Genomic DNA, 62113 nt, shown 5'->3' on the forward strand with positions numbered 1-62113 from the left:
GTTTGCTCCGAGATTTATGGCTTGATGCTTATTCACCGGCAGAGCTTTTCGATGTGAAATGTCAGTAAGCCTGTTATAAATCGCTCCTGGCATTCCTGTTCTATCTTTTATTTGGCCAGGAGTACTTCTACCTGAAAGTGATAAATTCCTGCTATAACGGCTTTATGTGCTTCAGTAATTACACTGTACAGGGAAGGTGGGGGCTGCGCCTATGGAGGCATCACCTCAAAAACAACAACCTGTAAAAAGTGGGGAGATTGGGCTGATCCCTGAGGTGCCACTGGATGCACAGGCTGAGGCAAAAAAACACCCCTGAAATCCAAAGTAACCATGACCAGTGAAGTATTACAGTGAAGTATTACCAGCTTCAGACTGAAGTTGGTGAATGGGTGGAAGGAAGGGAAGAAAATTAGAGGGTTTTTTTAAAGCTGGGCAGGGAAAGGCATCATCCTGCCTGGGAGAGGGGAGGCCCTCAGCACGCTGATGCTGCACCCACCAGCCTGTTTCAGGCCTTGCTTGGGTGCGTTAGACATGTTCATTCGAGACAGACATTGGAAGATGTGTGTCGGTAGACGAAGTTTTTGGTGTTTGGCGCATTAGGGATACCACACAGGCACTCCAGCCTTCCACCTCAGACTGGCTGGCCGCCGAGCCCTATTTTCCTCACCCCGCCCCTCACGCCTAGCCCCGCCCCTCCGCTCCCCGAGCGCGGGAATCCGGGTACGCCTGCGCGCCGGCGTGCTGGCGCCTGCGCAGTAGTGGCGAGCGGGGAATTTGGAGCGGTACCAGCGGCCAGCCATGCGGGAGGTGTTGTGTGGCCGTTCGGGAAATCGGCCGGTTTCGGCCGGACAGCCTGTGGCTGGCTCACCTATGGCGCAGCCCGGCTTCCCCTGGGCGCGCACCCGCGCCGCGCTGGGGAGGATGGAGAGGGCGCTGAGCTGCTCTCGCTGGTAACGGGTGTTCCCTCCTCCCCTCCCCTCCCAGCCCTGCCCGGCGGCTGCCACGGAGCCGCCGCTGTGTCCGTAAGGCCGCGCTGCTCTAAAGCTGCCGTATTTCTCCTTCCTCTGCCCACAGCGCCGGCGTCCTGCGGGAGCCCGTGTCCTTGGGGCAGTGCGAGCACGTCTTCTGCCTGTAAGTAGCGAGGTGCCGGGGCTCGGCCGTCCCGCCTCCCCTCCATCCCCGTCCCCGGGGCTTCTGCCCTCCTTGCTGCTATGCTTCGGCGAAAGGGCTGCTGCCTTAGGGAGGTGGGCACCGGTGGTGCTTTCTGGACGGGGAGAGGGTGGTGGGAGCTGCTGTTCCCCAGTAGGTCCGGCTCAGTGCTCTGGGGGGGTGCCTGGCTTGCTGGAGCGAAAGCCTGGCTTTGTAAGCGCTGGTTTAGGGTGTAAAGAGAGCCCTCAGTCTGATGGGGAGGGGTGTCTGCTCGTGGTGGGGTAGGGAAAACAAAAAAAGGACTTCCAGTTCTTAGCTGTTATCTGCAACTCTTTCCTCTTCCTCCCTTCAAAACAAGCAAACAAGAGGAGCCTGGAAAGATTCCCCCTGTTTTCAAGAGGGCTTGGCTCTGAGAGGATCCTGTGCTGCTTGTCATTGCTTGCATTGTCAGGCCTTCTGCTCTGCCAGTGGTTTTGCTCCTTCAGATCTGCTCCTGTAGCTGTGTTCCTGGCCACCTGAGCATGTTGGGTTAGCACGAGTACCTGCTTATGGTTTGTCAAATGATCTGAGTGGTTTAAAAAAAAAACTTGACTTGCTAGAAACGTCTTGCTAATGAGGCAGGCCTGAGGAGGGGGTTAATTACCTGGCCTGTCTATAAGACAATTGGCTGCATCGTTGGTACAGGCTGAGTCTGAAATGCAGACCCTCATCTGGGGAAGGTGGTTGCACCTTCCAATCTGTCTAGTATGTCCCTGCTCTTCATGACATACAAATGCGAACCCAGGGAGTTAAAAGGTCAGTCATATACCTTAAACAGTTTTTCTGCACAGCACAGATGTGAACTGCCTACTAAAACCCTATGCTTGTTACAGTGAAGAGGATAGATGCTTTCTAAGCTCTACTTGTAAGCCAGCCTAGGTATTCAGTGTTCCCTGTTAACACTGCAGTCACTATGTCAATAAAAGCGAAGGAAAACTCACTCACTGTGTCCATAATGGCTGCGTATTTACTTGTCTCCAGCTTTAATGGGAGGATTAAACCATTGAAGGCCTGAAGAGTAAAACACTAACAAAAGATTTCCTTCCTTTTTAAGAAGTAACTGATTATAGGACAGATGCCCTCAGCACCTCTTCCACCCATTATGGATGGATTAAAAGATGTACAAATAATTTATTCCTGTCCAGGCGTGTGGGTTCTTTCCCAGCTTTGGCCATTAGTTGCTGTAGAAGATTCTGCCGCCTGAAACACATCTTTTGTTACTTGTTCCATTTGTACTACTTGTCCATGGAGTACTTGGTAAAATAACTCCCAGAAGCTTGTGTGAGTTAGTTATAAAAACGTTCATATCTGTCTTCTAAAATGCATTTTCTCAGGTGCAGTGTGGATTGCTGAAGGGCAGTGTAAGGGTGGATTAATAAACATAATTGTTTAGTTGTTGGGCATCTGAGGCCTTGTGGTTTTATTCTGGATGTCAGTATATTCTCAGTGATAGATTTCAAACACCTGCTGTTTGAAGTATTTTTGAGAAAAATGTTCATGACCTCAGAATGTGATGCAGTTTGCATTGGAGAGGCTGGAAAGAAAGAGTGTGTTTTTTTTTTTTTTAAATAAAACTACAGGAATTTAGGTTAATTTGTTTACAAGTGAATTTGGTAGGGCCTGGATTGAATTTGAACTATCCTGACATGAACTGATTCTGATCCGTTGCTAAAGAGAGATTTTATTAATATGCCCAGGCAGGAGGGGGGTGAATGGCCGGGGCTGGCTTCTGATATTTGAAGTGAAATATGTGGAACTAATGAACTGCAATAATCAGGTCACATAATGTAACTGGTTCTCCCTCAGCATGGGTTTTATTATGGGCAGGGATATTTATTAAGATCCATTTCTGCAGTTTTGTCTGAGTAACTACTAAGTTATAGTTAATGGATAATGACTGTAAAAACCCAACAGCTAGAAGTAATTAGGAAATGTCATGGTATAAAAGTCGTTCTGCATTTCCTTTGCACTACCTTTTACAGACATGGAAGACCTCAGGCCAACTTTCCTAGAGAATGAGACCTGGTCAGCTCTTATCTCTGCTGCAAGTGATTTGTCAGTGTCATCTGGAATATGTCAGAGCTAAGAACCATACTTCTCATGATCATAGCAGTATCTCAGCCACGGGCTCCTTTACCCACTTGGAGCAGGCAGTTTAAAGCACAAAGCACACCTAGCAGCAGTTTTTACATCCCACATTTCCTGCCTTGGAATTAACTGAAGGCATGATAATTGTGTGGTGTTTGAGGGAGAGATGCCAGTATGGAGAACAGGTCTGAAAGTAATTGTCTTTGAGGAAAGTGGTGATAGTTATGCTTCTGGTATTGTTAATTGATAATGCTACTAGTTTTGACTCCCTGCTTCCAAGCAGATGATATGTTTTGAGTTTAGGTATGTAGACTTAGATCTTTGTCTCCGAGTTGCAGCGCCGTAATATTACTTGCATTCTGTTCCTCTGAATGTCCAACATGATCTGCTCATGCTTAATTTTATACCTTTGGCTAGAGTTGTTGATTCTACGTGGTGGTAAGGTAATGGAGACTTTTGAAATTGGCTCAGTCTTGAGTGTGTGAAATTGTAATGGATATTTAATAGGATAGATTGGAATTGACAATGATGGCCCTTGAATTTTGCAGTTCAGGTGGTAAATCATAAGATCCTCTTGCTGAACTAATCAAACGAATAAAAGATTTTAGGCTTCGATGGGGGAAAGTAGAATTCCTAAGATGCTTCAATAAATAACTGTTCCCTTGTCCACCCCACATTGATCATCTGGTACAAATGCTTTGAAAGAAGAAGGTGATGGACTGCTCTGAATACCTGCAGATCCACATGGGATTTCTGTCAGGAAAATGTCCGGATAGGTAGAACTTCACAATACAAAGAAAACTTTAAGTAGGAAACAGTGGAAAAGATAGTTTACTATGGGTTGGCTGTCTGTGAAAGCTACAGAAGAATAGCTCTATCTTTAGCAAAGGTGTAAAAGAAGTTTTAACTTTTGAGCCTAATTGTTATCTGGAGACAAACAGCAATGAAGCTTTAGCATGCCCTGACATGATACCGTGTCTCTCATGATGGTGTCCTGACAAGGCTCTGGGCTCAGCTTGCCTAATTGTGGCTTGTCATTAGCCATGATAAATATGTCTCCTCCTGCAGTTATGGCTGTCCTGGTTTCAGCTAGGAGAGAGTTAATTTCTTTGTAGAAGCGGATGGAATTCCCTGTTTGGCAGTTAGGATGGGAGCGGTGTTGGTAACACACGGATGCTTCTAGTTGTTGCCAAGCACTCAAGGACTTTTCTATTGCTCATATTTCCCCGCTAATGAGAAGGGAGGGGACACAGCCAGGACAGGTGACCTAAACTGGCCAAAGGGAGTATTCCATGCCAATTACGTCATGCTCAGCATAAAAGGGGGGCTGGTGGGAAGAGGAACAGGCAGCATGGTTTTGGGGACAGTCCAGTTTTGGGATGGCTCTGAGCTGTACTGCCTGAGCTGTGCAGTTCAGTGAGAAACTGCATTGTTATCAGTTTCATATATTTTGCTATAAAGTCCTGTTATTATATCCATCTCTCTACTTTCCCAGTAAGCTATCCCTACCCACGAGGTTTTGGTTTCTTGGGTTTTCTTCTCCCTCTCTTTCCCCTTCCCTTTTAAAGAACAAGTGGCTGCATGGTGCCCAGCTCTCAGCTGGGGCAAAACCACGACAGTGGATAACTCATGTGGGCTTCAGAGTGGTTTGTCAGTGCTGAAGCACTGAGTGTTGAGCGTTTGGCTGTGAAAAGCTTGATACTGAGTACAGTAGATAACTTACACCGGATAATGGGTTTTTCCATTTTACTTTCAGATCCTGTGTGGGCGACTGTGTTGGCAGAGAATGCCCAGTGTGCCACATGCCATCCTGGGTGCAAGATGTGCAGATTAACCGGCAGCTGGATAATGTGGTTCAGCTTTGCAGCAAACTGCGGCATCTGCTGGGTGCAGACACCTCAGGTAAGAGCAGACCTGGGTCTCTGACAGCTGTTGGGTCCAGACCTCTCCGTTTCCTTTCGCAGGCTGTACAGAGAACGGGTGGCACAGCCCTGTTTAAGATTCTGAAAGGCTGTTCCAAATCATGTTTGGAAAATTTGATTTGAAGAGAACTGTCTGTATGGATTGCTTGTTCTTTGAATCTGTTTTACTAAGAAATCTGCATGAGTGGGGTAGTCCATAATTCATTAGAATCTGTCTTCCAGCATTAGATGGAAGTGGGATAGATTCCCAAGTCACGCAGCAGTTAATTGCACAAACTGGGGACACGAGTTCCCACATCTTGTGCTCTGAGGGGAGCACAAATGTGTAATGTTCTGTGGTGTATGCTCTAGAGGGGCCCTGTTAAAGGGTTAATGCATATATTCCCTTGCCTCTTTTCTATCTGTGCACTGAGACCTGCGTGCTGTCCTAATAATTTTCAGTTTAGGGCTTTTGCATATGAAAAAAAAAAAGTGTTCCTTGCCTAAAAAGGGGAAGGAAGGAGGCAAGCCTTAACTTAGTTATTTTCTGGTCTCTAACAATCAGCTAGTCTGCTACAATGGAATTTTGTCATTGCTGACTGTGCTAGACGATTGCAGAGATTGTACTCTGGGAATTCACATCTTTATCAAATTCTAGGCTGATTGTCAAAGTAGGAAAAAATGAAGTGAAATGAGCGTAGGTGAGTGTATCTCTCCTCTGGAAGCCCAGAGAGGAGCATTTTATGTAATGGCAAGTTTTAGAAAACATTCGTTTAGCTGTCAGGTACAGAAAAGGTAATTCTTTCTTCATTGTTGCTCCCTGATATGTTTGTCTAAATTAAAGATTCTTAAATCTAATCCCATTGGCACCTTTGTGTTCATTTATGGGATAGCTCTTTATTGGCATGAAAATACATTGCAGCAAGCGGGCTGGAAGCCTGTGTCCAATTGTAAAGGAATACCTTTTATATAGATACAAAATCCTACGGTGCTTAAACCTTCTGGAGCATAGAAAATGTAGATGGCTTATACAGGATTTCAGGGAAACACTTTAAGTGGTGAAGGCTTTTAAAAACATAGAGGAGAATCTGAGAGGAGTTATTTGTGAGGCTATAAATACAGTGTTTAAAATGCAGTATGGTAGTATTGATGCTATTTAGATGTTTTGAAGAAGTCTTACAGATGGATTAACTCTTACAAATCGGTCTGTTTCACTGCACCAGAAGTTGCATAATACGTTTAACTCCTGTAGCTCTTCTAAAATGAGTTTTGCATAGTGTGGTTAAACCATAGGACAAGCTGAGGTTCTTTTCATTGTTCCTTGTTCTAGCTTAAAAGCAGACACAAAATTGGAGTTTACAAGAGTGTTTTATTTGGAGCTAAAGTTGTGAACTGATGTGGGAAATTACTTTCCATCACTTGGAGCCTTTGCCCTGTTCTAAAGATGTTTCATACTGGGGTTAAGGGGGGGAAAAAATAACCACCTGAGGTGGTGATAGTTTGCTCTCAGGAATGGTTTGGATACATAAATTAATGGGCTGACAACAGCTAATTACGTGTTGTACTGTGGCAAATCACAGGGCGCCACCATAGATTTTGAGAGCAAATCGTTTAGGATGTTCTGTCACTCATCTCTGACAAATCTGACACCTCCCATGGATCTATGCCTTGAATTTAATGCACACAAAGTGAAATATGTTTGAGTTAGGAGAACTCTCTTGCAAAGGAGTTGCTTTCATGTTCTTGTAGCACTGTAAGTCTGCCAAGTCCTTGTCAACAATATTTTCTTTTCGTTTTTATCAGAAGGTCAGAAATTGAATTCCAGTAAAGGAAACAGACCAAAAAAAAATATCTTTCTGTGGAGGAAAAAGGGAGAAGTAGTTAAAAAAGGAAATCTTTCCATATATTTGGCTTTTTTATCCCTTTTGTGTATTTGTTTTATATGCCTTATTTTGAGACAATTCTGGCTTGTCTAAAGGCTTCTGTTTGAGGTCCTTGCTTGCACTGAAGTTTCTAATGCAAATGCATTATACTGCCCAGTTTTAGTCTCTGACAGATGTACTGAATGTGGTAAGTTGTGTGTTGTTGTCTTTAAATCAAGCACAGAGCTACTGTGACTGAAAAGGATGAGGTTAAGCTCATGTGTTGACTACTTGAAGTGTAAAAATCCCTCTACCCAGAGGTTCCACAGTGGATATGGGAGGGATCTTGCTTTGTACTCCATTGGGATAAGAATAGGATTTTGCCAAACAGCTTGTGTGTTCTAAGAAGGAGCAGCTAGTAATTTGGCAAAGGCTACACAAACTAGCTAACACTTCCCTTTGATTTCAAGGGAAGCACAGAAAATTACACTCCAGAATGGCACTGGCTTGACTGAAGGGGAATTGGCAAACAAAGAACCTGAAACTGGCTGGAAAATGCAAATTGTAGGTAGCAAATACTGCATCTTAACATTAATTCACATGTACAGGTGTTATATCCTTAGTCTGTGGCAAGGTGAGGAGAGCTGTCTGACCTCTTCACTGCTCAGTATACCTTTATGAGGGTAATAGGAAGCTATCTGGCTGGCAGCCTTCATAGATGGGGAGTGTAGACATCAAAATCTTTAGCTCTAATGTTGCAGAGTCTGGATATCTGTAGAGTTGGAGTTGATGGGATGATAGGCTTCATAGGCGGGCAATTAGTGAGAACTTGTCAATTCATGGACATAATGTGTGTATAATGTGGTATACTGGAGCTAGAGAAGGTTGATTTACAGTGATGGCTTTGAAAGTGAATTTCTAAATCCTTCAGCAGTTTCATCTTCCTCAAAAGAGAGGAGATTGTCATAAATTTCCACAAACAACCATTTACGGATGATTTTACCTTGTTCTTGGTGACATCAGTCTGCTTCACTCTAACACAGTCCTCCTCATAAAGAGTGAGACCTTGCAGGTGTTGGTCAAAGCTTCCTGTCCTGCCAGTGGACAGAAAGATAGATTAACTTTTGATTAGCCTTCACAGAACCATAATTTAGGTCACACTTAGTGACATGGAGGGAAAGATGTTGAACTCCCGTTCTAATAAATTCCGTTGCATTCCATGTCTGCCATGACATTCTTCATAATAGCTAAAGATGAGTTTGCAAATAGCTGGAATTTCTCCCTCTTTCGCCCCGCGCTGAATACTTAACTTGCAAAATAATCATTCTTCAGTGAAGGCTCTAATGTTGCACAGATGGTACCAAAGCACTTCCCTTTGATTTTTAATAAGGGACTAGTTTGTCAAAGAGATTTCTCAACTTCTGTTCTGAAACCCATAATAGAGAATAATTTGAAAGGCACACAATGTGCATCATTATATTCCTTTGATGCAGATTAATGATAGCTAAACCACATTTTCTAATTGCTCCTTCCCCCCCCCCCCGCTCTAGCCTGTTATTGCACTGCAGCAGAACTTGGAGATGTAGTACTCTAGATGCAAGGCGCTGTGTGTTTCCTAATATTTTTTGTCTACTCTCAACCCTTTCCACACTTAAGAAATTCAACTCGATTAATTGTGAGCATTAAGAAACTTGTGCTTATTATGTGCAAAGAAGTCTAATTTAGAAAGAACTTTGTTAATGTATATATGAATGTTAGGTTTAATAGGTAATGGAGTGTAAATTTACTGCGTTTATAGGCTGATTCTAATGCTGGTTTTGTGGATAGTCTTAAAATTTAGAATTGGTAAGGTATGCTTTACTGATTTACCTTGTCTCAATCTATCTCTGAAAATTTCAAGGAAACTTCTTGTGTATCAAAAAGACAATGGAATCTTAATCATAAGTAGCAATTTTTTCATTCCTGTTGAGGTGCAAGCTCTGACTTCCAGCTTGGAGACAGCAAAGAACTCCTTTGGATCGATTTTTCTCTGAGCAATTTTCTCTGAAGGTAGTTTAACTGAATGCACTTAGCTGCCAGATATCACCCTCTATATATAAATTAACATCTGCATATTAAACCTTAAGAACTCCCTTTCAGTTTCTTAGTGCTGTGTCTATTCTCTCTCCTTCTCACAGCTCCGGGTCCATCAAAGGATTAGAATTTCTGGGAGGGTAGATTGGCCACTTGGCCTTATTACTTCTACTCCTTGTCTTGTATGCTTTGGAAAAGGAAGAAAGGGGCAGCAGAGTCTAAGAATAACATTTCTTTGCAGTTGCTGTACATAACTATTAGGTCAAGTTGATCTCAGACACAGAGTATTCCAAAAGATGAAGTTAGTGAAGAATGGATGAGAGACAACACACCCTGGCAGAAATGGCAGTATCCTGCCCAGCAAGCTTTGGAAAGATCCCCTGGGCGTGCGTGGCTGGCCTCTTGATGCAATGGCTCTCTTTCCCAGTATGTGTGGCCTTCTCATCGTTTTCCTGTTTTAAAACGGGTGCATGTGAAGAAAAATAATCCTAGGAAAGTTTTTTATTTGGTCTATTTCAGCAGGTTTTTAATAACCTGACTAGTTAGTCCCTGCTGAGCAAACAGCAATGAGCAAACCGTTTAGGAACCCTTGTGGTTGATTTTCACAATCTCTTTTGCTGCCAGAAGTGGTATATACATAGCTTCCAGTGTAAATACTTAATTGTGTTATGCTGCTTTAGATCCTACTTCTGAAGGACAGTGCCTTTGATTGAATTTGTCACTTGGACTTTAAAGTCTTTCTGTGCTACACACATCAAAAAGAATTCTGGCCATCACAAAATTGTTGCACAAATTACTTTTGCAGGCTGATTTTTATTGCTCTTTACTTGGAGATGACTGATTGTTCTAGCAAGGTAAATATTTTGGAAGCAAATCTGCTAGTTGTGTAAACAGTGGAGGCAAGGCAAGTAAATAGTAACTGTGTTTTATATTTCTGCATCTGTTTGCAGTCAGGCTCTTCCTTTTTTTTAGATATTATTATCAGAATGAAATTGGGGAGGCTGTGTTTCTGAAGGCTACCTAGTTAGGAGATTTAAGTCTCACTTTCACTGCTTTTTTTGCTTCTGTTTGCGTCAAGCCCAGCCCTCCAGGAAAACCAAATAGCTGCAGCTCTGTACTTGATGATTATCTTTAGATACCTAAATGATTGATTAGCTGGCCTCAAGCTGTATTCTTAAAGACACTTTTGCTCTGTTGCCTTGCATATTACTCAAGCTGAATTAAAATATGCTAGATAGTAGGAGATTCAAGTGGTAAGCAGGGTAATTTAAATCAAGATTGAGGAAACATTAACCTTGAAATACTGCTTTCAAAGAAAAACTGCAAATGTGTTGAATTTGGTGTTGAATTGGTAACTATACAGTTTTGGATAAGTGAAATTTCAGATTATTTTTTTTTTTTTGTGGCTAAGGGATTGTGAATAGTGTCTGTCATGAGTTTATCACAGCTTGCTGTGGAAAGCAGGCTATAGTTAGTAATTCCAAAAATAGAAGGTATGGAGAAGGCAAATTATCCATAGAAAGTTATGCCACTGAAGTGAAAATAATACGTTGTTGCCGTGAGTGGCTGTCTTTTGCTTTTAATGATCAAGACTTTCTGTAGTTTATTTCAAGAATGCTTAAAAAAGCCTCTGTTAATCTTGGTCTTAATTCTGTGTAATAATAACACTCTACCTGCCTCAGTGGGCAAAAATAATACTGGATTTGTGATTGTTTGCATTAAATCACCAAGACTTCTGGGAATGATAGTCCTTGAAGTCAGAGGCCACGGAAAGAATGAATTGTGCATTTACTTCTGAAGACTTGTCCAAATAACCTAAAATAACTTGGGTTTCCAGAAAGAATCTGTAAAAAACTGGTTTCAGTTCTTTTCTAATGAAAGAGTTGTTGTCAAACTAGATTAGAGTCTAATTTAGAGGTCACTTTTTACTCCTTAATTTATTCTTGAACTATTGAGGACACCACTTATAGCCCTTGTCCTCAACTGTTACTTCATGACCTGGGAGCACAGGATATTTCTCCATCACTTTGGTTAGGCATTTGTAGTGTTCTGTATGAAATGACTTAGAAAATTGTTCTGCTTCATATTTTTGAGATTATTAAAATGTGTAGCTTCCTTGGAATTATTTACTAGCAAGGCTTAAAGGATCAAATGACAGGACAGGAGTGCTTAAGAGATCTTTCTGTACATTCCTCTGATTCATCTGCTGCATCTCTGGAATCAGTCAGAATTTGTTAGGAATGCTCGACATTCTTGTGAGGATGTTATTTTTTGCTTGCTTGCCATTGTTATTCCTGCTCAACCTGAGATGAACTGCGACAGCTTTTTAGAAAATTGTTTCTGTGCTCTTTTATATATTCATAGACCACTGTGTTAAACCCATTCCCAAGGAAAACCCGCTGAGAAACCAGCTTCTTTCTGCTCTGTAAGCTGGTCAGAAGTCTTCTGTGCATGTGGTATTGAGGAAATTTCTCTATCAGAGTGCTCTGTTAGGTGCCTAGTGGATCACTTTGGCTGTGCTGGGATCCCTGATCACATCAATGAAGTGTGACCTTGCCAGCTGTGTCAAAGCCGTTACAATGTGTCTCTTCAGAAGAAATGAAAGCACTCATAGGTTACATTTAGTAACACTTCCTCAATTATAACAGTTGTTATTCTAATCTTTTTTTTTTTCTTTGTGATCTTCTACTGAAGAACTACTCTGTAAATTACTTTTCCCTTTCTCTGATGCACTTAGACTCAACGGGAGATATGTCCCCAGCAGCTGACTCAAGCTTTGTTAAAAAGAATAAGAAGGAACAGATAAAGATGTGGTTCAGCCCAAGAAGTAGGAAGATTCGATGTGTCCTGAGCAAGAATCAGCCTCAGACTAAAAGCGACCACCCTTCTCAAGATGCATCTTCAGTATATGATTTCTTTCCTTCCCCTCCTCATAAAAAGCTTGACAAGCCAACAAAAAAACCGACACAGAATCAGAGTAAGAAGATGAAGAAGAAACATCTAGCAGACATTAACAAAATATGGAGCTTAGAGAAGCCTGAACAGAAAGAAGGAGTTGAGGAGAAGGCTCCCAAGGAAAAGTGTGTGACCATCTGCAGTCAACCAGTAGTCCTGTGCACCCCAGAAGCAAATAGCCCTGAGGAGACACTTGAGCAGGAGTCTATAAAGGCAGTGGGCTCCAGCAAAAATACGGACAATGTGGAAATACCACCACAGGAAAAATCTGCAGAGCAGCCAGCAAACAGTGAGGCTGCATGCCCTGTACAAGTTAGCAAGGGAAAAAATCATGCCACCCAGGCATCACTGCCACTAGAAGATGAACCTACACCTTTAAAACGTGGCAGGGAGCAAGCTGGACTTCCAGTTACTTCTCAGTCTAAAAGATTGAGAACTGAGAGGAGTGGTGCTGGGGAGTCAATCAGTCAGGCAGCTTGCCTAGAGGAGTTACCTCAGGGCTGCCCAATCTCCCCAGCGAGTGAACAGAAGACACCAGTTAAGACTTCTTCCTCTGCATTGAAACTCACTGACACCACAATGAAGAAGACAAGCTCTGCAGTCTTTCATGCAATAAATAGTCCTTCATGTTCAAAATCTCCATCTACCCCACCTACTTCTAAGACTTGTAACCGAGTAGGAATACCACACAGTCCTTCTGTATTGAAGTCCCCTGGTGGAAACACAGTTGCCAGAAGAAATTACAAAGGAGAGACTTTGCTCCATGTTGCTTCCATCAAGGTAGGACCTTCATCTTCTAGTTCAATTTTAAACAGAGGTTTAAAAAGACAATGTTCTATTGAAAATATTCTGGAAACCAAGTATTTAAGTACATCCTGTTTTGTGGGCAGGGATCCCATTTTGAGGTCTCTTTCTTCTAGGTTGACTGGGGAGTTTTCAAGATGATTCCATAAAGACATAACTGTTGAAATGATCAAAGATGGTTGTACTTGAGAAACTCAGTGCACCACAGTGTCAGTTTTGCCTTAGAGTTCTAGGAAGTGCTAAGTATTGAAATGTTCTGGCCTTATGTGCCAGAAAGCTGTCTCTGTGCTTTGTCATGAGTTTAGCCAAGTATTTCGGTTGTCACCGAGTGATCCTGGTCAGTTTAACTTGAACTAACTCAGCCAGGAGTTGAATTGCCTACATGAAGATAATTCCACCACCTTAACTGAGGTTCACTATTTCATAATCTTTGAGATCTTCCATCTGATGCAAGTGTATTGTCTCAAGAAGAACAAAATGCTCTACTGTGGGATTCCCCAGCTGAGCCCTGTGCTTTGAGCATGTTGGCCCCACAGGTAGCGGAGAAGGGAGAACTAGGACAGAGTTGGGATGTTCCATGTAGACTTTAATTTTTACATGGGATCCATGTTATTCTTGGAATGACAGTTGTCACTTATTTTGCTGTTACCTTAGCCAGTTCCTGCTGTGGTAGAACTTCATGGCTTTGCTCTTTGCAAGGGCTGTCCTCTGTTACTGTGTAAAAGCTGCATGCGGGTGGGCTAAGTCGAATGCTTCCAGTCAAACTCATCAGAAACACTAATAGGGCAGCTCTCAGAAGAGAGGTCATTTCAAAGAGTTTCTAGCCTGGCAATTTAAAGGTACTTTGTGCTAAATCACAATATAGAAATACTGTGTGGTTAATAAACTGCCTACGCTGGTAGAGCTGATTCACCTGTAACATCCTGACATTTATTCAGTGCTTCTGTTTGTTGAGACAAAGCCTGTTTTGATAAATAACAGTGTCCTCTTTCAAAGGCATACTAATAAGCCACTCCTGCTGCAGGAAACATTTTTAAATGGAAGCAGCAGCTGAGTGGAGTTCAGATATCTTACTTGATGCCATTAATATGAAATTAGGGAGGTGAAAATGAAGCACTGTCCTGATGGGACTCAAGAGCTCTAAAAGATAGATCCCTTGTTACCTCTTGTCACAAGTCCTGTATATTCCTCTTTATTAAAGCACTGTTTACAGATTATCCTTCCATGATTTTCTGGGAATTTGTAAGGAATATTATTATGATTGACTGCTTCTAAGAAAACTGATCTACCTTGACAGGTTTTCACATGGCTGTGGTTTCCAGTGATATGTCTGATACTTCCTTGGAACACACGTATTTCATGTAAGGGAACAGAACATCTCTGCAGTTCATTGTGAGACTTGGGCTGAAGTGTGATAAGCCAACAAGGTGCCTCTTCATTGCAGGACATTTTGAAATCAACTGAGTAAAAATGAAACCATTCATGGTGTAGAGAACAAACAGGTTTTGATTATCTTGAGTTTAGTGGTGTAGCTGGTGGTGCTTGTTGGCGTTGGGCCACTTCAGTGGGCTGAAAAGCTGACCTCCAGCTGCCGTGTAGGCAGTGGGGTGGGCGGGCAGGCAGGCACGGGAATGCTTTGTTCAGTCCTGTGTGTGAATTAATTTTCGTGTTGTCTTTTAATGTTTATAATTATTGAGCTAAAATGGGAAGTTGCTTCTGTTCCTCATTAGTTCTGCTGCAGTTTTAATCTGTCAATTCCACTTGCGTAGAGGTGCTCATTAGCAAAGGCTTGTTTAACTAGGTAGGGCTTCAGGGTGATCCCAAAGTTACCGCTTTCTTTTAAATGTAATTAAAATAAGGCGAGGAGAGAAGTCTTTTAGTCTCTGGTTGTATTTTACTTTCATGTATTGTTGCTTGCAGTGCTACTCAGAGAGCTGTTTTACTGTCCCTGAACCTCAGTTCCTCATCTGTAGGAAGAGGTTACACAGATTTTACACTCCTTTTATTTGTGATGTTCTCAGTTCTTGTTTTATAGCTTAATCATGGGCATATTATGCTATTCCTAAGAAGTTGCTAATGTGAGCACAGTGACTAGTTCGCACTAAAGTGGTGAGGTTAACCTGCCAGAAGGACAGGATGCCATCCAGAGGGACCTGGACAGGCTGGGGAAGTGGGTCCAGGTGAACTTTGTGTGGTTCAACAAAGCCAAGCATCTGGGTTGGAACAATCTCTGTTACTGATACAGGTTAGGAGATGATGTGCTGAAAAGCAGCCCTGAGGAAAAGGACTTGGGGATACTTGTGGATGAAAAGCTGGACGTGAGCCACCAATGTGCATCTGCAGCCCAGAAGGCCAACTGCATCCTGGGCTGCATCACAAGCAGTGTGGCCAGCAGATCGAGAGAGGGGATTCTGCCCCTCTGCTCTGCTCTGGTGAGACCCCACCTGGAGTGCTGTGTCCAGCTTTGGAGCCATCAGCACAAGAGGGACAGCACATCCAGAAGAGGCCAAAAACATGATCAAAGGGCTGGAGCACCTCTGCTATGAAGACAGTCTGAGATAGTTAGGCTTGTTCAACCTGGAGAAGGCCCTGGGGGGCCCTTATAGCAGCCTTCCAGTCCTTGAAAGGTGCCTGTAAGAAAGCTGGGGAAGAACTGTTCACAAGGGCATGGAACAGTAGGACAAGGGGTGATGGGTTTAAACTAGAAAAGGGGAGATACAGGTTTATTATTAGGAAAAAGTTCTTCAATATGAAGGTGGGGGATCACTGGCACAGGTTTCCCAGAGAAGTGTTGGAGGCCCCATCCCTGGAGATATTCAAGGTCAGGCGTGGTGGGGCTCTGAGTGACCTGATCTAGTGAAGATGTCCCTGCTCACTGCAGGGGGCCTGGACTAGATGGCCTTTAAATATCCCTTCCAACCTAACTCATTCTATGATTTGAACTGGATTAAGAGTAAATTGCTCAAGCCAGCATGATGTGAGGACTTGGTCTTTCTAAAGAACTATTGGTCATGGGGTTTGGGAACAGTTTACTTTGAAGCTATGAACAAGAAATGGTGGGGATTAATGGCCATGAATCTGCTGGGGATGTGTGGCAATCGTAATTTCTTCTGCATGCAAGTATCTTTCATACCATTTCTACATTTCTAGTTCTAAGTTATAGGAACCCTGCTACAGAGCTCAGAAATGTGTTTCTCAGAGAAGCTGGTCTTGAAGATACCAGGCTGTGAACTGCATGCATATTCTCATTGTGGCTTTTCAAAATAGCTCTGTCAGTGGTTTGTGGTGTGGTGTTTTTTTTCTGGAAGAAGTATTTCTCTTCCAGCTTAGTCTTATAGGTGATTTTTTTTTTCCTTGTTCTTTCCACAGCCTGTAATGTTTTTCCATGTGTGTAATGGGAAACAGACTTGTAGCTGCCACGCTCTCCCCCCATAGTGAAATAAAGTCTAATTCTCTGAAACTTCATTAATTATAAAATAAATCTGCATTATTTTCATTAGTTGTTAGTCCCTAATACCCTGAATTTAATTAAAGCTAATTGAGTTCTCCCTTTTTTCTTATTTAAAAGAGTTAATAAACAACATTATCAGGCATTAAAATTAAGTGTATTGTGCTGTTTCAAATGATTCTGAGGTTTTGTCCCTGTTTACTAGTAGTAGTTATTAACTCACTGAGATCAAAATGGTTCTCAAGAAAGGTTCTAGTGTGGATGAACTTAATGCTGAGTTAAACTAATAAATTATAATAAATGCAGCTCTTCCCATAGCAAACAGCGTTCATGTTTGTCTTTGTAGTCATTAAAGGTAAAAGTTCCAATTAGTTAAAATGCAAAACTGACCTATTGCACTCCTAATATTCTAAACTTGTGGGAAAATGCCCTTCCACGTAGGAATTTTTTTTATAGTAAAGTAACTAGTCGTGTATAGGACTGTGTCTTATGTGGTAATTAAAAATGCAGCACAATACTGCTTAGTAGATTTAAGACTCTGTAGTAACTACTATGGAGAGGAAAAAACTGTAGTGTGTCGGTACATTCTTTCAGGTCTTGGTTTTGCCTATGGCTCTGCATTGACAAGGGAGATGATGGGACAGTTGGCAGGGTGGAGTCTCTGCCACTGTGGATTCTAGGAGGAGGAATAATGGACTGCAATGCAGCAGGATAACAGAGGACCATGGCAACAGCCGCACTGTTACAAAGGAGTGGATGGGAGGTAGCTGGGGGAAGGCTTTCCTTTTGTGCTTAAGTTAGAAGCAGTTAGACAGTTGTCCCTGTTGTAAGCAAAGAAGACATTGCATCTATGCAGCACATTTTAGTCTGAAGAAAGAGAGAAGGAGCCTTGGGACTAGTTTAGGCAACCTCCTGTTCCGAGGACCCTGTAGTTTGGACAGATAACCAGGAGGGCCTTGGTAAAGGCTTCACTCTGGGCTGGCCTGCTGTGCTGGGCTCTTCATATTCATTATACTTAACATTGTAATAACCACTAGATAATTTCTTCCAGGCTTGGGACACTGTCCTTCCTTTTAATTGTTTTGTCACCAGTTAATGACACGTTAGAAGGGAAGGTGAAAGATGATCTGGCTTTGTGAGCATGTGGTGGCCAACATCAGAATTCCCTTTAGATCTGTTGTCAGGTGTCTGACCCAGCCAGCTGGGCAGTCCCTTGCTTTCGGTACCGGATGGGTATGTGTCGTGGTTGTGTTGGGTCACACGTATACACAGGTGGGATGTCTCCCCTGCTGCCTTTCCTCTTGAGCCTTTAGGTCCAGGAGAAGAGTTGTGCTGCTGCATTCCCAGCCTCCCCTGAGCAAAAGTCAGTGTATGGACAGCAGCGTTCCTTCCAGCTGCTTCGTGGTGAATAAACGCATCCGTTGGTCCAAGGTCTTATTGTCCAGACCTTGTGATTTTATGTGGCAGGTGACAGCTCCATTTCATTGGAAAAGTGAGTTCTGCTGGCAGAAACTAGCAGGATGACTCAGATGCAGGTGTAGCACCTCAGAGTGCTTTGAAATTATAGTTTGACATCGACACACAGATATTAAAGCCGAGTGGCATAGGAATGGTAAGTAGTATCCTGATAATGAGTAGTATCCTGCAGGTAGCCTATGAAAGATGTGAAGCAGTGTAAAGGTTTCAAATGTAGGGCTTGAGAATATGTAAACTGGCCGTGAGTCAAAGCAATCCATCTTCCCAAGCGCTGATTTGAAAGCTTAGAAACAAGTTGCCATTTCTTTTTTTTGATAATGATTGCTTGTTATTTCTCTTGTTTCTGAGGTGGGTTAAGCTTAACTTCTTGAACGTTTTTGGGTTTGTTTTTTTTTTGTTAAAGGTTAAGCGTAGCTACTTGTGTGCTTGTTAGTTAATAAACGGTCTGCTGGGTAGGGAATTAATTTGGAGGAATTTGATGTGAGAGACTCCCTGGTTCCTGGAAAGAGTTGGTTGGAGCATTTAATTCATATTTGCCCTCTTTGACCACTTATGAGTCGTAAATAACCTAGTTCTGTCATCCCACCCCCACCATAATTTCAAGAAGCAAATGAACATGGGCTTGAAAGGAGTGTTTTGTTCATCTGTTTGACCTAAAGCTTGAAGTTACTTGGTTGCCTTTGCAAATAAAGGCAGCAGTGTTTTAAGTGGTGTGGGTTTTTAGGTTTGTCTTCATGGACCGCCCTCATCCTTTGGGTGGGTAGAATGTGTTTTCATTAACATAGTAATTTAAATGGGTCTCTTGGGTGGAAAATATCAATGGTTAATGGAAATAGTAGAGGTCACCTGAAAAAAAAACACCCTATAAAATCGGGCTGAAAGGACTCTTGCAATTCTTCTTAACCTTCTGTCTGCATTAAAATAGTGACACAGTTGACTTGGAAAAAAAACCAAACCAAAGCAAGCCCCTCATCTAAGCCACGTGAGGATGGTTTTCTGGGCTTGCACCACCTGCAGCTGCAGAACTAAGTTCTCTTTGGAAGGGGAGTGTTTGTGAAGCTGTGTAAATACCCTTCTCTGTGCAAGCTAATGCTGTCTTCCAGATCTGCCAACAGATGGCTCCAATGCCTTTCCTGCTTCTGTGGTTTTCAGAGCTCCCTTGCATTATTGTGTTGTCACCACGCATAAGCTTTGTAATGAGTTTAACATGTCCTTTGCTTTGGTTTTTTTCCAAATAGTTAATTTTACTTTCAGCCTCTTCAGAAGCTGGTTGTAATCCTTCATCAATAATGAGACTTTAAAATAAACACTTCCCTGTGAATTGTTAATGCTAATGTTTTTCTACCTGGTGTTTGTCCTGTTCTCTACTTCTGTATGAGTAGTATGTCCAGTTACATTTCCACTGTGCTGTTGCTACAGGCTGCTAAGCTGAGCTGGGCAAGCCCCTTGGATCATCCAGTATGGCTGTCACTCCATATGCAGGATTTGTGGCTTTATGCTGGCATTGCTAAATAAATGAACTCGAGGGACTACATGTACAAAGTCAATTTCAATATTAGTCAAAGCACAACTTCATGGAGCATGCTTGAATTAGTAATTCTGTACTAATAGGTGTAACCTCTTCTGTTTTCTTATGGAGGAAGGACATGCTTCCATCTGGGGCTTGCCTCTACCAGGTCCTTACTCTTTCTTGTTCTGAGTTGAGCAAAACATTTATTAACTTTTAAATGTGAGTAAATCCATCAGCTCTGATAGAATCACCTTTAATAGGACGGATTTATGTTACCTGCACCTTTTTTTCCCACTGTCATATGTTGGTGGCCCTGCTCACCACAGGGACTTGGTAACACCTGTGCTAAGGATCTGCTGAAATTTAATCTTATGCTTTTTTTAAACTAATATTCACAGTGTGGTAGCTGACTGAAAAGCCTCGGAGGGGACAAAAGGCATGTTTCTCCTAGGTATGAACAATTTTAAGGTATATCCTGTAATCCTGATTGACAGCACCCATCCAGTCATTGTGGCATGACATCTTCCCCTCCCTTACTACCACTCATTGCTAGGTGCTGGCTGCAGGCAGCAGGTTCCGTTTTACAGCTGCCATGATGACAGTGTTTTTCTTCTCTAAACAGCAAAACACCAATTTTCTAATTTTGATTTAAACCTGGATTTCATTCTGTGGATCTTGTCAGCGCTGGTGTGGACACCAGCAGCATTTCCCTTTGATAAAAGCACAGCGATGTTTTACAAATCAACGTTCGCTTAACTGTGCTGAAAAGCTGTGATACTGCCTAATGCCCACACAAATTGTTAGCTGTGCTTGCTGCTTTAAAGGAGTACTCTGGAAATGTCAAACCCTTGCTGTACGTGTTTGCAAACTTAACTTTAAATGATAAGCTCAGATCTCAGTCATTATAGATAATTGTATCTTCTCTCTGTAGAAGATCTAATGCTGAGCACTGTCTTAGCTCCCTCTGAATAACTCTTCAGACTTGATGTGTGTCTGTTACCTTGCAACCATAAAGTCTTCTAGTAGGAGCGTGTTCTTTAATTGCTTTGAAAGGTAACGTTTTGCTGGGACGTCTGGGTTGTGAATGTAATGTGTGAAATTTATCTCTGATGTGTTAATTTGCTTGACTGTTGTAAAGCCAGTAATTCTGAGCAATTTTTTGTGTGACTTTTGTGTTCACAATTGTAGCTTGTTGGATTTATTTCTGCTGAGTAGATACTGTCTTAATCTTTTCTCTAACTAAAGAGTAAAGATTAAAGCTATTTGGTTTTTCTGAAGTGTTCCTTGATAACCAGAAAAAAAGATATTTAAGTTTTTGTTGTATTTAAAGCTTAATTTAATATTCTCTCATTTTTTCGAAGGTGGGCTGTGGAGTAACAGTTAGGAATTCCTTGACTTGCCAACAATAAAGGGCATGGAACTTTCTGTGTATCATGGATTAAACTTCTCTTCCCACTTCCAGGTCCTAGTATTTGTATATTGTGAGTTTGCCAAGGACAAGAGCTAGGCACTAGTTTGTATACGAGTCTCTTCATTGGAGATCCCAATACCCTGGACTGGGAAAAGTGGTGGTGGTTGTCTCGAAATGCTTGGCTGGGGATGGATCCTAAAGGCTAGTTTAGCCTGTGAAAAATTTGAATAATTTGGATAGTTTTGGTCATTAGGTGACACTTGGCAATTCTCCCTTCCCTGTTACTCCGTCAGGTGGGAAACAGTGTGTAACTGCTCCTCTGTAACGGGGCAGGTCAGTCTTTGCTTTGGCCCGAGAGGTACCCGATGCCCAGAGCTGTGGGACAGTCTGGCCCCACTGCTTGTGTGTCTGCAGCTGGGGAGTGTTCCTGGCACTGCAGCAGAAATTTTGGACCAGAATGCTTGGCACCCTTTGCAGCAGGGCACACCTTTGCAGTTACTGCTCCCTAGTAACCAATGCCAGGAGCAGAACTAGCTGACGCGACAGAGACTGCTGAGTCCCGGAACGCTGGGACTTTCACAGCGGATGGTGCTGTGAAAGAAGGGGGGCAAAGTCTGTTTTCAGTCTCTTTGGGTTACTTTTCCCCCTGCTTTTGAGACCTGCACTGCAGAGGTTTTCTTGCCTCAGCTTCTGCAGGAGGTTTCTCCTTGCCTATTTATAGCTGCCTCTGTGTATGCTCTAATCTTATTACCAACTTTTTCTTTTATACTTGCCTTTTTAAGTGTCAAAACCTCTGATTCACAAATTCTGTCTGGTTGTTTCCTTCACTCAGCATCTTTCTTCTTCCTGTAATCTTTGCATAAGTTTCCACCCTTTTCCACATAAATTTATTTGTTTGTAGTAAAACTGTGTAGTGTCCTTCCAAAAAACAAACGAAAACTATTTTGGTAGAATAACTGTCAGAGAAAGTGTCAGTGTGATTCAACATAACTAGTAATTGCAGTGTTAAATGAAACTCTTTTCCTTTTGACTTGTGGGAAAACAATTTATAGAAGCTTGTCAGACTTATTAATCTGTTTCACCTATGCCTATCTCTAGCCAGTTATTTAGATTAGTTTGAAAAACATCCAGGCTGAAGGACAAGAAATTTCTCAGTAAATGTTCTTGACTTTAACCCTTGCAGCTGACTGCTGATAGCAAAAAACGTGTCCCTTTAAGTCACCTGCTACGTGTACCTCTTTATGTAGAAGTATGTATTTGTGTAAAATATGTAGGTGCTGCTAACTGAACAGTGATAATAAACTACGATCTCCAACCCAGTTGAGTTTTTGTTTTCCTGATAATATATAAATGAAGATTTGCATTGTTACACTTTTATTGCAGTGAAATGTATAATTTTGCATCTCAAGTTTTTGTCATCTCTGTATTTTCTTCCTTGCTTTTTAATAACTGTTGGGTTTTCTTCCCTGATGTAGGGTGACCTGGCAGCTGTTGAACAGCTGCTGAAAAATGGGGCAGATCCCAATGTCAAGGACAATGCTGGCTGGACACCACTGGTAAGTGTTGATGCCTGTTTTTTTTTTTTGTTATCTATGTTCTGATCAGACTTCATTTTGTCCGTCCTTAATTCCGAAGAGTTATGCCAGGTGAAGAAGTGATGATAAACAAGTTTAAAAGAATTTACTAGCAACCACCGATCTGCCCAAATCCAACTCTTCATTGCTGGGGTGGGGCTCAAATCTATCAGCCTACGATTCTGCAAATGCAGAAAATGCAACTATGATAACTAGAAAATCACCAGTTGTGGGCAATGTGTCTATTGTAAGAGCTCTTAATGTCCTTAGTGTCTTACCATTTTGAAAAGACATAAAGTAGTTAAATTAAAAAATTCCCCACTTGAAGTACAGGAAATGAACAGAAGGTTCTTTTCAAGCATAGATTTTTCCTCTTCTGAGGACTACTCTTGCCAGAGCCTGTAATCTGGGAGGCTTTGTTCCCTGTAGTCTAATTTTCACGCAGTTGGCCTTTGTTTAGTTCTTCTCTGCTTTTTATTGGTGCTAAGTTCGAAGGTTAATTCACATCAGGAATGTGATGCAGTATTCCTGCATCGTCTTCCCCAGCCACCTGCTGAGAGGTGTCTGAAAAATGACTGTGTAACTGGTGTGACAGCAACCCTTCCTCCAAATTCTCTTTCACCTGAGTTTCCTCTTACGGTTTTGCTCAACCAGCACGAGGCATGTAATCACGGGCACAGAGAAGTGGTGGAGCTGTTACTGCAGTACAGGGCGCTAGTGAACACTACAGGCTATCAGAACGACTCGCCGCTTCACGACGCTGTCAGGAACGGACATGTGAGCATCGTTGAGCTGCTGCTTTTGCACGGTGCCTCCCGGGATGCCGTGTAAGTAGACGTGGGGTGTTGTTATTTTTACTGCTGCGTTCGCTACCAGCTACAACTTCCAGGGTGCATGTTAAGTAAATACACTAGTAATAAATGTGATTCACTCCAAGTGAGGGGGTGGGTGTTAAATGTATGCTCTGCTATACTTATATCCTCCTTTTCCAGGTAGGTGTTTCCATTTTACTTTCTCCAAAGCTTTTCTGAGGATGCCAGTCAGAGAGAGCTGGAGTGTTGGAGGCTGTACTAGGAAAGTAACACAAATATGCTTACCCTATTCCTATACTTTCCTCTTGGCATCTTGTTACAGCTACTGTCAGATCTAAGATGCTGAGCTGGATGAGTTTTAAACTGCTACAGCTGGTTTTTTTGAGTCTATTCTTACTACATTACTTGCTAGCAGAAGGTGTTTTGGCCTGGTCTCTGCTACCTTCACAAATGACACAAACACAAACTCAGATTCAGGGAGTGATTTTGATTATTTTTTTTCTTTCCTGTTCTGGATCAGAGCACTAATCCTTGGTTCACTTTTTAATTTGAAAAAGAAAAAGCTTAAATATTTTCAATTGACAGTTCTCTACAGTTATGCCTCCTGAAGGTTTTGGCACTTGTGTGCTGAAGAACCTGTTAGTCTATGAGTAACCCTGCAAGCTATCAGTATTCAAACACTAAATGTGGTTATAGGTATTGTAGTCCTGGTGTTGTGCCAGGGCCTGTGTTTATAAAATTTGAGTGTGATGCATGTTGTCAATAGGTGCCCGTATATAGTAACACGATAGGATGAAGTCTTGCATGATATGAATTTCCTTGCCAGCCACATAAAGAAGCATAAACAAGTTCAGCTTAATCACTTCAGCTCTCAGTATTCACTCTTGAAGCTTACAGAATTAATGTTTTCAAAACCAGTCCTGATCTTGAATATATTGGAGTTTAAAAAAACCCAAACCAACAAAAAAAACCCAACCAAACTAAAGAAACCCACAAAACTCTATCATGAAAAAGTAAAACAAAGATCAATTGTTGATCTTCACTTTGTTCTTGAACAGCCAAGACCAGTGCGTAACACCTTGAAACACCTTCAGAAACTAATTTCCGAGCCACTTGAATATCAGTAACTACTTGTATGACGCTTACACATACCATCTATCTGGTATTGGAAAGCGTAGCACAGCCAGCAGCTCTGATGCAAGGCTTTGTCAGGACTTAAGCGCTGGTAGATTTGCACAGCAGAGACTTCAAATGCCAACAGTGGTCTCTTATTAGCCTTAGTCTTTACCGAATGTGTTCACGCAAACTGAGGTGAATTTGAACCTCTTTCAGCTCATTCTGTATGAGCAAACATGGCTTTCTATTTAAACAGAAGCTTTTTAATCATGGAGGGAGAGATTTATGTAAACCTTAAACTCTAGCTTAGCTTTTCACTGAGTACAGGTAATGTTCAGTTGTATATTAGAACAGCGTGATGTAGGTTAGGTTGCAACTCTGCAGCTAGCTACCTCTTGTTGTACCTCTAAGGTATCAAAAATGGCTTCTAACCCACTTCAAAGTAAGCACTGATCTTGACTTAATCTGTAGAGTACTTGGAGTTTGCCTCTTCTGTGGCAAAAGGAACCACAGGTGAAAAAACCCAGTCCCATCCTATGCCCTGTGAAAATGGAGGCTTTCAAAGCTTCTGCAGGCTCCCATCTCTGGCTGAAATGCTACTCTGCATGCTCCTGTTGCACTGATGATGGAAAGGGTTTTGGTGTATTTCTCCCTGTTTTTTACAGTGGTTGGATTTGTTTTGTTTAAGTGGATTTGAACCTTCTTTAATGTGGAAGGTTTAAATATTTTCTCTAGTGGATGCAGATACCCTTATAATGAAGTCACACCTGACAAGGAGCTTGCTTTACTTAGTGAGAGTTTTCCTAGATCCCCGAGACCTGCAGACTGTGGTTTTTAAAGCAAGGTGATTGCTTAAGATGGTGCAATTATCATTCTTTTTAGTGGGACTAGTTATAATTGTCCTTGATGCAGGATCTGCTCGCCTTCGCATTACTGCTGTAGGATCCTTAAAGTAGAAATTGAGCAGTGGTGAGTAGGAACAGCATCTCTGAGGTTTATGTTCTTTAGGGCTGTACCTGAGGCATGCCTTAACTTCAGAGGTATGTAGCATGTGAGCTAAGTCTATACCAAACCAATTTTGCCAAACTGAATCACAGAATGACAAGGTTGGAAAAGACCTTTAAAATCATCAAGTCCAACCATTCCTGTCCTATGCTAAACCATATCCCTGAGCACCTCATCTACCCATCTGTTAAACACACCCAGGGTTGGTAACTCTACCCCCTCCCTGGGCAGCCTGCTCCAGGTCCTGACAACTCTTTCAGGGAAGAACATTTTCCTAACATCTGATCTGCCCTGCCCTGGTGCAGCTTAGTGCCATTTCCCCTTGTCCCATCTCCTGTCACCTGGCTGAATGGACCATTGCCCACCTCTCTACACCCTCCTGCCAGGTAATTATAGATGGTGATAAGGTCTCCCCTCAGCCTCTTCTTCTCCAGGCTAAACTGATAAACTTGTCTAATTTTAGTTTGCGTTTTTGGGGGGTGTATGAACCTCTAGTCCTTTTATGGGATCTTGAGGCTCCCTGAACTGACTTTCACCCCAAGAATGGGCCATCTTTATCCTAGCCTGTTGAAGCAATTCTTTTGTTACCTCATGGGGTAGGGAGGAAAGTTTGATTAGTTCCCTGTGGATTCCTAAAGTCTTTTCCTTTAGTTAAGCGGAGTAAATTGTGAACATGATAAATGTATTCAAATGTTACTTGGGACACAATGAAATATATAGCGTGAAACCCCACAAAAGTGACTGATGTGTTGCTGCTGCTTTGACCGTGGAATTAGCTCAGTTTTGTGTCTTAATGTCCCTTGTGTGTTGGAGAGTTAATCTACTGGAATAAAAACAGAGCTTGTGTTGAATAGCTTGCTTAGAGCAGTGGTTTTGAAATGTAGCATGATACTCAATTGTGCAGGATGAAATATTTTTCTTAAAGATGTGGAATATTTACTGACTGCAGGCCTGAAGTTGGGTAAGATGCACCGGTCTGTAGAGGGATATGAGGTAACACCCAAGAGCAAATACAGAAGAGGACCTCAAGTCAGTTATTAGCATAGCCTCAGCCATCAGAGAGGTGAGACTTTGCAGTTTCAGATTTAGATCATTGGGTTCACAGGCCCATCAAGTACCTCACATTCCAAGTGTTTTTCAGGCTAGATTTTTCTCTCCTTGCATCTTAATATCTAATGCATTAAGAAGTAGCTGTATTTCATATGAAACAACTGGGTATCTTTTGGACCAAGCAAATACAGATGAGATCTACCTCTTTTGCCAGAATGCAATCCTGGGATTTCAGTATTGTTTGGCAAATTGATTGATTTATTTTTTTAAATTGGTAAGATTTAATAGTTGTGGTACTTCATTTGCCATTTGAAGCTGTCACGGACTGGGAAAGATAGGAACTACAAATGAAAAATATTATATGGACCAGTGGACCTATTAATTGTCCTGCTGGTCTAGCTAATTTTTTTAAGTTAATCTCCTACACATAGCTAATTTAGATTTTTTTGGCTTTTTTTTCACGTGCTTACTCTTCTGAATTCTGTCTTTTTTCCCTGCTTCGCAGCAAACCAAGTGATTTGAAAATTAGATCTGTGCATTTGCAATTTCACAGTACTTCCTAAATGCTTTCACTCAAATGGACTATCTTGCTGGTTCTTCATGCACAATAAGGTTAGCATTTGTAAAAATTGTTGTGTTGCCTTATGGTTTTTTTAGGTATTAGCTGTCTTTTGAATAGTTTGATTCTGAACAAGTCTGTGGGAATGCTTAGGGATAGACCATTGTCCTCAATTATGAATGGCATAGGGGCAAAAACTGCTATGACCTAAAGTTAATTCCAGGAGGCGTAAGACCTGTGACACTACCATAATTTTATCTGCTTTTTTGAAGTCAAGATAGTGCAGGACTTCACTGTCTAAGTGCAAGACAGTATGCTTAACTTCCTGCTGACAGCAGGTTAATTAAAACCCCAGCCCTGTTTGGATATCGAAGAAGGTCTTTCTGGCTACACAGATCAAATTTTCTTCCTCTGTCAGGTTCAGAAAAGACTTCTCCTTACCACACTCTCAAAATGTGGGTACTGACTGGAGAGCTCCAAACTGGTCGGATTTCCACAGGAGAATTGGTGTACTGGGATATGATTCAGAGAATCACAGAATGTCAGGGGTTGGAAGGGACCTTGAAAGATCATCTAGTCCAACCCCCCTGCCAAAGCAGGATCTACCTAGATTAGGTCACACAAGAACATGTGTAGGCAGGGTTTGGATGTCTCCAGAGAAGGAGACTCCACAGTCTCTCTGAGCAGCCTGTCCCAGGGCTCTGTCACCCTCACAGGGAAAAAGTTTCTCCTTATGTTCGCATGGAATCTCTTGTGCTTGTACCTGTTGCCCCTTGTCCTATCATTGGGTGTCACTGAGAACGGCCTGGCTCTGTCCTCCTGACACTTGCCCTTTACATGTTTATAGACGCTGATGAGGTCACCCCTCAGTCTCCTCCAGGCTAATTAGACCTAGCTCCCTCAGGCTGTCCTTATAAAGATGTTCCACTCCCTTCATCATCTTAGTGGCACTGTGCTGGATTCTTTCAAGGAGTTCCTCAGTCCTGAACTCTTCTGTGAGGCTGAGTAAAAACATGGTTGATGTTCAGCTGTGGAACAGGAAATAATTTCTGGTATTGAAATGGTACAGCTCAAAACTCCTAATTATGAGGTATCATATAGTCACTGTTGGCTTTTATCAGAAGCTGTGCAAGTTTGGGGCTTCTAAAGAATTGACAGAGCTGTCTCCTTATTTATCTTCACTTCTCTGGTCACTTATTTCCTGAAGGTTGAATGGAACATCGAGGCAGTAGCTGTAAAGTTTCTTTTTCACTATAGCCGTAACCTCAGTTGTCGTCTTACCTAAGACTTAAGCGGTGCCGCACCATAAACTGAATCCCATTTCTAAAGCTTTTCATAAGCAGTTCTTTGATCTGTCAGTCCTTAAGATACCATCTGTCATCTCATGTAACGTCACACTCTGCCGATTACACTGAGTTGCTCTTCATTGGGCTCATCTTTGTTCTCGGCGCAGACGCTCTGCTCTTTGATTGGAATTTGTTCTAGCTGTAGTAGCCCTCTCCTGACTATTCAGTACTTGATGACTGTCTAATAGGAGACTGCTTGCATCAAAGGATACATCTGACTCTTGCACAGTTTAAACACCTTGCAAAAAGCCCACTTGCATTCTGGTACGAAGAAGCCTGCCTTAGAGACCTGGGAGTGTAGCTTAAGCACCACAGACCCTCATTTCTCTCTTGTAAGAAACGGTCGTGTCTCTCTTCCCTTCCAGTCATGTGCACTGGTCCCGTTTTCAACAAACCCCGACCTACAGTAGGAGCACATGTACACAGTTTATCAGTATTTCTAAAAAAAACCTCTCTGTGTTGGGGTGGACTGAATATGCATGTCCCACTTAATTTTGTTTTGCAGATGGGATCAAAATGAGTTTTTTACTCTAAAAAGGTAGATTTCTCTTGTTCAGCTTGGCTAAACAAAGACAAAGTTGAGCACACATTTTTTTACAAAAGCTTCTCTTTCCCATTCCTCTGTCTTCCTTGTGGCTACATAGATCTGGCCCCTTGATAGGGTTAAAAATAAGAGATGTTCCTAATATGTTAAAAAAGGTTCCTCAAGTACAATAATTGTACCAATGCGACAGAGACCTGGGCAAGGTCTCCTTCTGTTCATGATTAGTTATTTTTTGGGTGGTTAGTGGGTGCCTAAGTAAAAAGAACAAATCTGGCTTTCATCCTTTTTCCTTTGAGAAGGTTGTGTAAGCTAAAACAATATCACACACTAAATGGCTGCCTGGATGTGTTCCTTATCTTAGTTTTTATTTTGCAAACTCCTTTTGCCCATTTCAGCTACTTTCTCTCCTTTTCCTTAAGTTCACCAAGCTGCTGCTTTGCAAATATTCCAAACTCTTAAGCCCACCCCTTGAGCTGATGCTCCTTTTTCCAGACCTTGGCTCCCAAATTTGTCACGTTTTATCTGTGCCACCTTAACATCCTTTGAATAACCATTAGTTCTTCAATGCTGTATAAGGACAGGATGACATTTTGCAACACACTGGTAAGAAGTGACTGAAATGATGTTAAAGATGGAAGAGGAGGAATTAAGTGAATACAGAGGCAGGTAGCTGGAGCCCTTATTTGTATGGTTGAATAGGGAAAAAAGCAATATTTAACTCTGGTGGCCTATATATTCCTCTACAGTAAACATTCAGGAGGTTTTTTTCCCAACAGTCAGGGATCTTTGTTGGGGAAACACTCCCAAACCTCTGCTACTGACATGCAGCGATTTCTTCCCCCTGCTTAGCTCGCAGTAAAAGGTCAGCCATCTAGTCTAAAGGTGATTTTTAGTTTGTGTGCTAATTCTCCCACCCCACACCCCCCCTTCCTCTGGGTGCATTGTTCAGAGGAACTGTCCTGCAGCATTTTCAGTGGAATATGGCCCTTGTTTAAAGAAAAGGCAAGAGCCACCCTGATGATGCATGACAAAGCAGGAACAGCATGACAATATTTAATGGGCTGCAACTCCCAGGACTGGGCTGAGATTTAACCAATTATCTTTTAGGCTGCAGAATTTGTGTTATGCTAGCTTTTTGCTCGTTAGTAACACAGAAGAACTTGGGGTCGGTAATACTGTAAAATTAGCAATTGTAAAATGCCGTCCCAGAATCTTCTGTGTGGGATTTCTGTTTTCCCATGAGGCTGTTAGTGAGCAGCTCTCAGTCAGGAGCACGGAGAGGTGCTAAGGTCAGGCACATCTTTCAGCTTTGCGCTGGACAAATCCCCCCAGTTAAGTCAGAGTGAAGACTTAATTATTTGAGCTTCTCTTTGCGCTGGATTGTGTTATGGCCTGATGTGGAATTCCCTATAAAGCTTCCTAGATTCTCACTCTGCAGAGGAACATGTGGCTAACGAAGAGGCAGCTCTTTGAAGATGCAGTATTTTTTTGACCTCTTTAAATGTTTCATTGTTTGATGACTAAGCTTTCCGGATTTCAGCTACTGAGTCAGGGCTTTGTTCTCGGTGTCAAGCTTCCCCTTCATAACGAGCTCTTATTATGCCTTTTGAGAGCCAGAGCTACATGAGGTGGGGAGAAGAGGATCAGCTGGAAAAGCCATTATTTTTGCAAAGGGCAAAGCAAGCAGAATATTTCCCAAGAGTGCTGGCAGAGGATGGTGTTTGTTAAGGGCAATTATACCTGTTCTGCAGTTTCAAGCTTTCCTCCCCTGACTAATGTCCTGCAGAAGAAGAGCAGAGAAGCCACGGCTGGGCATGATGTTGTGTTTGTAGCAAACTGTATCTGAGTATTGCTGAAAGAATGGGGGAGGAAATGGGTCTTGAAGCATATCTAATAACCATAAGGTACCATGTAGGATGAATAGTGTTCAACAGAATTGGTAAAACAACTAGAATTGGAATGAACGGGCTGTAACGCGCTCTGGGGAGCAGCGCGCTGAGGGGAAATGAGATGCGTACTCAAATTTTGGAAGTATGAGGGAATTGCGGTTCCCAAGTAGCAAGCAGATAGCTTTTCCCATAAAGCATAACCACATCAAGCTCCAGCGTTTAACACATTAAGGAGAGGCTTCTGATGTGTCTTTTATGGCAAACGGGTAAGCCAAAATTACATTTTCTTGGTTATGACTGCAGTGAAAGATTAAAGCTGAAATTTCTGGGTCTTGTGAACGGTATCAAAATGCGTCTTGAAACAGTTTAACAAGGACTGTGGTTTATTTAACTGAACCTACTGCCCCGAACATCCCTTACTCCTCAGCTGAATGCAGCAGATTGTAGTTCAGTATCCATCTGTCTTGGATGCAGTTCTTGAAGCTTTGTGGGTTTTAGTTGAAATTACATATTAATAAGAAAGTGGGAGGGAAAGCTACCCAGCTAATGTGCCCAGTTAGTTAAGAATCAAGTCACATTCTATTTACTTAAACCCATCTGTGCTTGTTTTGCCAGTAATATATTTGGTCTGCAGCCTGTGGACTATGCAGAGAGTGAAAAGATGAAGTCTGTGCTAATGCTGCCAGTGCAGGATGAATCATTTTCGCTTAACCAACCCTCCGAGGCAAGTATGAGTGTTGGGGTTTGCTTTGCTTTTTTAAGAAACTGTAACTTCATCCTGTAAGTATTGAAGGCTTCGACCTCAGTACAGTACATCACCTGCCTTTACAAGGGGATTTAAAATAGGCTGGGAAAATAACTTGGCCAGTATTTCTGGAATGCATGTGAAACACTTACAAGCTGATATTCTGTGTTTATAGCTTCATCTGGGAGGAGAATGAATGCTGTGCTATTCTTGAAGTATCGTTGATTGAACTTTGCCATTGCTGTTGTTTTTCTGCATAGTTAAATTTGTTCTACTTGCCAAACTGGCTGAAAACAGCAGCAGTCTTTGTTCCAGGTGCTTATTGCGTGCCTTTAAAAGGCTGCTCCAGCATTGTCCTTCGTCCAACAACGAAGGTACTAGCTCAGCAGTTGAAAAGAGCTTTTGGAAGATTGTTTTGGGGTTTTGGTTTTACCAAGGACTTCTCAGGTCTTGTCACCAAACTCAGGTTATTCAGATTTAACAAATTACTGCATTATGAAGTGCTTTGTGCTTCCTAATGAATAATGATTAAACCAACGTGGCTGATACAAGCAGTCCTATTCTGCTCTGGGATATACGGCCTGTTACGCTCCCTCCTCATTGAGGTAATAGGGTATCCATTGGCCTAAAGTAAACTGTGGCAGCTAAGCTTGAAAGAATACGACTACTACTCCTGCCTGTAGCAAGTGTAAGGTGCAGCTCTTATGTCCCAAACAATATATTCAGTATTTGCATTTGCTTTGGGGTGAGTATGTGCTGCTGGATTGTTACCGGCTCATCGATGACCGGATCCAAGATTCGACACATTAGATTGACTGTGTCTCAGAGGTGTGTCTGTACTATAGAATCTGGGAGTACTTACAGAGACCCAAGAACTGAAGTATTGCATCCTTGTCAGCATGAAACACGAGCAAGCAGCTCATCTTACTTTGCATTAGTTAGTATCCGAAGAAAAGAAACTTAAGCATTCGTGTCTTGGAGAGCAATGTACTTTTTTTAGTAAAAAAATGCAGGTGTTAATTATATAGGTTACTCAGCATATCAGTAGTGTATTTGTTATACTTCATTAAATGTAGGAGGCTTTACTACTTCATTGGGAAATCTTTTTGTCCTTCAACACTGTGGTCAGCAAGGCTGTTTACACAGTGTTCAGCTGTCTCTTCATGCTTTTTTTTTTTTAAACTGATGTTCAGGCTGCTTTGCTACATTGCATGAGCTAAATGAAGTAGCTCCACCTTTTTCCTCTGAAGCTCCTTTGGTATATAGAGATTTATTTATGGACCCTGTCCACCACACTTGCCATGAATTGTTTTTCAAAATGCTTGTTCTTTATTAAATAAAGCTGTCAAACAAGTTAGTTGCTTTCTTTATGCTCCCAAGCATTCAGCTTATTGTAGCCTTTCTGCTCATGCAGGTGCTGAGCCCCAGCCAGCCAAGGGATGGACCTCTCTGTATACTGGGGAGCAATCTTAGTTCGGAGCAGCAGAAATTGCTGAACAAACTAGCAACAGTTCTGAAGGCTCGAAGATATACTGAATTTAACAGCAGAGGTAGGTAGTCTTGTTGAAATGCCTCTGTCTAAATTTAAGTAACTATAGTTCCGTACTTCATCCTTTAAGATGTTCTCTACAACAAGTTTTTTATCATTCCTAATAAGTGCTGAAATCCCTGAATTACAGCAGTAGTGGAATGATGGTGTCTTGTGTTGCATGTAAGCGCATATAAAGCCTGCCTGGTTACTGAAGGGAAACAGCTTTGGGAGGAGCTAAAGTTTTGACACTACATTATCTGCTATTTAAAGTCCCTAAGTCCTCCTCAATGACCTCTTCTCTCTATACTTCCTATACCAACATTAAGGCCTCTGCTCATCTGAAACATCCTGTAAGGTTTTTATCTCCCAGAAGTGAGTCTTGGGCAGATGGTGCCTTTAAAAAGGGCATGTCACTGACTGAAAGTTACAGATTTCTTCTCATCACCGTCTTCCTTCAAATTTTATTCTTCACTAAGATGATGGAGCTCAGAGATTATGGGGCTCAGAGATTTTCTTTGGCTCCCTCTTAAGAGGGCTAACCTTGTCTTAATCCCTCCTATTAAGCTAAAGTAATTTTCCTGTACCATTTTTCGCAGCCTGATGACCACTCCAGAAATGTGAGTTGAGTTCTGGCAGTTTTGTTTTAAAGCAGTGAGATCCCATAGTAAGATTTCAATCAAAGTTAAATATAACTTTAAAAGGAATGAAAGAAAAACGCTATCCTGTAAACCGGAGCCACTTCTGAAGATTTAAGTGTTAGTTTAGAACTACAAAATCTGCACAGCAAGTGTATGTTGAAACCCACAAAACTTCTAATAGTACTTGTATTTAAAAAAAAAAATCATACTTGTGCTGTAAAGAGTGGTTGATAAATTATTGTAGCTTGTTCATTCTTTAAATGGTGATCAATTGCTTTTCAGCCAAGCATGGTTCTGATTTTTATGTGGTTTTAGTTCTACTGATGTGATCTTCTTTCTCCTAGTGACTCATCTCGTTATCCCTGACGTTCCGATGCCGAGTACTGTGAAATGTATGATGGCTGTTCTGACTGGATGCTGGGTCCTCAAGTTTGAATGTAAGTATTAAATATATGGGATTCCTCAGGCTTTTCCACCAGAAATTGTAGATGGGATTCCAGAGAAAACCACCTTTTTCAACAATTGCCCTAGTATAATACTAGCTTAACGTGAAGCGAGTGGTTTGTTTTTTAATCTCCTGCATGACAAGAGATTTAATTACATACAGCAACTCATTCCTTGGCCAATGTGTGTGCATTTCCTTATTAGATGTACTGGGTAGGTCATACCCTAAGTATCGGTGAGGAGCAAATTTGTTCATTGCTCCACTGAGAGAGATTTGGAAGACTATGAAAAAATCTTCTGGGAGAAGAGGAAGGAACATGTTGAATTCTTGGGATTTCTTGTAAGCAGCTTCCATTGAAACTGATAGGAGACTTTTGCTTGCTTGGGGTATGTGCTTAAGGCCTCTAGGAAGGTAAATAGGCCCAGATCCAAACCGAAGTTACACTGTCAGCTGATCGTAACCCATTTGTGCTCTCTGTGGAGAAAGCTGCCAGGCTCTGTGTGATCACAGTTGCAGGCAGATCAAATAGGTGATTTTCCATACTCATTTCTGAACGCGCAGCCCTGTGGACTGGAGTACTCAAGTACTCTTCAACTACAATAGTAACTTCTGAGATGACTTGCACAGTATCCCCTTAGCATGCAGGTAGTTGTTTAGATGTCATCTTTTATGCAGTCCTTAATGAGTTTTTCTACAGCGCTTGCTTTGCCGTGCAGCTGTTCTGTGGACTTAACACCCCAAATTCTGTGTTTTATTTCTTTTTTCTAATGTATTTCTTAGTATCTGCTTTCACAGGAATTGTAAAAGCCATGTTCTTCCCCTTGACTTTTACAACTAAGTCCTTTTAGTTTATAAGCACGCTACAAATGAGTTAATTATCCATGGAAAACTCACAGACAGATTTCATTCCTGTTTTTTCCTGTGTGACTAAACATCAGAATGTAAGGTTTCTTTAATGGTCTAAATCTTCCAATCACTAATGTTCACGAAAGCATTGCTGAAAGCTTCAAAAGGTGCATACTAGTTTTTATAATAAAACACATAATCAGACAGGGTTCTTGAGTGTTCATTTGTCTTCAGGATATAGTCAGTGAATTTGTGCCATGCTTTTTTTAAAAAATCTATTGAATCATGTCACCTTGGGAATGTTTCCTGCAACACCTGTGTCAGTGGCTTTCATTTGTGGCCTCATAAGCATTTACAAAAGGAAAACGTTGTACTGTGATTCTTAGAAATAGGAGAGACTTCTTGTTGAATGTGTGATGTGGAGAGCTGCTGTTCGTGCTTAAGCAAGCAGAGGGATTTAATAACTTCCAGGTGCTTTGTTGATAGTCAGATCAGAGATGGCTTCACGTTTGGAGGTGGGGATGCAGCAGAGAACTCAGAAGGTCTAGAAGTGAAGCAATATTTGGGTTGTGTAGTTGGAAAGGGGGTTTTCAGGTGCTCTGGGCCAATGGCCTGTTTATCTGAGAGCAAATAATCTGTTTGTGGTGATCCACTGTCCAGGTTCTTGGCCTCGCTCAGGCTGGGAGGTCTGCTTTCCTCCTGTCATATGTGCTAGGGTGGGTTTTTCTTAATTTCATTTTACTTTCTTGCTAGTCAGGTGCTTAGAAAACCTCAGCTGAGTGGTAGGAAAATTTAATTTAGTGAGCCCTGGGTTTAAATCTTTGCAGAAGAACTTTTTATATTTTGTGATTAGAAAAGAAGGAATGAAATAGTGTAGGGGATATTCAGGGAATATTTTCGTGGGTTTTTTTTGTTTGCAACTGAGTTTTATTTTTATGTTGTTAGTACTGATTAGTACAATCCTGACTGCTAATGGTCCCAGCTTAGTAAGCAACATACTACTTAAAAGCGAGTGATTCTCCTCCCTAGTGGGAAATGTTAGTAATAACTCATGGGGTCTGATGCAGCTAAGTGCCTATAATTAACAGCCCCACTCCATCTGTTCCCACCAGTCTGTTATTAGTCTTCTTCAGAGTCATTACAAGTTAAAGATTGTTATAACAAATAATGGGACTCCTGCTGATGGAACATTTGTCTAGGAAAAAGAGGTCTTTGCTTTTCCATAATTTCTCTCTTTGTTTATTGTGGCTTTTTGACTTCTGTTTGGATAAGTTTCCTTAAACACAATGCAAATAAACTTTCAAAAGTGTGTGTGTATTTTGGCTTACTTCTGTCAAAGCCACTACAAATAAATTGAAGGAGCTGCTTATAGATCAGCTTTCTGAACTGTTCACTTAAATTCATATTCCAAAACTCCAGTGAAATATATGGAAAAACAAAGCTCAGTGTAGCAATTAATGAAATGCTGACTATGCATAAGTGAATATTTGCATTTGTTTTTCCGAGATAAGCTGCATTTGAGTGTTATTTCTGAAGTCATATTTACAGTTTACACATAATCATACTACATGAAAATAAATGGCATGATTGAAAAAAGCCCAGTATTTTATGAAGATGGTATTTCTTAGGTTAATTCTTCTGTTAGAGCTGGCTTTCCAGATGCATTTCTCTAGTGAAGAGGACTTTCTTTTGTATAATTCTGTGGCGTTTCTGTTAACATGGTCTGTCCACACAGATACGGTGTCCGTACTGTCAGTAGAGGGGTAAGGTGGAACTTTACAGCAGAGCTTGAGCTAAACATACCTCCGCATATTAGAGACCTGAGATTTAGATACACATCTTCAGTTTTGGGGCTCCCTTCTGTCATCAGGTAGAAGATGAGGATGAAAGGATGTCATCTCTTTGCAATATTAGATCTTTGCAGAAGAAAAAATCTCACCAGTTGCAGTTCTGTAGCTTCCATATATAACACGCTGTCAGCAATATATCAAAGCAGTATAGAATTCAATTGAGACACTCTTGTCCCTGTGTTCCTTGCCCTTGGCCATATCTTTCATTGGTTTCATTATTTTATTGCCTTCATTATTTCTGGGATGGTAATAGGTCACAAAGTAGCATATCATTATTGCTCTGCAAGTAGGCTGAGACAAAGATTCAAGTATCACTGTACATTTCCTTTGCTTTTCATAGAGCATAGAATAGTGTAATTAAAAGCAGCAGAAATCTGTAATAGCTTTGCAGCGTGGTTTTTTTTCTTGATCTGATTGTCATCTGTTGAAAAGCAGGGAATGAAGAATGATCTCGGTAACGATATGCATTGAAATAAGCTCGTGTCAGTCTTTGCGGCGAAGTATCTGGCAGAATTCTAAGCATCTGATTGCTTCTTCCTTCATCTATTTTGTTTACCTGGAGCAGCAGCAGTGATTCAGCTCTGATCATTTTAAAAAAAATGCAAAAAAACCCCACCCTGCTTTTCCTGTAAGGACTCTGAAGAACTGGGAGAGCCAGGGGATTGCGTGACTGACATCTCAAGGTGAAGACTTCCTTCTGAATTTTTTGGAGCAATATGCCTGTCCTTGTTTAGGCTGTTAGACAAGAGAAGTGCAAAGCTGCTGGAGCTGACTGCTGCTCAGGCTGGGCTGTCTCTCTGCCATGTGTAAACTTCTTCTGGATAGCTGGCTGGTGCTCAGCAAAACTATCCCTCCTTAAAACACCTCCAAACTTTGCATTGCCAGAGTCTCACGCTTGTTTTGCAGTTGGAGACTTACTTCACCTGCCACCTCCCACAAAAGGACTTGCAGCTCTGTGGGAAGTGGTAGAAATGTCTAACGTACGTATGCATGTTCTTGTGTTGAATTCGTGGTGGAGAGGAAGGTTTCACATCACCAGGGTCTAAACTTCTGCACTCCCACGGTATTTGAACCTTCTGGACTGCAACAGTTTTGCTTGAACATTGGTGCAAGTTAAGACTGAAGCTGCTGGGGTTTTCAGAGAAAAAAATAGGGTGGGTTAACTTCAACATGGTGCCTGCAGAACTGGGAAGTGGCTTTGAAATAAGGTCTGGAGGAAAAGGAGACCATGTTTCTGCTGCAGCCTCTGTTCTGTGTCATCCAGACATTCAGGTTTTCATATTTAGAGTCCTTTTGTTGCAATTAACTTTTGGGTTTAAGAAAACGTGATATGAGGAAGCCTGTTGCAAGGAAAAGGATGGGGGATGTTGCTTCATTAATTTAAAAGCGTGTGACTGGATCCAAAATGAGAGGATAGGTGCTCCCACTGGTATTTAGCCTGACCTCTGCACCTTAGTAATGACTACTTTCAGTCACTTTGATCGGTCTAGAGAACATCTGTGGCAAGTTGTGGTTTATTAAAGGAGGATAGGATGCTTGGGGGCTTGTGTGAAGTAATAACTTTCATATTGCATGCCTTGAGTTTCTGGGGATTAATGCTTAAGGACTTCCAAAGCATCTGCTCCATCATATTTAATAGATATCACCTGGATTAAATTAACTCCCATTCTTAAGCAGATATCTTTTAGTCTCTTCAGCATCTTGTGGCACTTCCATGTGTTGAGAATGAAAAATGGACTGCTCTTGTTTCACCAAATGAGATCTGTGTCACTCAATGAAAACCTGTGATTCTAAAGTGACTTTTTATATTGTCTCTTACATGCTTAGAACTTCTTTTCTTTGCTGTAGTAGAGAACAGTAATGCTGTTGATGAAACCAAATTAAAGGTAGCCATGCCAAACTGCCCACAGGCTTTCTCTCAGTCCTTTTCTAGGAAAATAATCTCACAAAGCTTTAGTCAGTCTGCATATAAGTCTTAAACCTCAGTGCAGAGTGAGCTGAGAAAGTTTCTGTTTCAATCTCTACTAGATCTTGGAAACATAGTATTTTATCTTCTTGGTTGCTATCCTCTATTTCTAAACTACTTTTAGCTGATCTGAAAGATTATCTGGGGAGACTAACTCCTGGTCTTTGCTTTATTAATGCAAATCCAACAGAACTCTGCTAAGTTACTGAGAGCTACCCCTCGGTATCTGTGGGTGATTTAAGCTGGTTTTGCTGATGCAGTTAGTTTCATTATAAACCAGTAAGACTTAGGGCTCTGGTCTTACACTTTGCAAATAATGATGTCTTTATGTCTGGTATTAGTAGCTACAGTTGTATCAGATGCCAATTAGCGATACCATTAGAGCGGGCACCCATTTAAGCTGCTTGTCCTTATATACCGGCAGGTAAGAAGGTAGGGGTGACTGTTCAGTGAGGTAATAAGGATCAGTTGAAGTAGGGATGCTTTGCTGATCTTCCTAATGAGGGAGGAAAAAAATGAGCTCTATTCTTCCCAACGTGGTGGCATCAAGCTAAAATGCCATTGTATTATGCTAATAGCTTTTTCTGCAGTATTTTCTGGGGACCTTACGGCTCAGTTTTTTCTAGAATCTGGTGCAAATGATCCTGTTTACATCTACAAATTACAAGTGTGAAATCAGCTATTTAGGAGGCTTTTCAACTTGCAATGCTCTGTATTTCTTAGAGAAGAACCTTGTGTGTCTCCTGTGCACCTGCAATCTTTACCCAATGTGGTTGTCTGTCAGGCAAGCTTTACTGATGAGGACTTGCTCACTCGAACTGGGGCATTACAAAACTTCTCTGGTCTATGTGAGGTGGAAAAATGCCACTTGCCTTGATACAAGTCTTACCTTTTTGCAGGTGAGTGATCCAACTGTTGTGATTAAACTAGAGGGCTATTAAAGGATAGTTACAATTATTACTTCGTGAAGAGAACGTGTTCAATGAACACATTTAACCATCTCAAACCTTGAGAGGTCCCCAACTCTCATTAGCAGTAGTACCAAGGAATAAATGGAGATTGGCTGCGATCCTAAGGAAGTTGAGTGGTTCAGTTTGGTTTATTTTACAACAGAACAGAACAGATTTGTAGTCAGGCTTCCCTGTAAAGAATGTACAGATTGCAAATGTGGGAAAGAAAGCAACGTAACTCTCATCTTTACACCTTCCTAAAATTACAGGGGTCCTCTCAAAGGTAAGTTTACTTTCTCCTCCATTTTCAAAGGGCCTCTTTAAGGATGCGCTTTGTCCTTCTGATACTCTGTTCTGTTCTGAAATTTTTTTTACATAAATACTTAAGATGTCCATTTCAATTTAAGAAGGGAGGTGTATTGACAGTGTCCTGATCACTTTTTAATTAGGATAACAGCTTTTTTTTTTTTCCTTCATTCCATTCATTTGATCTCACTGGTTGCTTTTCAATGCAGTGATGAACAAATTAGAGTCTGTAATCGGGAGTTCTGGGAATCAATTTAACATGGCTCTTGTTTGAAGTCACAGGGCACTCTGAATTGAATAGGAGTGCTGTAAGATCAACAGAGCTTCTGGAAATGTCCCTATAAAAGTAGTGGAGCAATATACCTCTGAGTACAGTATGGAATTTTATTTCCTTTTATGTGTCCTCTTAGTCAGGGTGGCACTCTATCTGATGGAGAGACTTTTAAGAGAACTGTCAGGTTATCCAGTCACTTATACATGTTAGCAGCTTTAAAATTAACGCCTACTGAAGGAAAAGACATGGACTTTGCTGAGTGAACTCAGCTCAGTGCTCGGCTGTTGCAGAAAATAAAGCCCCTGGCTGTTTAAAAAAAGAAGTTGGAGGGGTGCCCTCTAATCTTCTGTTTGTATCCTTATTATAAGTGTGAAATCGAGGGGGGTTTAGCAGGTCATCTTATGGTTGAACCATCTCTTAGACTAATGGTAAAGCTTGTATGTGCCTGGTGCTTCCAAAATGCATGGGAGCACAAGCAAAGCTGATTATGCTTTGAGAACCTCAATTAGACCATTGCATCCAGCTGGAGCCACTACGTCGGAAAGTGGTAGTGCAGAGTTAGTGATCAAGAAGCAAGAGACTTGACACGAAGTTTTGTGTGGGGGTTGGGGGGAAGATATGTTTAGATAACTGCATAATGAAACACAACTTGAGCCTTCTGTCTTGTCTCAAATATGAGACTGGGGATATTTCCCATTTTTATTTTTGCTGGGTTTTTATTATGGTGTGTGAATCATTTAATTCTTTAATAAAACAGCTCTTAATAGTCTGTGGGGGTTGCCCAAAAGAACTGGGCAAGTCAGGAAGAAATCAGCCTGAACAGAGTCTGCCTTTAAAGGATGTCCTGGTCCCACTTATTTTAGCTTACTATGACTAGCTAGGAAACCTTCCCCTGGAGATGGATATTCCTTGACTGTTCATCTTAGAGTTGTGAGCACAAAGGGGTTGCTAACTGCATCATTTTTCTGGGTATATAGCCAGGCTGTGGTTCCGGTGACACACGGCGTGCCGTTTGCCTCATTCCCTTGTTCCTGAGGTTCTGCTTTTGCTGTTACCATGTGTTGTCTTGTCTCTCTTCAAGTGATATTCTTACTACAGATGAGTTGTGCTGTTGATGGCAAGATCACTGTGAAGTATGTCACAGCCTGAAGCACCGTCTCTTCCTAGCTTGAAGCTGCCTGTGACTCTTCTTTTGCTATCTCCATGTAGACAGAGCGTTAGGATGACACTGCTTGAAATGACCCTGAGCACAATGGTTCCAAAAAGAATTTATTCTTATCTATCAGATTTGACAAGACTCATGAGTTAGAGCAAGTTCTGCTTCTACATCTTGCATGAAAAATACGTTCAGGAATTGAAAAGGTACTATTCTGCTCTCACCAAAAAAACACGCAGAGCGACGCTTCACAAAACAGGGGTGTGAAGCCTAATGGTGTTGCTTCTTAACATACCCATGTTAAACACCAGAAACACCTAGGTGTTGAGAACTTAGGATAAAAAGCTGTGAACTTATCTGGAATAATGGCTTTTGGGCCACAAATCTGGAAAGACACAGATCTGTTCTGGTTTTAGCTGGTTAAGAAAAATTTAAACACTGAAACTGTTGATCCTGCAGATATGGCTAGATAAATGGTCTATTTGCATATTTCCAGTATTTCAGGGAAACATGCTTAGCTTATAGCACTTATAGATACAATGAAGACAGGACACATGTGGATGAATCTCTCTTCTTGTACTCTTGGAGGACTGTCATTGCATGTGACAAGGCACTTTGAGGTGTACAGATTGCTTGGAGGACTTGGCAGTGCAAAATGGACAGACATATGTATGCAGAACAGACATGACCTGTTTTGCATTTTCCAACACAGACATTCCACTAATAGGAGTCACTTTCATGACTTTATTTTCTTTTTTTTCCAAGTAAATAGCAGTACAAAAAGACATTGTAGCCTTTTGTATTCATTCAACCTTTTATTACTTTCATATCATATTTGCTTCATTTACCGATGCTGGCACTGGATGCTCAATTTGTGATGTGCTCATTGTATAAAAACCTCAGCTCTGGGAGTGAAAGTCCTTGAAATTGAGCTTCTGATAGTAGATTGAAATAAAACATGCTTAGTGAATGGATGGTTCTGTCCTTATAGACTAGATGAGATGTTTTTTCCTTTATTGTAAGTGCCATTAACATCTGTGTTTTCTTGGAAGGAAAGAATAGCTGGGTAAAAGGCAGATTGACACAGGAAGTCTGACAGAGTTGTTGTGATTTAAAAAATACTGAAATAACTTTTTAGATTTGAGTTATGAGTACTTTGAAAATAAGTTACCAGTATTCAACAAGTATCAGCCTGATACTTGTACGTGGAGGGAGAGGCATATTGTCGTAGTATCCAGGCAGCTGTGGCTTATCTTTTTTTATAGAAGCACGTTATGGAGGATTTCTTGTAAGTAAAATATTAATTCCTGTTGCATTTTGTGTGTTTTAAATGAAGTGGTAGTAAATTGCTAGTAGTTGGCTTTCAAGATCTCTGTAGGCTAGATATTCCTGTGTATTGGCTGACATGATATCCAAGTTCCTTTGTCATTGACCATCCTCTTTGTAGTCCTGGGCTTTCTTCCCTTTTTTAGTGTCAAAACACCCACATTTTACTTCTGATTTTCTTTATTTGTATTTTTTTAAATACTGTGGGTTTCATATTTGTACAGTAGACATTAATTGCCTGAGTAACAAACACTGTGCAAAGAGTGAGGTGCTGCTTTAAAAGTTACAACGTGGACAGTGCTGCGAGGTCCTCATGGAACAGGTTACCAAGTCAGCTTGGCGAACTTACTTTCTTGGGTCATTTTTATTAATGAGCAGAATGTACCTGCAGGCAGAATGTTCCATCCTTGAATGGATGATCACAGCAATTTCTCTTACTGAGGTGAGGTCAGGTAGTACGTTTAACTGATGTTAGTGATACATTAACATCAGCGCATTTGGTGTTCGAAAGAATAACTAGCCTTAAAACAAGGCAAAAACACATTGAGCCTCAAAGACAGTCTCATTATCCAGCAGTGGTAACAAAAATGAATGCTGCTGTTAAACCCTAGCATAAATCTCCAGTTTGTGCTGATCTTGGAGACCTTGAAATCCCATCTGATTTGTTATTTGAGGCCGTAGCTGTTCAGAAACGGCTCTGTGCTTGCTTTCTAATGGCTCTTTATCAGGCAATTGCTTCTATTTCATAACTGCGGAGTTGGTTCTACGTGCTGGCTTTAAGCTTCCAAATGATCAGCAGTTTGACATTTGACATTAAGTGGTTGACCTTTAGTGGCTAATATGAAAAGCTAATAATTCCGAGTGTTTACAGCGCTCATTTTCAATGCGATATTACTTCTCTCCACCTAACTTGCATCTTCAACCACTGCTGTAAATTGTTTTCCAAGTTTAAAAGCAAATCACTAAAGCTCATGAGCTTTGGTGCTACGTGGGTGCAGTGTTTTGCCTTGTGGGTGATCCTTTTATCTTTTCAATCCCCAAAACGACATGTAAGCCTTTGTTGAAATAGGGAGTCTCTAATCTTTGTCTTCCCTATTACGGCTTTTGCAGGGGTGCGAGCCTGCCTCAAGACCACAGCACGAGAGCAAGAGGAGAAGTATGAAGTCCAAGGTGGCCCACAAAGAGGCCGGCTCAACAGAGAACAGCTGGTGGGTTTTATTGCTTGAGACAGATTATCTTAATGACCTCTGGTTCATGTGGTTTTGCCCTTTGCCACATGCGCAGGTGCAGCAGATGTAAAATTTTAATGTGGTCTTGTACAGGAATTTGATTATGTGCAAGGTGTTGGAAAGAACTGCGGACACCCATAAAGCTGTCACTTGCTCGATTAGTGGGTATGTTGCTGTAACCTTGTCAGAGGGAATCAGAATGACTAGGTTGGAAAAGACCTTTAAGATCATCAAGTCCAACCATTCCTGCTCTATGCTAAACCATATCCCTGAGCACCTCATCTACCTGTATGTTAAACACACCCAGGGGTGGTGACTCAATCCCCTCTCTGGGCAGCCTGTTCCAGACCCTGACAACTCTTTCAGTGAAAAAGAGGCTAAATACCCCCAGCTCCCTCAGCTGCTCCTCATATGATTTGCCCTCCAGCCCCTTCCCCAGCCTGGTTGCCTTTCTCTGGACGTGCTCCAGGACCTTGATGCCCTTCTTATAGTGAGGGGCCCAGAACTGGACACGGCACTCGAGCTGCAGCCTCACCAATGCCCGGTACAGGGGCACAATCACCTCCCCAGACCTACTGGCCACACTATTGCTGATACAAGTCAGGATGCCGTTGGCCTTCCTGCCCCCCTGGGCACACTGCTGGCTCATGTTCAGCCTGCAGTCACCCAGCACCCCCAGGTCCTTCTCTGCCTGACAGCTCTCCAGCCAGTCTCCCCCAAGCCTGTAGCTCTGCTCAGGCTTGTTGTGTCCCATGTGCAGGACTCTGCACTTGGCATTGTTAAACCTCATCCCATTGGTCTCAGCTCATTGGTCCAGCCTGGTCAGATCTCATTGAAGAGCCTCCCTACCCTCAGGCAGATCCACACTTCCTCACAGCTTAGTGTCATCTGCAAACTTACTGAGGGAACATTGAATCCCCTCATTGAGGTCATTGATAAAGATGTTGAACAAAATACTGTGTTACAATCGGGGAAGAAGCCGTGTGGGACAGGAAGTGATGCTGCTTTGGCCTTCTTTGCTCAACTTTGGGACCCAGTTGAAATTATCTGAAGGTTGAAAGAAAAAAAGGTTTTAGCACTACTTGTTTCCGTATCGAGCCGCTTTCCTGTTTAACTGGTCTAATTTCCAGTTACTTTCTGTGTTACACCAGAAGTTCATTACATGTAATGTAGTAGCAGCTGTAAATATCCTCAGTTCATAGTTAAACCCTGTTGTGCTACAAAATATTTAAACATAAGCAAGAATTCACCACATAAGCTTTTTGGATTGTGTGCTTATTGTGAGGACCTCACATGTTAAGCTGCTGTTCTAGCTTCCAGTGTTAGTTATTATAATTATTTTTGTAGGCATTGATTCTTCTCTCTCTTTTCCTGTGTTTTGGGTTGTGAAGTCCTGTATTCATGCTTCTCTCTTTTTTTTTTCTTTTTTTCTTTTTTTCTTTCCCCCCACTTAGCTGCCCAAGTTGTTTGATGGATGCTACTTCTATTTTTTGGGATCTTTCAAGCATCACCAGAAGAACGATCTTGTAGAATTGGTCAAAGCAGCAGGAGGACAGATACTGCTCAGGCAGCCAAAACCAGACAGCGATGTGACGCAGACGGTCAACACAGTGGCTTACCATGCAGAATCGACTTCTGACCAGAGATTTTGCACTCAGTATGTAATCTACGATGTGTCTTCTAAACTCAAGCCAGAGAAAATCCGTCAGGGCAAAGTTTGGATGGCCTCCTCCAGCTGGCTGATAGACTGCATGATGTCATTTAAGCTCCTGCCTGTAAAATGAGTATCCATGTCTTGTGGGCAAAGATTTAAAGTGTGGGGAATCTTGAGCAGCAGGACGACTCGGAACAGTAGTGTGTGCTAATGAATGCAGGAGAGTTTTGGCCATTGAAACAAACTAGATCACTGATAGTCTGGAAAACATGAATTTACAGTGGAGGAGAGAGAAAGGAACGACGTGTAACTTTAATACACAAATAAAGCAGACTAACTTAAGTGTATGATCACTGTCATTGTGTAACTAAGATTTGGTAAAATGAAATCTTCCCCATTCTTGATTTAAACCAGCCCTTCCTAGGTGATAGAGCATGACCCCATTTCTTTTTAATATCCGTTTGGCAGGATCTACTGTTTGTGTCAAGATATCCCAGTCAGCCAGGCCACAATTTGCATTTTTTTTTTTTTTTAAGAAAAAGGACACACTGCATTTGCCTGTATCGACCTCTCTCTGTCAGGTGACACGTGATGTTTCTTACAACTGATTTTTGCAGGAAATTCTTGGCATGGAATAAGAATTGTAGAGAAATTAGAGCTGATGGCCTGAATTAATTTGAAAGTAGTAAATTTTGAAAACACTGCCTTTTAAAAAAAAAAATCTTGCTCTGAAATTCCTTATTAGTGAACAAAGCATTATTCTTGCTACTTCTGCCCTCTTTCACGCTTGTAAATGCGTAACTCGAGTTTGATTCTATTTTCTGAAGGTTTCTAAGCATCAGGATTCTTAAAATATTAAAGATTTATGAAAGTGTGGGTGGTTGCTATCATGGTATATCCTATGATTCTGTGGTTACTTTAATGAAAAAATATATTTAAGATCACAAAAGAATTATGCCTGACTTTGCACAATTGTACTTAAGAGTAGCTGCGTTGGAGAAATACTCAATTCATATTGAAATACGTTTTTAATTCACTTCTCATACCTGATCATAAGTTATTGCCAGTCTTACTTCCTCCCTCTGCTCTTCTGTAATGATTTGTGTGTTGTCTTTTTGCCTTAGTTTTTGAATTCATAACTTAAAAATGGTGACTTGTAACAATACGCAGTGAGAATGATGGCTGTGGGATAAAACAAAGCTGCTTGGCTTTGCTTTTGTATTGCTTATAATAAAACCTGCAGTGCTAGTAAGTTTGGAGTATCTTATTGCACAATCTTAGCTGCAGAATAAGTAGGTAGCCCATACATATCTTGACAGGTATGCAGAAATCTAAGCACTTCTCTGCACTAGATACCACTGTGAATGTAGTGTATCCACCTGCAAGAGCAGCTCTTCGGTCTAAGAGACAGCTTTCTGTAACCATTGTCCCTGGAGATCCTGTGCCAGCTTTCAAGATGCTCTGTAGAACTCTTAGAAGCATCCACTTCATGTATCACAGGTAAAGGTTTCAATAGCATCTACTAGATTGTGGTAGCTGGAGCATCTTGATCTATCACTTAAGCTAGATTGAATCATTGCTCTTCACTAAATGCGCTTCTCGAGTACTTGCACGTCTGAGCAAGTGAGCAAAAAATACATGGCTCGTTTGAAAAATGGAATCACCTGGGGGATGAATGTGTTGGGGCAGAGAGGGGGGGTGTGCACATAAACACTGGCAGCAAATAAGGTACTGAGTCAATACTGGGTGGATTTGGCCATTTATTTTAACTATCAGAGCGTGTTTTAACTTGGTGTTTCGTAGCCCATCGATACACCGAGTGCTGTGTTCTCTGCAAAAGGATCAGCGAATCTTGGCAAGAATCTGAAGAGCAGAGCTTTTTTGCCACCTCCCAGGAAGAAGTTTGGCCCATGGCTGATCTCATTCTTGTCCTCAAGTGGTGACGGTGGGCTTACAGATGTTAAGAGCCATTGCACCTTGGAGCCAAAATGAAACTCTTCTTGAAAATCGACATGAGCTTTTCTTTTCCTTAAGCCACACGCTGAACTATTCCAAAGGTCCTGCTCCTTTGCAGTGAGTTGTGTTTTCAAGCAGAGTTCCTATCAAGTCACACTCAAAATGGTACAGAGGGATTCTTAGGAGCTGTCGATCACCCCTTCGATCACAGAACTGTAGGGGTTGGAAAGGACCTCAAGAGATCATCAGGTCCAACTCCCCTGCCAAAGCAGGCTTGCTGAGACAGGTCACACAGGGAGGCATCCACACGGGTCTTAAATATCTCCAGAGAAGGAGACTCCACCCCCCCCAGGCAAGCCTGTCCCAGGGCTCTGTCAATGAAGCATACTCGAGTATAACTGGCCCATCTCTCCAGAAACCCAGACTTTGACCAACTTTCTCAGACCCATGTGCTCGCCAGGAGCCTCACGGAACTGCACTAAGCAGACTTGGATGCCAAAATTGCAGCTGGTGTTGAACGCTACTGCAGCAGTGGGTAAGCACACAGGAGCTAGAGGTCGCTGCTGCTGACCCTGCTTAATTCACTCCCCCTAATCGTTAAAAGCCGAGCCGTAGCACTCGATAAAAATATCTAAAGAAAACTCTTGTAATAAGGATAAATCCAGGCCCTTAATCCATCGGGTGGATTTTGGCTCGTGAGAGGAAGATTATAAAATCAGGCGGCGTGTGGTAAAGTGTGTGTAGGGACCATTTCTCACAGTCTCTTGAGTTCACAGGTGTGATGAGGGAAGGTGGCAGGAGTTTTGGGTGCTCCGTGTTTTGGCATGGTCTGAAGTGGGGAGGAGCTTAACAGAGAGTATCTGTGATGAACTGTAAGGAACTTTAGATCTACTGTGAATTTACTCCCACCAAGGTGCACATACTTAATGATTGGGGCATTTGGCAAGGTAGAAGCCCAAGGCTTGTGTTCTGGGTTAGAGATGTTAGATGTTTTTCCTGATCTTGTATTTATCCCTGAAAAATGCTGCCAGTCTCAGGCAGGCTGCTGACTTTCAGGCAGCTTCCCTTGAAATGGATCTGTTGATCTCCTTAGCCATTCATCAGGGACACAGATACACCTTCAATACTGATACCAAGTTCATTGACATCAATTTTACATCACTGGTAGTTAACAGAAGATGGTGGCCAGTAGGGACAGGAAGGGGATTGTCCCCATCTGCTCTGCCCTCAGGAGGCCCCAGCTGGAGTCCTGTGTCCAAATCTGGGGCCCAAATAAAAGAAAGATGTAGAACTGTTGGGAGAGGGTTCAGCAAAGACCACAAAGATTATTAGAGGGCTGGAGCATCTCCCCTACAAAGAAAGGCTGAGGGAGCTGGACTTGTTCAGCCTGGAGAAGAGAAGGCTGCAGGGGGACCGCATTGCAGCCTTCCAGTCCCTGAAGGGAGCAGAGGAACAGGAGGGGAATCAACTTGTTCAAAGGGCAGACACTGGCAGGACAAGGGGGATGGAGTGAAGGTAAAGGAGGGAAGGGTTAGATTCAATGTTAGGGGGAAGTTCTTTACAGATAGAGTGGTGAGGGGCTGGAATGGGCTGCCTAGAGATGTGGTGGATGCCCCATCCCTGGGGGTGTTCAAGGCCAGGTTGGATGGGGCCCTGGGCAACCTTGTGTAGCTCCAGGCCTGGAGGTTGGTGTCCCTGCCTGTGGCAGGGGGGTTGGAACTCTGTGATCCTTGGGGTCCCTTCCAACCCAGACTGTTCTATGATTCTGTGATAATCTTTTTGAATAGTTGGGGCTTGCACTCTAGAGGAGTATGTGTGAAGCTTGGCTGGCTTCTGGGTTTGCTTTTCTTTGGGTTTGTTTTGCACGTGTGTTGGAGTGTGGAGCACCTGAGTGTACAGAGCCTGCTTCCCTGCATCTGCATCCTGGGTAGGTCTTGGGGAATATAGTTCCACATTAGTTCATACTTCTGGCTGTTTCTGCCTCTGATTTGCATCTATTTAAAGATTTCCTAGGTTTTTCTTATCTCTAAAACATCAATGTCTTCCCCTTTTTTGAAGTAATTAAAATTATATCAATTTCTGAGTGGGATACATTAATTTTCTTAAGAGAGGAATAAATGGTTGGAAGTCATAGAAAGCCTAATTGGAGCAGGGGTGCCTGGGGAAATAGTTCTCTTCAGGCTTTCTTCCTTCAGCTCTAAAATCTCTTCTCTGATGCTGAACACTGAGGAACCATTTGTTACCCGAGAGATACTCAGAAGTGACTTTTCTGAGGTAGAAGCCAGTGGCCCATGAAAAGAACTTAGAGCAGCAATGCAGGAGAGCTCAGTGCTGTGGTGTTTCTACAAGTATTTGAAGGCAGCAGCAGCAAAGGAGTGATCTCAGACAGGGGTAGCTGATTTTCCTCGGAAATGAAAATCAGGACACTGGGGTCCATCCCCACATTGCACTTTTGGGACAAGGCCGGGATGGCATCTAATAAAGGTGCCAGCCAGTGCTTCACACAACTGGCTCCTACGCAGCCTTCGTTAGGCTTGACCTAAAGCCCTTCCTGCTCTGTCACAAGCGCCTGAGCTGAGGCTGGAGCTGACTAGCTCTGTGGGACTTGTCACAAGGTTCTCTGTGACTAACCCGCCGAGGCTCACAGAAGGAGTGAGGGTGATAGAGGAGAAATAATTCAAGGAAGGGCTTGATTCTGGGCTGGTACTATTCCCTGCCTAGGTCCAGTGTCTTAATTTGAGACCGAATTTAATCTGGAACACTTTATGCTGCAGTCTTCAGCAGGTCATCTGAGGAAACTTGCATCTGTCCTGGCCCATTTGGGTAGCAACAGCTCGGGACCTGGCTGAGGACACGTCTGAAATGCAGTAAAGGAAACCTTTTCTTTTTCCCCTCCCTCTTTTGTACTTCTGTGCTGAGGGAACACCTGCCTCTGCCCTTGGGAAAGGGGTGAATTAAAATCAGATTAATAGCCATTAACTAGTTTGGCCCCATGTCCTCCTCCTGTCTTTCTCCCATGCTTGGCAAGAAAAGCCAGTGTGACCGGAAGATTGGAATCTCTCACTTGGATACCAAAGCCGGCTGCTCTGCCTTGCAAAAGCCAACAAAGTGGGCTTAAATATCCATTAAAAACCCCACAGCAAGAGGTTTTCGGACAGCCAGGTAGTATTGGCTGGGAAACAGGCAGTATGTCTTGTGTGCCTTCCATCCAAGTATGGCTTGAACGGAACAAATGAAGATTCAGCTGGTTTTAATAGCACTGCAGCGTGTTCCATCTTTTTGGACTTGTTTGATTTAAACTATCGTTAATTTAACTAGTGTTAAATTGCCCTTAAAAGCAGAATAACATTTTGTGTGTAATCAGGTGGGGGAAGGGGGGGGGAATTCCCACCTTTTTTCTTTTTTTTCTTTTTTTCTTCTTTTTTTTTTTTCCCTCCTATGGAGAAGATACATTTTCTATGCTTCAGTTTAATTCCTGGTGGGAGGTATGGTCTGATGAAGGAGCGGAGAAACAGTGGCTCCCGCTGCGTGTTTGAGACACCAATGTGGCATCTGCCGAGCAGAGATGCTGAGGCAGCGCCAGGTACTGGGATGGTTGGTACCCACCTCAGTTTTGCTATGCAGGAGGGGGGTTGTGATGTCTCTCTCCATCAGCTGTTGGAAACACCGTGTGCCACAGCTGGGAGAAGTTAACTGTTCAGTGCCACTCCTCGCTACGTTACAGGACCTGCCCTGGGTGTCCAAGTGTGTTTAAGGAGCAGTTCTCTTCCCCAGTGGGCACAGCTGGAAGTCACAGTAGGCCTTTTTCTTTTTCCCCAGGCCGGAGCTTACTTTGGGGCTGGCTTCTCTTTGGCTTCAGCGAGCTTACTAAAGAGCAGTGCTGCACAAGCGTGCGGTGCTTGCCTTTGTAACAAGATAAGATGGGGGTTAAAAATGCACAGAAAAAGGGGGATGTGAAGTGAAAGGTAAGCTGTCTTGCTTAGTTTGCTGAGCTGATAAAAATGCACTTATTTCTTCACTAGCTGTGTTGATTTCCTGCTAGTTTAGCAAACTAATGTGTCTTGGAGAAGCCCAAGAAGTGTTTGGGGAGGGGGAGGAGTGAGACAGCCTCTTTTGGTAGTGGTCAGCTGGGGCTTAGTTGCCACACGATGACCTAAGCGAGGCTTTTGATTGCTATGCCTGCTCCCAGGCCACACAGTCCCCTGAGGGGTTCCCAGTCTCTCCACGGGGTTCGTACTGGATGCTGGTGTCAGTCCAACAAGGGGAATGGTTCTGTCCTGCTCCGCGAAGGGTCTGATTGGTGACAGTGTGAAGCTGCGCCAGGGGAGGTTTAGGCTGGATGTCAGGAAGAGGTTCTGTACTTAGAGGGGGGTCAGGCACTGGGACAGGCTCCCCAGGGAAGTGGTTACAGCACCCAGCTGGGCTGAGGGCAAGAAGTGTCTAGAAGATGCGCTCAGTCCCACACTCTGACTGAGCTGGTCTGTGTGGAGCCAGGAGTTGGACTTGATGTTCTTATGGGTCCCTTCCAGCTCGGGAGGTTCCATGATCCTATGATCTGAACTGCTGCTGTCCGGGAATGAAAACCCGGATAGTTCGGATCCAGCTGGAATTCCTGGTCTCTGGCAAAAGTTCGTTTTGTTTTTTCCACGGTATAAAAGACCTGAAGGAACATTAAAAAAAAAAAACCCAAAAAAAAGCTTGCACACAAATTGGGGGCCTTTTAATTGAATTAAATATTAATATGGATAATGCAATCAATGCCGTATTGATTGTGTTAGCCGCAATAATGTTTAATTCAATAAGTCTGCAGTGCTGGCTCTCTCTCTCCCCCTGTATGTATTTTCCTCTGTGCAGCAGCAGGATGCCCATGTGCTCTGCCCTGCTGTGCCCCCCACACTTGTTCTCAGAGTGCAGGGGCTGACAGCGATGATGAGAGGGCAAAGAGGCTTGACCACAGGGTTACCTGCATGGCTGGTGTAACCTGGACTCAAAACAGCTAGGCTTGGGGTGTTTTTTTTTAAGCTCTCACACAAACAATGCTGTGATTAATGTAACTATTTCCCATGACCTGTAAGCTCAGGTTCTGGACGTGATGCTTCATTCCTGCTCTCAGCAGTTGAGTCTCAGCAGCTGTGTTTGTCAAAATGGGAAAATATTCTACCCTAAGCAGTCTTAACATGCTTCTGAAGAGCTGCCAGGTCCTGGTTTTAAACTTAGCCAAGCTTGAAAGATTGTAGCTGTGGCTGTAGGCAGAAGGCTTTGATTAAATTAGAAGTCCCAGTTTCATTTAGCTGAAAAATCGGAGGCAGATGTTCTATCCAGTACAAGCTTTCTGGTCTCTGGGTCTTTGCTGGCTGTTGTACCTCTTGAAACTGGTAAGAACACCCAGGAAAAGCCTGGAATAAGCCTCTGATTTCTGCCAGGGATGTCGTCTTGTGGAGTCTCAAGAGTTTGCATGGACTGTTGGCTTGTGTTTAACAGAAATGGTTTAACAAAGCCAACCTCGACTCAATAATGAGTAATGGTGGAACCAGAAGTCCCTGGGGTCTGTGTGACAGCGTCTGCTGTCCGTGGCTCAGAAGCAGGGTGTCCAACCTAGGAGCTCGGTTTGTGAGGTGCAGCCTTGCTCTCCCATGTACTGTGGGACACCAGGCTTGTCCCAGGAGCTGGGTGCAGGTCTGGGCACTCAGTCTGCCCTGGGCTAGCGTGGCACCCAGCCAGGGCTGCTGGCAAGGCAAGCGTTATAGGCCTCTGCGGACTCGGGGGTCTCTGAGCAGCAGGCAGAGAAAGTGGGGGGAGAAAAGGGGCCGGGATTTGATTGGTTTGTGTTGCATTCCACTTATGCTTGTCAAATCCAAAGGAAATCACAGAACGTTAGGAGTTGGAAGGGACCTTGAAAGATCATCTAGTCCAATCCCCTGCCAGAGCAGGATCACCCAGACTAAATCACACAGGAGGGCATCCAGGTGGGGTTTGAATGTCTGCAGAGAAGGAGACTCCACAGCCTCTCTGGGCAGCCTGTCCCAGGGCTCTGTCACCCTCAGTGAAGAAGTTTCTTCTTATATTTACAGGGAAATTCCTGTGCTCCAGCTTGCACTCATTGGCCCTTGTCCTGTTGCTGGCCATTACTGAGAAATCCCACACCCTTGCTTTTATTTCATCCTTACAGGCATGAAGAGCTACTTGGCACGCTGAGAAGCAGGTAGGTCCCAACAGCATCTGGGTCCAGAAAGGACCGGCATGGCAAGCGCGGCTGTACTCAGGGATCAGCAGGGACCAGACATAGGGCAAAGCGCACTTTGTCACTTGTTTTTGAGCACCTGCAGTGGGGTACTTTAAACTGGATTTGGGCCACAACGGTTGTGAACGCAAAGCGGAGCTTTGAAACTGAAGCACCCACGTTCACTTACTAAGGAGCAAGGGATCGGATGATGCAGCTGGGCACTTAGTGGGCACTAAGATGCTGTGGTTCTGGTGCACACCATTCAAAGGGCGACTTCAACAAGGAGCCACGTTTCCTACTGCAGGCCAAGCAAAGCAATTTCGGCTCCAGGCCCATCTCAGGAAGGCACTGTGGAGAAAGCCCCAGGAGGCTGCAAAGGTAGTGTAAGGAATCTCACTTGCATCCCATTCAAAGTCCTGGGGGCTGTGTATGCCCAGTTGTTCCTACACTTAGTCCTTCAAGGACTTCACTGCTGACTGGAGGACAGGTCAGAGGTGATGACCAGAGATCTCATGGAAAGCTGTGAGCTGAGCAATGAACTGGGACCTTCAGCACCCAGGGAGAGGTTTTGCCTAGGTCCAAGCTCCTGTCCTACCAGCCATGGAGAGTCCCAGATGATCGCTGGTGGCTTCTGGCTGGCTCCCGATGGTACATGAAACTGGACCATGGCCTCTTTGAATTTAAAAAGATGGCTGTAAGCTGTGACTGCCACAGAAGCCAAATCACAACTTTCTTCTGCGACTTACAGGCAATAAATCTTTGTATGCTTTATGGTATTTGATCCTGGTAGCAAAATACACCAGCGTGCTGCTGGGAAAGAGCCTATAACCAGCCCTGGGGATGTGCTGCGTATTCCCACACCTAATTAGTGTGCATTAAGGTAACTATTGAAACTGTCTTTGCATATTAAACGATAATATTCACTTCTCCTGGTCATGTTCTTTCCCCTTTCTCTTCGCGTCCCTGAAAGAAAAGCACGTAAGTGCTACTCTTTTGAAGAAGAGTGTTCAGCAAGCAGAGAAACCCTTGAAATAAAGGTATTTAAGGCTGTTTTGTGTTTTCAAGGCCACAGTCACCCCCACCTCTTCTGCTCCTGCTTCATACCATACCCAGGCTGCTCCCAGCATTTCTTTTCTCTTGAAAAAGCTGATATTAAAGATCATTTGGTAACTGCTTGGAGGAGTGAATGGTTGCTTTCTCCAGACAGCTATTTTTGGGGTGATTTCCCCCCGCTCCCACAACATGCCTCAAAAGGCTTCTTGTGGCGGTTGGGCGAGCACAGAGGGATTACTTTTCCCCTGACAGCCAGGAGCTCAGGCACCTGGGGGATGGAAATCATTGTTCTGTTGCTGCCCAGGCCAGCTGAGAACTTGGGAAGGAGCACATGTCCATACGGAGGAGCGTTGTGCTGCCCATCGCCCAGGGGAAATCATAGAATCATAGAATGGTCTGGGTTGGAAGGGACCCCAAGGATCACAGAGTTCCAACCCCCCTGCCACAGGCAGGGACACCAACCTCCAGCCTGGATCTACACAAGGTTGCCCAGGGCCCCATCCAACCTGGCCTTGAACATTTCCAGGGACAGGGCATCCACCACATCTCTAGGCAGCCTGTTCCAGCACTTCACCAGTCTCTCTGTAAAAAACTTCCCCCTAATATCTAATCTAAACCTTCCTTCCTTTAGTTTTAATCCATTCCCCCTTGTCCTGCCATTGTCTACCCTTTTAACAAGTTGATTCCCCTCCTGTTTGTATGTTCCCTTCAGGTACTGAAAGGCTGCAATGAGATCCCCCCGCAGCCTTCTCCAGGCTATGGTGGAGCAACCAGAGCCAACTCATCTCCCTTAGGACATGAATAGGCTGCCCAGGGGGCTGTGGAATCTCTGTCTTGAGATATTCCAGACCTGTTTGGATGTCGACCTGTGCGAACTGTCCTAGGGACTGTGCTTTAGCAGGGGGTTGGACTCAATCTCTGGAGGCCCCTTCCAACCCCTACAACTCTGAGATTATCTCCCATTGACCAGCAGACCGGACAGTGCTTGAGTAGGCAGGCAAAGGGAAAGACAGACACGGGGAAAAAGAGTCCATATGGCAAAGGAAGAGGTTTAAGCAGGTCCTTATGGGACGACCAAGAAAATTCTCCTGAAGGGGCAGCTGCAAAGCTCAGCTTCCCCATCCCCACCTCTCCAGGCCCTTCCTGTGAGGTTCTCCTGCCCAAAGCGAGTCAGAGCACTGGTTTTAATCGCCTTGCACTTGCAGCCACCTTTGCACTGGGCTCTGTCCCTGCCATGCCCATCTCTGAGTTTTACAGACTGACTCGCTGCGTTACAGTGTTTCCGCACCACGGTTCCCAGACATTTCCCTCTAATGGATTTTGCATTAGTAGCTGGTATCGGGAAATCTAGTACCAAAAGGTTAATGTACATCCATTAGTCCTTCCCCCCCCCCCCCTTTTTTTTTTCCTCCTTTCCCCTCCTTCTTCTTTATGTGCTAGTAGAAGACAACCAATTTCACTAAATACATTAGCTCTGGAAAGGGGTCTGGAAGCACTTGAAATTCTGTGCATGCAGAGCTCTGGGGCTATTAATATTGTCCTGTCCAAGCGCTGTGGGTAAAGTGGGATTTGCAGATGTTGAATGATACCTTTTCAGGTGTTTTCCAGCCTCCACAACCTTTCTTCTCCCCGTAAAAAGCATCGGGGCTTTTGAGACCTGCTCTCTTCATCAAGTGGGTGAAGTGCTCTCAACCCGAGTGCTCTGTCAGCGATGGGCAAGCCAAGGAGGAATGGTGTTGGGGTTGCTCAGACCATCGTGCAGGAAGCTGAGTTAGCTTTAGTGCCTAGACTGTTTCTTGACCTGCAGCAAATGGTTTCTTCCCTGCTCCCCCCCACCTCAAAACCAGCATGGCAATTTCTGTCCTGCAAACAGGGCAAAGCTGAACCCTGAGAGGTCACCGCATGCTCTGACTTAGACAAGGTCGAACATTTTCACTGAAAAAACTCTACCTATTGCTCTAATGACCTCATGGAGCCTGAAGGGAGAGCTCTTAATGCATTTATGATTTGCAGAGCTTGCTGCTCTTTAACTGAAACCTTATGATTTAGCACCACAGCCCTTGGAAAAGTAAGAAGAGCTTGGGTGATGACACTCTTCATGTTTAGCATTAGCTAAACCTCCCTCACCTGTAGAGCCACACCATCACCCTTGGTCTTACCACATTCTCCTGCTTGTCCCAAACTTGGACTCAACCCTCTGGTTTCTGGTTTCCTTGAGGTCCTTCTGCATGTCTAACCTGGTTCTCCATGCTCCATGGCAGCCTTTTGCCCACCACTGGCAGCGCTAACTTGCTGCATCGTGAACCAGTGGCTCCTGAATCCTGAACCTTGTTGCTGGTACTTCTTGGTACCAAGTTTTTGTTCAGACTGAGCATCCACATCCTGCACTGAAATCCATGGTTCGCAGGGAAAATCGGCTCCAGCCTTATTTAAGCCCCAAAGTGGGCACCTCTACGATGAAGGTTGTAGGCTGAGCTGCTGCAGGATGGTCTACCACTGTGTGTGTATGGGGCTCCATTCTGCAAGCTGTCGCTTCCCCATGGCCCTGACTTTAAGGGACTGCTCCCCACACCCCATGTAAGCTCCTTACTACTGGAGGGTCACTGGCTTGAAGCTCTTTAGGCAAAACAGGGTACACAAAGTCAGGTGTGCAAGTTCAGAATGTTGCAGAATCAAGGCCAAAAGGGAAAAAAAAAAAACCCCAAACCCTGTGCACTTTAATTTCACTTAATGAGAAACCATTCACAGCTTTCCATTCCTGATCCGTATCTCTCCATTTCCATTCTAATGGTAATCACCGTGGCAGTTTATTAACAAAGAAATCGTTTGATAGCTTTCACATATTCCCATTCTTCACGTATCTAACAACCTATCGATTCCATAGCTTGGCAGCGTTCCTGATTGAGGAGCTGGAGTTTTATTTAATTTTTTTTTTTTTAATTTTTGAAGCACTTGGATCATTTCTCATGCAAAGGAGAATTATTTTTTTTCCTCATTGAAACAAGGGGTGGGTTGCAGATCGATGGAGTCTACAGCGTGTTCTCGTGGGTGATCCCTGCAACACCCAGAGCAAGCAGTGCCTGCTTTTTCCCATGGAAGGACCCTTCTGTGTCTTTTGGGCTGAGTTTCTGATCCTGGAGTTACTACGGACAATGATGAAAAGGTGTGTGATGCACGTGTCGGGGGGGGTAATTTCAATAGCATTACACATGCACACGCTGTTGCTTTCTGGATGGGTCCTATGCTTCTTCCAGGCAGCTGGAGAAACATTCTCTGATGCTGCTACAGAAGACCAGGCCCCTGTGAGACCTCCCAGAAGGCTACTCAACCTGTGATGGGCAAGCCCGCAACAACATACAAGCCCAGGCATGGTCCAGCCCCCTTGGAGACAACCAGCAGCTGGTCTGCTATTGCACTGGGATGGTTGGTGTGCATGAGATGCAGCGGGGGGCTCATGGGGGTGAGAAACAAGGGGGTGACTCTGGAAGCTTGCACACTGTCATGCCTTTTCTGGATTTCTAGCCAATCGTTGCCTGTTACACTGGAGAATGTGGGATGTGAGAATTGTGTCTGCACTGTTAAATAGCCAGGAAACCTGCCTATCAAGAGGTCCCAGCCACTTCAGTAAGTAGACTTTGATGCCTTTGGCCGCATCACAAGACCTTCCAGCGTGAGTGAGGGGACCCAAATGGACAGAGGGGATATGCTGCAAGTTTTCTCACATAGGTTTGGAAAGAAGGGAAACGTTTGACCTCTATTAGAAGAAGTTTCTCCCTCTATCCCCATGGGGCTTTTTATCCCTGTGACCCTAACAGGCTGCCTTAGCTGGTTCGTTAGTAACTTGTACAGTTCTGAAATGACCCAGTTGGCTCGTGCAAAGCCTAAGTGACCCTACAACCTGTTGGAAGTGAGGCACCAGGAGAACTTGAATTACACGTTAGTCATTTTCCCATCTAATATATCACAGGCTGAAAGCTTTATGACCTCAGAGCTTATTGTATTAATTTTATGCATGAGTGCTTGATTTTTGCCGTACGAGATATATCACTGGCTTATCGGAGCAAAGTGTCATTAGACCCAGGAAGAGATTCGGTCACTTACACTTTGTCACCAAGGATCAGCGCACACAGATTATGTAGGGCTGCACTGTGCCATTTCTCATGTGTTTATTAAGTGATTTGAAGTACCGAACAGTGCGCCTTCGGGGGGACACTTGGGAACTGGTATTGTAGAATCTCTTCGTTTACAAAGGTGGCATGCACATGGTGATTTGTGCTTTGGGAGGGTCTGGTGAAGGGTTTCTCTGATGAGAAGGTGGAAGTAGCCTGTTCTGCCTCAAAGGAGCTCTCCTGCGTTGTTTTTAATCTTAGTTGTTATTGTTGTGTGTCTTCTCTTTGTCTTGGTGGCAGCAGGGACAGGATCCCAGCTGTGCCGGAGACTTCGGCTAAATCTCATCAAGCTACTTTGGGTCCTTTGATTTTCTCTCTATCTCAGTTTAGCATGTTGATCTTGAAAACACAAGAACTCAACTTTTCAGTCTTCATTGTTTCAGTGATGATGAACGGAGTTTGTACACAGCCCCATGAAATACAGCAGTTTAACCTGAACATTCAACCTACTTCTGCACGATCCAGGGGAAAAGAGCCTATGGACAACTCCCCAGGCAGTGTTACAGGCATTGGGCAGAGTGGCCAGAGAAGTCCTTGGAGGAGAAGGACCCGGGGGTGTCAGTGGACAGCCGACTGAGCATGAGTGTGCCCAGGTGCCCAAGAAGGCCAATGGCATCCTGGCCATTTCAGAAATGGTGTGACCAGCAGGACCAGGGAAGTGATTGGTCTGTTATACTCAGTGCTGGTGAGGCCACACCTTGAGTGCTTTGTCCAGTTTTGGGCCCCTCACTATAGGAAGGATGTTGAGATGCTGGAGTGTGTCTAGAGGAGGGCGACAAAGCTAGTGAAGGGGCTGGAGCACAGATCCTGTGAGGAATGGCTGAGGGAGCTGGGGCTTTTCAGTCTTGAGAAAAGGAGGCTGAGGGGACACCTTATTGCTCTCTACAGCTACCTGCAAGGAAGATGTAGAGATGTGGGGGTCAGTCTCTTCTCTCAGGTAACAAGCGATAGGAGGAGAGAAAATGGCTTAAAATTGCCACAGGGGAGATTTAGGTCAGATATCAGGGACAATTTCTTTACTGAAAAGGTTGTCAAGCACTGGAACAGGCTGCCCAGGAAAGTGGTGGAGTCACCATCCCTGGATGGATTTAAAAGGCGTGTAGATGAAGTGTTTAAGGATGTAATCTAGAGGTGGACTAGGCATGGTTAGGTTATGGTTGGAGTTTCTTCCAACCCAGGTCATTCTATGATTCTATGACATAGCTAAGGGTGAGAGGCACCTGTGTCCCACCTGCTGCCTTGATGCCATGACCTGATGCCATGCAGGAGCCCACCTCCAGGCTCTTCCACTCCTCAACGACCAAGAGAGATGAAAAGCAACCCCTGTCTCGAGATTTTGCTTGTCATTTGATGTCAAGACTGCAGGTGAGGTGACATCTCAAGTCAGGTTTCAGAAGACCTCTGTTCCTCTTCAGTCACTGTGGTTGGTCTGATTTTTCCACAAAAACCTAACCTGTAAATCATCTGCATGAGTTGGTGAAGGCTGAGCCTCTTCTGGAAACGGATGTTTCTTTAGGTCCCTTCTTTTAATTTAAAATTTTATATTAATTGTGTGCTGCTGGAGATGTAAAGCACAACCTGAACATGTAACTCCATCTCTGGATTTCTGCTTATAACTGAATAACAGAGGCTCACCTTTGATTAAATAACCCAAGAACAAAAAATCCCACAACCTCTATCTCCCTCTTACATGTTAATTAACACTTCAGTGGTTCATTAACGAAAAAGGCTGGGATGAGAAGAGGTAGGTGAGAGGTGAAGAGCTTTCATAAATTCCTAAACAAAGAAATTCACTAAAAAAACCCAGTAGAAATCTGAAGCTGTGTTCTGAGACTGAATACACGGGGAGATGGGGTGTAAACTCCTGGTGACTAGGAGAAGGAGGAATTTCCTCGTGTTACATAGTCTGCCCTCAGGAGGCCCCATCTGGAGTACTGTTTCCAGAGCTGGGGACCCCAACACAAGAAAGACTTGGGACTGTTGGAGAGGGTTCAGAGGAGGCCATGAAGATGATCAGAGGGCTGGAGCACCTCCCCAACGAAGAGAGGCTGGGGGAGCTGGGCTTGTTCAGCCTGGAGAAGAGAAGGCTGCGGGGGGACCACATTGCAGCCTTCCAGTCCCTGAAGGGAGCAGAGAAACAGGAGGGGAATCAACTTGTTAGAAGGGGGGTAGATAATGGCAGGGCAAGGGGGGATGGACTGAAGCTGAAGGTTTATATTAGATATTAGAGGGAAGTTCTTTACAGACAAAGTGGTGAAGTGCTGGAACAGGCTGCCCGGAGAGGTGGTGGCTGCCCTGTCTCTGGGGGTGTTCACGGACTGGTTGGATGGGGCCCTGGGCAACCTTGTGTAGATCCAGGCCGGGAGGTTGGTGGCCCTGCCTGTGGTAGGGGGTGGGAACTCTGTGATCCTTAGGGTCCCCTTCAACCGAGACCATTCTATGATTATATGAATGCAGGCTTTTGTTACTGGGATGATGTACAGTGGGACTATTTCTCTTGGAAATGGTTTTTCAATTAACATTTCATTTTCCTTCCCAAAGTTAGCTCTCACTAGCAATGATATGAAACACCTCCAAACAAACCCAATCCCCAACTGCCATTGGCTATGTCCAAACTTTTTATTAACACCACTTGTTGTTGTAAATGATCTATTTCAGAACAAGCAATAAAGCTCTTGGCAGGTAAGAAAGCCCTCACCCTTTATCACGTGGCATTGCCACAGCAGCGGAAGAATGACAGGTTTATTCATAAAACAATAATACATGTAAACCTCATAGTAGGTTGCACCAATAGTTATATCACTTTATTTTTATGTTTCTTTGTAGGAACGTGAGGCTCTGCAATAATTTAATATAACAAAATTGGCCTGGTTTTTGATCAACCCTACTAATACTGCATTTCCAGCCGTTCTCACTTTGATGTTACACTGTGTATCTGAATGACAGCAGATGGAAAATTACCAAGTTCCAGTTTCCCTTTAAAAGACACGAGTTTCCAGGGTCAGGGAGGTGGTACAGATTAGCCAGCATGGGGTTAACGTGTGCTTGCCACCAAATAGATATGAGAAAATTAGATCAAGGGGCCTGTTGCTTGTAATTTCAGCGTGGTGAAATGGAGCTGTTAATGTCAAAGTTGGGAAATGGCTTCTGGTGTCACTGATGCTGTATGTTCTTCCCCTTGTATC

The 62113-nt window shown here is 43.2% G+C and overlaps 1 protein-coding gene across 2 annotated transcripts; it reads left to right on the top strand.

Moving 5' to 3' along the window:
- Window positions 1-798: 798 nt before the first annotated feature.
- BARD1 (BRCA1 associated RING domain 1) lies at window positions 799-45688 on the top strand (the record flags this gene model as incomplete). 2 transcript variants are annotated; one of them, XM_084264527.1, is made up of 11 exons in its annotated part: window positions 799-950; window positions 1075-1131; window positions 5033-5178; window positions 11850-12847; window positions 22192-22272; window positions 22945-23117; window positions 31227-31335; window positions 32771-32906; window positions 33870-33962; window positions 43755-43852; window positions 45328-45688. In XM_084264527.1, the coding sequence occupies 11 exons, from the start codon at window positions 799-801 to the stop codon at window positions 45655-45657; spliced, it is 2373 nt and encodes a 790-aa protein (XP_084120653.1). In that variant the 3' UTR covers window positions 45658-45688. The 2 variants fall into 2 exon arrangements, with proteins under 2 accessions (XP_084120653.1, XP_084120654.1); XM_084264528.1 differs by having other exon boundaries at window positions 32777-32906.
- Window positions 45689-62113: the final 16425 nt, after the last annotated feature.

The sequence above is a fragment of the Gallinula chloropus genome (assembly GCF_964237585.1).
Source record: "Gallinula chloropus genome assembly, chromosome: 5".
In the NCBI taxonomy this organism is placed as follows: Eukaryota; Metazoa; Chordata; class Aves; order Gruiformes; family Rallidae; genus Gallinula; species Gallinula chloropus.